At 39.6% G+C, this 72089-nt stretch overlaps 1 protein-coding gene across 1 annotated transcript; it reads right to left on the reverse strand.

The window, feature by feature from the left end:
- Nucleotides 1–44007: 44007 nt before the first annotated feature.
- Nucleotides 44008–45258, reverse strand: LOC122048794 (protein FAR1-RELATED SEQUENCE 5-like). The gene is made up of 3 exons (XM_042610318.1): nt 45114–45258; nt 44529–45026; nt 44008–44459 (listed from the first exon to the last, which is right to left on the reverse strand). Exons 1-3 carry the CDS (start codon nt 45256–45258, stop codon nt 44008–44010), a joined length of 1095 nt encoding a protein of 364 aa, XP_042466252.1.
- Nucleotides 45259–72089: the final 26831 nt, after the last annotated feature.

Genomic DNA, 72089 nt, shown 5'->3' on the forward strand with positions numbered 1-72089 from the left:
ACAAATCCATTTCTACATATGTGTATTTTTACAGTATCATCATCACAAAATGCTCTATTTTAACATTTTTTATGATTGCACGGACACCGTAACTCAGAACCATTCATACATTCTGGATGACTTTTAGCAAAAATCACAAACTGTTCAACTTCAGCAATAAAGTCATCTCTGATAAAACCATTGTCTAATCGATTGTACATCCAAGCTTTGTTCATATACATTGTTATAACCTAAAGAGAATATAAATTGAAACATTATTAAACTTGTTGTATCACTTGAAATAAGTTTAAATAAAGAATTATGTGCACAATTTCATCTCACGATTATCATATCATATTACCGAAAATCACCTCTACACTAGAGCAAATAAATGAAACTATTATAAACATGTTGTTCCTTATAGCATCATCAAATGAAATAATCATACATATATGAGAAGCATCGATCAAACACCTGTTGGCCACTACATTTTATGCAAGTACAATAGCGAAATGGATCAAAATATGTCACGACACTTAAATTTTCTAGGGTTTTGATTGTGCTCAGCTACGAACAGTAGCAAAGCACAACTGAGGACGTGCGCCATCTGGCAATTGCAGCCCAGGGAGGCGTGGTTGTGCCGGCCCGGCTCCCGCGCGTCGCGCCGGCCGAGCAGCCGGCCACGAGCAGGCCGCCGGCCGCAAGCAACCTGCCCTGCCGGCCGTGTGAAAGTGAAAACGAGAGAGGGTAAGAGCAAGAGCATACTTGAGAGATCACTGAAACGGGGTGAACGGGAGGAGAGGGCGCCGAAATCGCTGGAGAGAGCCGCTGGAAAATCGCCGCCGCTGGAAAATCGGAGGAAAGAAACGTCGTGCGAAGAGGAAAGGGCCATTCTGTGCCCTAAATTGTGTTTTACCGATGGAATTAGGTTCCGTCGGTAATTACAGACGGAACCCTAATTCCGTCGGTGATTACCGACGGAATTGCTAATTCCGTCGGTGATTTCGGCTAGTTATCGGGTAAGGTTTAGCGAATATAAAAGAGAACGGGTACGGACGGAAACACACTGACGGAAAGATATATCCGTCGGTAAATCCCGATGGAACTACAATTCCGTCGGAATTATAAAACCCTAAACCCATTAATTACCGACTGAATATCACTCCGTCGGTAATGTTTACGCCCGCACCCGTTAGCTGTGCCTATTTACCGACGGAATAAGAATTCCGTCGGAAATAAACAGAAAACCTAACGGTAAGTCACGGTATGTCCCGACGGAATAGTAATTCCATCGGTACTTACCATCGGTACTATTCCGTCGGTACTTACCGACTGACCTAAATCCCGTCGGGATTTACCGACAGAGGTATATTCAGTCGGTATACGCCGATGGAGTTGAGATTCCGTCGGTACTCCCGTCGTTAAACATAGGCATTTTTGTAGTGCGAAAGTGGAGCAACAGTAAGTACATATGTGAATAGTGAATAACATGCATGTACCTCCGCTGGTATATGGATCTCCCTCTTATATAGTGCCCCAATGGATGACGTGCATGCTCCTCAAGGCATGAGCACGTTCTCTAAACTGTCCTATGAAAGGATATGTCAGAAAAATGACTCTGATACCATATCTTAACAGGGCATGCAAATCCGACAAGATAGTAGAAGCTTCCACCGTATGATCCGCCTATTGACCATACCCTGTTGTCAGCGGTACTATCTCCTAAAGGGATATTAAAATGATCGATCGACCTGTGCTACTCTCCCCTGCATTGACTTGATTCAGTAGATTGTCTCCGCCTGACCGAACAAACGCTCTGGTCGCTAGAGCTGTCAGACGGGTCAACCCATGGCGGGGCGGGGCGTCAACTTGGCGGGTTGGGAAATTTCCTGTTGGAGGATCGGTGGCCGGCTTGAAGGGGGGGTTGGATAGCTAGGCCACCCCCAAATCGATTTCTTCTCTACAATACGTTAGTTTGCGCAAGCGGAAATATAGAAACTAAAAATAAAGAAACACAAACGAGAATACAAATGCTAACACGCTCGATGTAACGTGGTTCGGAGATTGCTTGCTCCTACTCCACGACGTGTCCTTGAGGTGAACGAGCCCTTGATCCTTTGGTGGATCAGTCCCCGGCAATCTCCGGCTAAAGCTTCTCCTTCTCGGTGGAGCAAACCTCTCACAAGATCACTCTTCCTCTTTACAAGATGGAGTTAGAATTAGGAGGAAGAGAATTGTTTTGGGAGCTTTGTGCAAGATTCAGAAGGTTTACAATGAGTGTCAGTAACCTACTCAATGCCCCAAAGCTCCCCTTAAATAAGAGGAAAGAGTTGATCATCAATCAACTCAAACCCTGACACCAGTCGACTGGTCCATGCACCAGTCGACTGGTGCTAGCCGTTAGGCAACACCACGTTTTCTGCCAACGGTCATGTACCAGTCGACTGGTCTTAGGACCAGTCGACTGGTCCCCTTAGTCGACAAGCACAGAATGATTCTGTGCATTCTGTGAAGCTGGATCAGTCGACTGGTCCCATGACCAGTCGACTGGTCCCAGTACATTCACTCCTCTCATCCTTTCCGGAGTTGCCTTTGAAGTCTTCTTCCTCGGCCTTCGTCCCTCAGATGCACCCGAGCCCGCGGCTCCTCTCCGTGCCATCCTTCACGCTGCCTTGAAGTCCACTTCCTTCGGCCCCACTCCATTGCTCCTCGTCCGCGCGGTCCCTCGGATGTCTTCCACACCATCCTTCACCGACTCAACGATCCGAGCCCTTGGATGAGCTTCCCACACTTGGCCGCACCAAGTTCTCATGTGTTCCACAAAGTCCTGCAAGACTCAAACACATATCAAATACATATGAAAGCCTAACTTAAACTCTTTGACACACACATCAAAACCTAGGTCGATTGCACCAACAATCTCCCCCTTTTTGATGTGTGGCAATATGTTTAAGTTAGGCATAAATAACAACTTTGAAAATTTTGAAGCAATATGTAAACATGAAGTATAAAACCCAAGCTCCCCCTTAACACATGCTCTCAACCTTAATTTTCAAAGATTTGTACACAAGTAAACCAAATAGATTTCTAACTTAAACCTACCCAATTCTCCCCCTTTGACACCATCAAAAATATTATACTAGACACGTACACAGACTATGGTATCAGTTATAACCAAATTTGAACCGAAAATTTGATTTTAAAGACCAAAAGAATGCTGAAAGGCTGGTACCAGTCGACTGGTATCTGCACCAGTCGACTGGCACAAACTGAACATCAATTTCAGCCTATGGCAGCCAACTTCAGAAATCCATAAAAAATTCCAGAAAATTCGAAAAATCATGAAATTTTGAACACATATTTCTTATAATATTCTTTAACTAAGAAAAATATGTTTTCATGAAAAGTCAACCTATTTTAAAAATTTTGACCAAGTTTCAAAAATATCGAAAACATGCAAGTTTGTATCAATTTCAAGCTCAGTTTTGAAATCATATGTTTTAAAATAGCTAGACCACAGTAAATAAAACATAGAATTGTTTTCAAAACATTTGAAATGTCCAACTATGATCTATGGGCAAGATGTCCATTAATTAAACATTTGCTTTCCCCATAGTTGGTCTATGATCACTAAAAATTGATACATTTCATAACTCATCAAAATGCCATAAGCATATGTGAATTATTTGTATCATCCTAGTATCTCACATTTATTGTTAGAAAATAATGCAAGTCATTGTGAGATAAAGGTAATCTCTACTTAGCTCTTTTTATCATGAATTTCTATCAAGGCTAAGTACTCCCCCTTAAGGTCTCAAGTCAACAAAAAAAAATTGGAATTATGATTTCTATGGTTGACTTGACCTAAAATCCTCTAACCCTTGAGGATTGATTTTGGCACCCAATAGAAGTTCTCTCTAATTGGGTTGACCAAGTACTCCTTAGGGATCCATTTCCTATCTATGGTCTTTCTCTTTGAGTTCCCCCTAGCAAGTAGACAATGGTAAGTCTTTTCATTATTGGGTTCATTGTATCCTAGCCCATTTTTCTTAAAACTTGCCCTTTGGCTCCCAATAATCATGTTTAAGGTATTTGAGCCAATTTCAAATTTTCTAAGGGCATTGGTAAGGTATTCTACCTTTTCCCTTAATTTCCTATTTTCCTCTTCTAAACATGAATCATTTGAACTTGTAGAGGAAGCATGCAAATCATCATCCCTAATAGGCATGGATTCTAATTTTTCTTTAAGCATGCAAATGTCATGTTTCAAAGACTTGTTTTTCCTTTTTGCCTTGAACAAGTCATCATTTGTGCTTGAAATAATTTTAACTAAGATATGGGGAGGAAGATTATGTACCTCACTTACCGAGAAGTCCGAATCCGAAGTTTGACCTCCCCCTTCACTTGAGCTCCCCTCTTCATCTTGTTCGGATGAGGTGGAGGCTACATCATCAATCCCAATGAGAGCAAAATTGACTATGTGATGCTCTTCTTCCTCCGATGATGATGAAGGATCATCCCATGTTGCTTTTAGGTTTTGAGCCTTCTTCCCTTTTTCTTTTGTCTTCTCCTTCTTCTTCTTTCCTTCCTTCTTTTTCAAGAGAGGACAATCATCTCTTATGTGTCCTTCTCCTTGGCAATTGTAGCAAATTATCTTCCTTGTCCTACTTTTGCTTCTTGAGCTTCTCCTAGCATGAGATTTGTTAGATGAAAATTTTCTAAAAGCTCTTCTCATTTTCCTTACCATATACGCCTCTTGATCACTATCCATTGAGGCGCTTGATTCTTCGGAGTCGGAGGATGGTGGGGATGAAGACTTCTTCTTCTTACCCTTTCCCTTGTTTGCCACAAGGGCTACTCCTCTCGATCTATTTGCTTCTCCCTCTAATCCTTCAACCCTTGTTTCGTGAAGCTCCATGGTTGAGAAGAATTCATCTAGAGAGCTCTTCTCTAGATCCTTTGAAATGTAGAATGAATCTACAATGGAGCTCCATGTCGAGGATCTTGGGAAAGCATTGATAGCTTTCATTATGATGTCCCGGTTGGAGAGTTTCTCACCTACACTTGTTAGTCCACTTAAGATTTCTTTAAATTTAGCATGAAGTGTAGATACCTTATCTCCCTTCTCAAGCTTTACATTGTTGAGTTGAGTTCGGAGGAGATCTCTTCTTGCCAATTTAGCCTCCGATGTGCCTTCATGAAGCTCCACTAGCTTCTCCCACAACTCCTTGGCACTTGAGTAGGTTCCAACTCTTGTTACTTCTTGTTGGGGAAGAACATGTAGTAGATGATGGATGGCTCTCGAATTTGCTAGATGTTCTTCCCTTTGTTTCTTGCTCCACCTTGTTTTCTCAAGTATCTTGTTGTCTTGATCCCTAGGTACTTCGAAACCATTTTCCATGATTAGCATAATATCAAAATCGGTTTCGAAGAATACCTCCATTTTCTTCTTCCACCAAGAAAAGTCTCCTTCAAATTTGGGTGGATGAATGTTTGAGCCGGCCATTTGATGATTTCGTTCTTCTTGGCGATTAGTCCGTTGAAGAGCTTCCTTGCTCTGATACCAATTGTTGGAGGATCGGTGGCCGGCTTGAAGGGGGGGTTGGATAGCTAGGCCACCCCCAAATCGATTTCTTCTCTACAATACGTTAGTTTGCGCAAGCGGAAATATAGAAACTAAAAATAAAGAAACACAAACGAGAATACAAATGCTAACACGCTCGATGTAACGTGGTTCGGAGATTGCTTGCTCCTACTCCACGACGTGTCCTTGAGGTGGACGAGCCCTTGATCCTTTGGTGGATCAGTCCCCGGCAATCTCCGGCTAAAGCTTCTCCTTCTCGGTGGAGCAAACCTCTCACAAGATCACTCTTCCTCTTTACAAGATGGAGTTAGAATTAGGAGGAAGAGAATTGTTTTGGGAGCTTTGTGCAAGATTCAGAAGGTTTACAATGAGTGTCAGTAACCTACTCAATGCCCCAAAGCTCCCCTTAAATAAGAGGAAAGAGTTGATCATCAATCAACTCAAACCCTGACACCAGTCGACTGGTCCATGCACCAGTCGACTGGTGCTAGCCGTTAGGCAACACCAACGGCTCTCTTTAGAGCCCGTTTTCTGCCAACGGTCATGTACCAGTCGACTGGTCTTAGGACCAGTCGACTGGTCCCCTTAGTCGACAAGCACAGAATGATTCTGTGCATTCTGTGAAGCTGGATCAGTCGACTGGTCCCATGACCAGTCGACTGGTCCCAGTACATTCACTCCTCTCATCCTTTCCGGAGTTGCCTTTGAAGTCTTCTTCCTCGGCCTTCGTCCCTCAGATGCACCCGAGCCCGCGGCTCCTCTCCGTGCCATCCTTCACGCTGCCTTGAAGTCCACTTCCTTCGGCCCCACTCCATTGCTCCTCGTCCGCGCGGTCCCTCGGATGTCTTCCACACCATCCTTCACCGACTCAACGATCCGAGCCCTTGGATGAGCTTCCCACACTTGGCCGCACCAAGTTCTCATGTGTTCCACAAAGTCCTGCAAGACTCAAACACATATCAAATACATATGAAAGCCTAACTTAAACTCTTTGACACACACATCAAAACCTAGGTCGATTGCACCAACATTTCCAACCCAACCCAATCCAAGGCGGGTCGCGGGTTTGGCGGGCCAACCCGCGGGCCTATCAAATTTTTTAAAAAAATTAAAAAAATAGTTCATATCTTCAATGTTTTACTTTGGAAATATTTTATCAATCAAATGTATTCATAAACAAGTATTTTAAATATAAATGGACATAAACAAGTACTTATATTGGGTCAAAAGTACTATTTTTATTTTAAAATTATAACAAAGAAAGATAATAAACTGGCATAAAATTATGCAACGAAGAGGAATAGTAATTAGGACTCCTGGTTGTGCGTCGAGCAGTTTAGATCAGTGGTACCCTGGCTGTACGTGCGTAAACGAATCAAATAAGAAGGTCATCTACTTTTAAGAAGGCCATCTTGTTTGGGTATACACACCAAGCTCTTCATTGTGCATAATGTATGTTTCAGATTTATCCCATAAACGAATCAAATAAGAAGGTCATCTACTTTTAAGATTAATCGACTTTGTGTGCATATATATTTCTGTAACTTTTGTCTATCACACTCAACTTCACAAGTATGAGATTTTCCTAATTAGTATTCCTCTCAATGAAGAAGATAATGAAATGCTACAATTTAACCCCTGGTACTCTCGCAGTTGCAGCATTGACTACTGATATAAACTGCTTACATGTGTTTCTCAACCCGCGGGCCAACCCAAGCCCATCGCGGGCAGACCCGCGCGGGTCGCGGGCCTAGGCGGGTCGGCCCGCGACAGACTTGGGTTGATAAAATTCCAACCCAACCCGCTTAAATTGTTTGACGGGGCGGGCCAACCCGACGGGCCTAACCCAAATTGATGACTCTACTAGTCGCCTTAGCGTTCATCTGATCTATAATGAGAGTCTGATGTTCTTGTCGTACTGTTCCTGGCTAGACGGCTGATCCGCTCAGACAAGCCACACGGCCGATTGGACAGATCATGCCCAATCGACGGTTGGAGTCAATTTCCACTCGGCCATCTTTGGCGGGACCGTTAACCACCACTAACCATCATTGATCACCTTGACTTTGACTTCCACATCGGCTGTCATCTCCGCCTTTGACCCACGCTTGGTGGGCCCCCTTTATCACCATATCATAAGTCTTCCCCTTAAGTCTAGTCAAAAGAGGTTGTAAGTCCGACTGACTAGACAAGCAATGTCTTCAATGACCTTTCCCTGATCGAGTATTCTCTATTTTCGAGCTTTTGATCGGCTTGTATCATCTTCATAGTCGTCGCTCTACTGTATCTTACTGACCGGAGCTCAGAACCGCAACTCGGATCTGGTGAACATAGAAGCTTTTTTGCTGACCTAGGTTTAGAGCCGTCACTCGGCTATGTCTTAGTCAAAGCTCTATGCCGATTGGGATTGTTGGCGACAACACTTAGTAAATTTTCACATCTCATTGCTTTCTCGGATGAGCGCCCTTTATTGGTTGCTAACGCCCTCCTAATTTCTGGAAGAATGTGCAAATCTTTGGCCATTATGGCTGAGCGTGTCACCCATGCCTTTTAATTAAGCCTCATTAATGCTTCCCCATTATCAACTGCCACGCATCCCAATCTCTACCACCGCACGCTTGATATGACAGGCCGATATCTGCAGTTGATGTGATAGGTGTCTTTTCGAATTCTACGGTTAGATTCCAACTTTGTTATTTGCAACCCTTGATCGAACGGCTCGGAGCGATTGTTCGCTGGGCTTTATAAGCCCTTATTTACTCGTCATCATCTTCATATTTCCTCGTACTTTTGTTCTTGAGCACGCTCTGTGACACTTCTCCTTCTCCTCATCTTCGTCGGCGACCTTTCTTAGTAAGTCTTTCATTTCTTTCTTTCGTTGAGTTCGTGATTTGCTTCTTTCTCAATTTTCTATGGTTGTTTCCCCTCAACCTCCCTTGTTTGTCCCCGGGCTTTGGTACACTTCCACCAGGTCCAAGTTAAACGAGGATGAGATTGATCAAATGAACTCACCTACTGTTTCCCCTCCTATTATCAAATCGCAATCCCTTCTGCCTACGATCGGCCCCATCAACCTCCCGCTAGCTTTTTGTCCTTCTTTAAAGATCAATTATGCGTCGGTCTTCGTTTTCCCATTCACCCTTTCTTCTCAGTCATATGTAAATACTTTAGTATCTCCCTGCAACAGTTAGTACCGAACTCCTTTAAGCTACTATGCGGGGTAGTCATACTGTTTTGTCTGCACAATATCCCTTTAGTGCCTCGGGTATTCTATTATTTTTATTATCCCAAGTTATTCGAATCAGGGACCTTTCTATTCCAAGCCCGAGTGGGCTCTGTCTTTCTTGAAAAAATGACATCCTCCAATAAGCATTGGAGGGAGCATTATTTCTTTGTTCACTTCCCCGACCAGCTGGCAGATAGAAGTGATGAAGCCTCCGTCGCTCAACAGATATCGAAGCCGATTGGACTAACTTCAAGCAGCTTCCATCTTGGTTGGTTAGAAGTATCATATACACTGGCTACTATTAGAGAGTGTCCTTTATGTATTCGGGTTAAGCCCGATCCGAATGTGGATGCCTCTCACCCTAGGTATGCTCTTTTTTTCTCAATTTTTGAATCTAACTGATTTTTTTTTTTCCTTTTTTGGTAGCTCAAATCATGTTGAAGGCACGTCTAAGCGGCAAGAGCAAACTCACGGACGCAGAGATTAACGCCATTGGCGTTGTCGAGCTACAAAGTCAGACTTGCAGCCTGTCGACTAATCTAACAACTTGACTAGTGAATTAGGAGGGAGCCACATGGCGGCCAGCAAGGCCGAGGCAAGTCAGACAGTGGCTAGCGATGTCGCGGCCGCCACAGTTGAACTCCCTCTTGATCGACCTTCAATGTTGCTGATCTCGGTTCCTTTGGAGTCGACCACCTTAGGTGAGCCTCTAATACAACGATGAAAGAGACACCGAGGGGAAGCCTCGTCCCGTTCAACAACTTTTGCCTTGCAGACCCCCGCCAGTACTGGCTTACGTCCTCCCTCCAAGCGGGACGAGACTTCATCACCCACCCTTCCTAAGCAGGGGACCGTCGTAATTCCCACTTCTGTATCATCTAACTGGGCATCTTCGTTGTCCGGGTTGCCGTCGGGTACCATATTTGTGCAGCTCGTTGCGTATATGCCTCCGTACTCCTCCCTGCCGGCCACCCAGGTATCTACCATTCGATCTTTCCCCATGCCCAAGTCCACTGGCCAAGCGACCTACAAGCCTTCTGGTCTGAGCGGTCAGAGACACATAACAACCATCATCCACTTGTCAATTGATGAGTGGCGACACCCGGATGACGCCGAGCTTCGCTCCCTCGAACATCAGATCAGGATTCAAGGGCCGCTAGCACAAGTTTGGGCTGATGCTCGGGCCTGTACGATGAACATTTCACCGGGGTAGCTCGCGAACAACCATACCCAAAAGACCACTGGGGTACGTACATCACCCTATGTTAATTCACTTTTTTCCCAATCAGCATTTACTAACTTATATTTTTCTGTAGTTCTGGATTGAGAGTCTAGAAATGTGACAGAGGCTGGCCATTTCGGAGCATAAAGTTCAACAGATGCGTGCCTAGAGCGGCCCCTCCGAGGCCTCCTGAGACAATTTTGAATAGCTGACTATCGAGGTGGCTCAACTGAAGGCCAACCTGGAAAAGAGCTCCGAGTAGCTCAATATGGAGAGAATCAAGAATGCCGAGCAGGCCTCACAACTCTAGTGGCTCACTAAGAAGGCCAATTCCTTTAAGGAGAAGATCAACTCCGCCAACGTCAGGAAGCTCTAAGTCATCGAAGATTTGGATATCAAGAACAAGGTGTTAGAGTGTATACTAAAAGTCTAGCTTTTGGTATAAACATTTATCAAGAAATAAGAATCACATTGGTCAAATGTCTACATTTATGATAAATGTAGTTGCTCAATTAATTTATATTGTAGATAACATGGTGTGTGGTGTCACATACAGAAGATCATGTTATCGGTTCCTTATAAATTATAAACAGTAGCTCACGACCAAGATGGAAAGGAACAAACCATTGGAAGGTCGTAGTGTAATTAGGTATTAGTTTATCTTAACTATATAATTACACTAGTACACTTAGAGTGTATTGAGTAGGACCATTTGAGGTCGTTCCTTTTATACTGACTTTATAAAGGAACAAAGACCTCAGTTATTATGGAAGTGTGTGCTCTTAATCCTAATATAATAACAAGCACATATATTTGATATTTATTTCTTTAATTTATCAATGGGTGAGATTTAGTTCGATGAATCAATAAGCCCGATAAGTTGGGAAATGATATCACTTATAGTGTGTGTTGTTGATTATAGAAGGAAACTGTGTCCTAGAGATACTAGGTTGAGAATGTCCCCAAGAGGAGCTCAAAAGGATTGTCATGTTAAACCCTGCAGGTGGACTTAGTTCGACATGACGATGAGAGTGGTACTACTCTTGGAGCTAGATATTAATTAAGTGAGTTGTCAGTAACTTACTTAATTAGTGGACATTTGTTATCTTAAACACAGGGAGACTAACACACTCATAATAAGAAGGAGCTCAAAAATGTAATTTGGGATTGGTGCGGTAGTTCAATAATAATTCTCTAGTGGAATGAATTATTATTGATAAAATTAAGTTGTGTGTTAACACGGGATGCTTAATTTTATCGGGAGACCAAAACCAATTCCTCCTCTCGGTCCCTATCGTAGCCTCTTGATTATAGAGTACTATACCCACCTATACCCACCTTCTTACCCATCCTATAGGGGGTCGGCCAAGCTAGCTTGGAGACCAAGCTAGGGCCGGCCATGTTTTGGTTCATGGGTGAATTCATGTGGCCGGCCCTAGCTTGAACTCAAGCTTAGGTGGCCGGCCCTATTAAAATAAAAAGGATTTTTTTTTTTAAATTTTTCTTATGTGGATAACATGATTTAAAAGAGAGTTTAAAAATTTAAATCTTTCCTTTTATAAGATTCTACAAAAGATTAAGAGAAGAGTTAAATCTCTTTCCTTATTTGTAGATTAAAAGGTTGATTTTAATTTTGGTAAAAACTTTCCTTTTAATCATGTTCATAATTTAAAAGAGAGTTTAAAAATTAAATATCTCTTTTATAAAGCTTCTACAAAGATTAAGAAAAGATTAGATATCTTTCCTTATTTGTAGATTGGAAGAGATTTTAATTTTTTTAAAGATAACTTTCTTTTCATCCACATGTTTAAAAGAAATATTTTAATTTCCTTTTTATTAACCATCATGAAGGGAAAAATTATTAGAGAATTTTTTTTAAAAAATTTCCGGAAACAAATTAGGAAAGTTTTAATTCTTGATTGAATTAAATTTCCTTTGCTTGGTTTAAAGTGGCCGGCCACATTGTTGATGAGAAAAAAATTGTTTTTAATTAAATAAATTTTCCTTATCAATGGCAAAAGAATTAAGGAAATTTTTATTTAAATTTCCTTATTTGCCAAGGCCAAGGATTATAAAAGAGAGGGTAGAGGTGCCTTCATGGTGAAAACCTCTATTATTTTTCCTCTCTCTTTTTTTTCCTTGGTGTGGCCGGCCATCCTCTCCTCCTTTCTTCTCTTTGATGGCCGAACCTCATCCTTCTTGTGGAGACTCATATGGTGGACGGATCAAGTTTAGAGAAGAAAAAGAAGAAGGAGAGAAAGAAAGCTTTGTTTCTAGCATCCCTTGGAGCATGGTGGTGGTGGCCAAACCTCTTCATCCTAGAAGATGTTTTGATGGCCGAAACTTGCAAGGAAGACGAAGGTGCTTGGTGGTTCTCATCTCGGAAGATCGTTGCCCACACAACGTCCGAGGTTAGAAGAGGAATACGGTAGAAGATCAAGAGGTCTTTCTAAAAGGTATAACTAGTATTTTTCCTTCCGCATCATACTAGTTATTTTTGGAAATAATATCAAATACAAGAGGCATACGATTTTAGTGTTTCGAATTTATTTTCGATATAGTGTTCTTTTGTTTTTCTTTTCCTTGTGATTTGATTGTTCTTTTCGGTTGACCTAGAGTTATTTTAGGAAATTAAATATTAGCTTTCCATAAAAGGTTTTGTCTAGTCGGTGGTGGTTGCTCCCATATCCAAGAAGGCCAAGTGCCTCACCACGTCAGTACTGGGAACCAATTATGGAAATTAATATTTAATGGAATTAATAACTTAAGGTGATTTGGATCGAACGTGTTAAGTTCCGCAGGAGATCCAAGTCTAAACCTAAAAGAACAAATAGATTAAGTTTTGGATCAAACGTGTTAAGTTCCGCAGGCGATCCAAAATTTAATTTAAAAGAACACATGGTAGCTAGGAAAAGGTTCAGACCTTTGTACAAAATTTTTGTACAGTGGAACCTCTAGGTTTTCCGAGTAGCAACCAACAATTTGGTATCAGAGCTAGGGTTTTGCCTCTGTGTATTTGGTATTATTTTAACTATGCACATGTCATACATAATTTAGGCAGGTTAATAGTAGGATGTGCTAACTTTGTGGATGCAGGATCCAACTATTATGACTTATAGTTATTATGTGTGTGATTGGACCCTTGGACATGTCAAGGGCATTTTATTGTGTGTGCATGATTGTATTATAAAATACAGCAGGAGCTGTATTTAGTTTTATTAGGATTTTATTTTTGATCTAGTTACATGTACATTCCTTTTATGGAATATAGGATCGATGGATGTAAATTTTATTTTATGTTCGATCTAGTTTACATGTACATTCCTTCGAGGAATATAGGATCAGAAAATGTAGAATTCTATTTATGTCGCGAATCGAATCTTGCAAGGCGTGGAACCTTTTGAGGACCAGAGGCGCAGCGGAACAAGGAGCAAGATGGATGCGACAACTAGACCCGGTGGCGGTGGCCAAAGATGGCAGCAGCTAGGGTTGGCGACACACGGAGGACAACAATAGATAAAAGCCATAATAGTTGAAAATTTGTTTTTCTATTTATTGCTTTTTATGCTGTGTTGTGTGTACTTGTTAGTATGCATGTTAGGTAGACTAGCATAGTTAAAATTCCTCATTTATAAATAACTAAGTGGGAGAAGGATTTTTAAGTAAATCTCATGGTCTCCATTACTGGTTTGTAAGTGATGCAAACAAGCTTGCGCGTTGGCTCTGAGTGCCTTCCTCCATAATGGATGAGCTTGTTTGTGGATCACTAGAACAGACTTCCATTTTTGGATGACTATAGGAAGTTAATTAAGAGCGTGTGATCTTCCCCAACGGAAGGGGCATAATCTTATTAATGGACTTAGTGTCAAGTAATGGTATACACTTAGACACATCTAACAGTATCCTCCCCATCGGAGTCACTGCTATTATTTGTGTGACCAAATGATACCAACTATTAATTTTATCTGTCAAAAAGTTAGGTTGACAAGATAATAAAATTAATGGGTTAAAACCCTCCTTTTACAAATGTTGAATTTGTATACGTCCACACTAACGTGGCATGCAAAATTCATGGTGTTTGAGGTGTTGGTGAATTTAAATAATATTGTTTGAGGAATCAATGTTATTTTAAATTCAAAAAGTTTTGACCAAATATTTGATCAAAGATAGATCAACTATTAATTTTATTCGTCATAAAGTAAAGTTGACGAGATAATAAAATTAATGGATAAAATCTCCTCTTTGATTTTGTATACGTCCACACTATCGTGGCATACAAAATTCATGGGGATTTTAAAGAATTGATCTTGACCAAATATTTTTGTGATTCTTAGGATTTAAAATGTTTGTCAATCCCCTAGTTGTTATACTATAGAAAAAACTTAGTAGTCCCAATTGTAATGATTGGGAATATGACTTGGACATTAAGGTAGACTGTCTTCTTAGAACTAAGAACAATATAGGTGTATTTAATTCATTAGTTGAAACATGTTTAGTGGTGTTATCTACCAGAACCTGGAGTGTAGATACAGATGTCATCAATCATGTCCGTAATTCATTGTAGGGTTCCAGGAAATCCGGCAACTAAATGAAAATTAAAACACCGTCCACATAGGCACTACTTTAAAAATGGTAGCTGTTGCAGTGGGAGATGTTTATCTTTTGATAAGAATAAAATATGGATTTTTGAGTAATTGTCTTTACGCACCAAGTTTAGAAAGAACTAGTTTTCAGTTTCTAAACTATTCAAAGAACTTGATACTCTACCTCTTTTAATAACAAAGTTGTTATTAAGAAAAGGAGGGAAGTTATCTGTTCTGGTACGTTGGTTGGCAATTTATAAATCCAATAACTCCCACGATGCAACAAATGGAAATTAGTAACACATCTTCTAATTTTAAGAGAAAGCAACCTTCGGAAATGAACCATTAATATCTTTGGCATCTAAGGCTAGGTTATATTAACTTGAGTAGGATTCATTGGTAGCTGATGAACTTTTGGGTTCATTGGTAGTGGAAATCTTTCCAACCTGTGAGTCTTAATTGGAAGAAAAAATAACCAAGAAGCTTTTAAGTCTAAGGGGTATGGAGTTAAAGATATATTGAAATTGGTTCATTCTGATTTGTGTGATCCTATGACTATCCAGACAAGAGGTAGTATTGAATATTTCGTCTATTTTATAGACAACTATTCAAGATACAAGTAAATTTACTTAATGTACCGCAAGACTAAGTACTTTGATTAGTTCAAATAGTACAAGGCTGATGCGGAGAAATGTTAAAGTAAAAGTCACTATGGTTAGAACATAGTGGCAAGTACCTCTTGGGAGAATTTAGGAGTCACTTATCAGAAGTAGGGATTCAATCCCAACTAACTGCACCTGGTACACCCCAACAGAATGGTGTAGAAAAAGGAAGGTATAGGACTCTTATGGAAATAAGTAGATTGATGAGTTATTTAGAATATTACCAAAATCATTTTAAGGATATACTCTGGAAACGGAAGTGAATATAGTACCTTCCAAAGTCAGAACTCTCTACTCATATAGAATTGCTGAATAGGCGTAAGCCTATTTCGAAGCATATTCGGATTCGGGTAGTCCAGCACATATGCAGAAGAGAGACAATGATAAGTTGGACAGGAATTCACTTGTTTGTGGGTTATCCTAGAGAAATGAAAGTAGGTTTATAGTCTTAAAAATCAGAAGGTCATTGTTAGCATCAATGACCGATTTTTAGAAAAGGACTATGTAATAAACCACGTGCCCATAAGAAAATTTGTTCTTAAGGAAATAATAAAAGACATGTCTAATCTAGTACCAATTGTACAAGATGAGATACCACAAGGAAACTGCAACACGTATCACAAATGATACACAATTGCAAAAAGTGCCTTGTCGTAGTGGGAGGGTTGTTAGGCAACCTAAAAAGATTCATGTTTTGGGAGAGTTTTTGGACTCGATCCCTTGAGGACATGAACCTGAGCTCCGGACAGAGGACTAAGCACTCCAAGATAAAGATGCAATATCTTGGCAAAGAGTAATGAATAACAGAATTAGAATATATGTATTCTAATAAAATCTGGAAGCTTGTAGAACCACCAAATGGTGTAAAAGCCTTTGGGTATAAAAAGGTCTATAATAGGAAAAGAGGGATAGACAGGAAGGTAGAAACTTTCAAAGCAAGGCTAGATGAAAAAGGAAACTTTTTCACTGGTAGCCATGCTTAAGTCTATCCGGATACTTTTATCTATTTGGTAAGTGGATGTCAAGACAACATTCCTTAATGGAAGTCTTGAAGAAAGCATCCATATAAAGCAACCAGAAGGGTTCATTGCAAAGGGCTAAGAGCATCTTGTGTGCAAGCTCAATCAGTCTATGGACTGAGGCAAAGCTTCAAGGTCTTGGAACATCCGGTTTATCAAAGTAATCCAGACCTATGGATTTATTGAGTAAACGGATAAGTCTTGTGTACACAAAAGGTGTGATGGAAGTGTGGTGGTATTTCTTGTACTATACGTAGATAACATTTTTTGTAGTTGGAAACAATATCAAAATGTTGTCAGAAGTAAGGGTATGGTTGTCCAAACAATTCGATATAAAGGACTTGGGAGAATGTATATATTCTTGAGATCAAAGTAATAAGGGATAGCAAGAAAAGAATATTTTACTTATTCCAAGCTTCATACATCGGAAAAATCCTTGCTCGTTTTAAGCATGCAAAATTCCAAGAAAGGTTTCTTACTTTTTAGGATGGAGTAACTTTATCTAAAGATATGTCTCTGTAGACATCAAAGGAGATAAAAGAAATAAAGGCAGTTCTTTATGCTTCGGCTATCGGAAGCCTAATATATGCTATGTACGAGATCAGAAATCTGTTTTGCCAAGGGCATAGTTAGCAGATATCAAAGTAACCCTGGACAAGGACAGTGGAATGCAGTAAAGCATATATTGAAGTACCTTAGAGGCACTAAAGATTATATGCTAGCTTACAAGCCAGTTAATTTGGTCCTAGTGGGTTGAATGGATTTTGGCTTCCAATCGGATAGGGATAATAATAAGTCAACCTCGGGGTTTTGTGTTTACTTTAGGAGGTAAAGTCATAACTATGGAAGAGTGATAAGCATAGGTGTTTTTCTGGACTCCACCATAGAAGCTTAGTATATGGCAAGCCTCTGAGGTAGCCATAAAAGCTGAATGACTCAATAACCTCAAGATAGACTTAGATATGATTTCTGGTTTGTCCAAAGATTGTTACAATTTATTGTAATAATGTTGGTGTAGTAGCAAACTCGAAGAAACCATAAGTCTATAAGGCAAGTAAACACAATAGAGTGCAAGTACCACCCAATACGAGAAATCGTATAAACGAGGAGAAGTTGTTGCTGCCTAGATTGCATCTGGTGATGACTTATAGATCTTTTCACTAAGGTCCTTAAGGCAAGAGCTTTTGATGGGCATGTTGAAGGGTTGGGAATCAGATGTATGGCAGCAGATATGGCAGCTTAGTCTTTTAGTATAAGTGGGAGATTGTTAGAGTGTATACTAAAAGTCTAGCTTTTGGTATAAACATTTATCTAGAAATAAGAATCACATTGGTCAAATGTCTACAATTATGATAAATGTAGTTGCTCAATTAATTTATATTGTAGATAACATGGTGTGTGGTGTCACATACAGAAGATCATGTTATCGGTTCCTTATAAATTATAAACAGTAGCTCACGACCAAGATGGAAAGGAACAAACCATTGGAAGGTCGTAATGTAATTAGGTATTAGTTTATCTTAACTATATAATTACACTAGTACACTTAGAGTGTATTGAGTAGGACCATTTGAGGTCATTCCTTTTATACTGAATTTATAAAGGAACAAAGACCTCAGTTATTATGGAAGTGTGTGCTCTTAATCCTAATATAATAACAAGCACATATATTTGATATTTATTTCTTTAATTTATCAATGGGTGAGATTTAGTTCGATGAATCAATAAGCCCGATAAGTTGGGAAATGATATCACTTATAGTGTGTGTTGTTGATTATAGAAGGAAACTGTGTCCTAGAGATACTAGGTTGAGAATATCCCCAAGAGGAGCTCAAAAGGATTGTCATGTTAAACCCTGCAGGTGGACTTAGTTCGACATGACGATGAAGTTGAGTGGTACTACTCTTGGAGCTAGATATTAATTAAGTGAGTTGTCAGTAACTTACTTAATTAGTGGACATTTGTTATCTTAAACACAGGGAGACTAACACACTCATAATAAGAAGGAGCTCAAAAATGTAATTTGGGATTGGTGCGGTAGTTCAATAATAATTTCTAGTGGAATGAATTATTATTGATAAAATTAAGTTGTGTGTTGGAACACGGGATGCTAATTTTATCGGAGACCAAAACTAATTCCTCCTCTCGGTCCCTATCGTAGCCTCTTGATTATAGAGTACTATACTCACCTATACCCACCTTCTTACCCATCCTATAGGGGGTCGGCCAAGCTAGCTTGGAGACCAAGCTAGGGCCGGCCATGTTTTGGTTCATGGGTGAATTCATGTGGCCGGCCCTAGCTTGAACTCAAGCTTAGGTGGCCGGCCCTATTAAAATAAAAAGGAATTTTATTTTTTAAAATTTTCTTATGTGGATAACATGATTTAAAAGAGAGTTTAAAAATTTAAATCTTTCCTTTTATAAGATTCTACAAAAGATTAAGAGAAGAGTTAAATCTCTTTCCTTATTTGTAGATTAAAAGGTTGATTTTAATTTTGGTAAAAACTTTCCTTTTAATCATGTTCATAATTTAAAAGAGAGTTTAAAAATTAAATATCTCTTTTATAAAGCTTCTACAAAGATTAAGAAAAGATTAGATATCTTTCCTTATTTGTAGATTGGAAGAGATTTTAATTTTTTTAAAGATAACTTTCTTTTCATCCACATGTTTAAAAGAAATATTTTAATTTCCTTTTTATTAACCATCATGAAGGGAAAAATTATTAGAGAATTTTTTTTTTTAAATTTCCGGAAACAAATTAGGAAAGTTTTAATTCTTAATTGAATTAAATTTCCTTTGCTTGGTTTAAAGTGGCCGGCCACATTGTTGATGAGAAAAAAAATTATTTTTAATTAAATAAATTTTCCTTATCAATGGCAAAAGAATTAAGGAAATTTTTATTTAAATTTCCTTATTTGCCAAGGCCAAAGATTATAAAAGAGAGGGTAGAGGTGCCTTCATGGTGAACAACTCTATTATTTTTCCTCTCTTTTTTTCTTCCTTGGTGTGGCCGGCCATCCTCTCCTCCTTTCTTCTCTTTGATGGCCGAACCTCATCCTTCTTGTGGAGACTCATATGGTGGCTGGATCAAGTTTAGAGAAGAAAAAGAAGAAGGAGAGAAAAAAAGCTTTGTTTCTAGCATCCCTTGGAGCATGGTGGTGGTGGCCGAACCTCTTCATCCTAGAAGATGTTTTGATGGCCGAAACTTGCAAGGAAGAAGAAGGTGCTTGGTGGTTCTCATCTCGGAAGATCGTTGCCCACACAACGTCCGAGGTTAGAAGAGGAATACGGTAGAAGATCAAGAGGTCTTTCTAAAAGGTATAACTAGTATTTTTCCTTCCGCATCATACTAGTTATTTTTGGAAATAATACCAAATACAAGAGGCATACGATTTTAGTGTTTCGAATTTATTTTCGATATAGTGTTCTTTTGTTTTTCTTTTCCTTGTGATTTGATTGTTCTTTTCGGTTGACCTAGAGTTATTTTAGGAAATTAAATATTAGCTTTCCATAAAAGGTTTTGTCTAGTCGGTGGTGGTTGCTCTCATATCCAAGAAGGCCAAGTGCCTCGCCACGTAAGTACTGGGAACCAATTATGGAAATTAATATTTAATGGAATTAATAACTTAAGGTGATTTGGATCGAACGTGTTAAGTTCCGCAGGAGATCCAAGTTTAAACCTAAAAGAACAAATAGATTAAGTTTTGGATCAAACGTGTTAAGTTCCGCAGGCGATCCAAAATTTAATTTAAAAGAACACATGGTAGCTAGGAAAAGGTTCAGACCTTTGTACAAAATTTTTGTACAGTGGAACCTCTAGGTTTTCCGAGTAGCAACCAACACAAGGAGGCTCGAGTCTTGGCACAAAATCTCAAGGAGGTGGAAGTTGCTCTGGTGATCGAATTGGAGAGCCAATCAGAGGAGCAAGTGGCTACCAAGCTTCAGCTCAACGCCAAGGATGTCGAGCTGGCTTCACTGAAGGCCGAGTTAGAGGCATCCCGAGCAGCCTTCCAAGCTTACAAAGAGGAAAAGCCCGGTTGATTTGAAGTTTTCAAATGCGATTATCTTCGGTTGGATCCCTTCAACAACTGGCTCATGGATTGGACACTTTGCCTCTTCAATTTTGGCATCGATGGGACCCTTCAGTAGTTGAAGGATGGTGGCTATCTCCCTCTCACGATGACCAAGAAGATCATAAACCAGGAGAAGCTCACCGAGTTCTTGCCGAATGATGTACTTAACTATCTTGACTAGTCGTCTGACTAGACTTTAAGTTGCTTCTTGTGCTCCTCGTCTGTAAAATTTTTTCTAAGTATCAATGAATGCATGCCCATTCGGTGATTCTTCGTTTCTATTAAATTTTTCCATTGACCTTCCATGCGTCGTCGTTAAGCTCTTGTCCAGTGTTTTAACCATCTTATTATGCTATATAAAAATTTCTAAGTATAGATCCTTGTGCTTCCGCTCGTCTATGTAACTAGTTAATGAGACGTCCAATTGCTCATTTCAGCATATGTCGAACGACCTCTATGCCTTTGTAATAGAAAATCTCATCTACCCATTGCCAGTAGAACTAGCATTATAGTCGACGTTCGACTCTCCACTAACTTCATTCTCGAGTTTATAGCCACCGCTCAGTTGTGGTCGTCGACTCTCGAGTTTATAGTCGTCGCTCGACTTAGTTGACGTACACTCTCAGGTTTATAGTCGTCACTCAGCTATTAATGGTGTAGACTCAAGGATTTATAGTTGCCGCTCGACTGTTGAATTCTTAGATAAGAGTTTATAGTCGCCGCTCAACTATTGAATTCATAGATAAGGGTTTATAATCGCCGCTCGACTGTTGAATTCATAGACAAGGGTTTATAGTCGTCGCTCGACTGTTAAATTTGTAGACAAGGGTTTATAGTCGCCGCTTAACTTTTAACTTGGCCAAATAACACAAGAGTTTGGAACACTTGGGATTTTTATTCATTATTCCCTTGCACTAACAGGACATACATTTATATAATTTTATCTAAATTTAATTATGCCCCTCTCACCCGACCCTATAGGGTTGAAGATGGTTTATGCTCCATGACCGCTCAAGCTTTCTCTCGTCTTCATCTTGCAGATAGTAAGCTTTCGAGCGGAGCTTCTGAATGACTTTGTAGGGTCCTCCCCACAGTGCTTCTAATTTGGTGACATCATCGACCGGCTTCACTCTTTTCCATACCAAGTCATCGACCTGGAATGACCTCGGGATTACCCTTCGGCTGTAGCTCTGCTTCATGCGCTGCCTATACGCCATGAGCCGGACGGCGACCTTATCTCATACTTCATTTACCAGGTCAACCTCCATGAGTCTCCGATCAGCGCTTCCATCGTCATAGAGCTGCACCCAGTCGGACTGTACTCCTACTTTCACTGGAACCATGGCTTCACCCCGTACACTAAATGGAACGAGGTTATACCAGTCGTCTCTCTTGGCGTGGTGCGATGAGCCCACAATATGCTGGGGAGTTCATTGGCCCAGCTGCCTCCAGCGTGATCGAGCCAAGCCCGGAGTCCTCTAAGGATCTCCTTGTTGGTGACTTTCGACTGGCCATTACTCTACGAATAAGCCACTGAGGTGAAAGCTTATGCAATGTCATAACCGTCACACCACTCCTTGAGCCTCTGTCTTGCGAACTATCTTTCGTTGTCTGAGACGAGCCGATGAGGCATGCCGAACTGACATGAGATGTTTTGCCATATAAATTTGATAACCATATGCTCGGTTATCTTAGCTAACGGCTCAACCTCCACCCATTTTGAGAAATAATTTACTGTCACGAATATAAATCTTCACTGACCGGTAGTCATGGGAAAAGGTCCAACGATGTCTATGCCCCACTGGTCGAACGGGCAAGACACCGTGGATGCTTTAATCTCTTCGGTGGGTCAGTGCGGGATGTTATAATACTTCTGAGATGACAAGCAAGTGACCACCATCCGAGCAGTGTTGTCTTGCAATGTGGGGCAAAAGTACCCCTCCAACAAGATCTTTAAGGCTAGCAATCTGTCGTCCGGATGACTACCGCAGAAGCCTTAGTGAATCTCTTGCAAGATGTACCCAATGCCCTCCGATCTGATGCACTTGAGCAGCGACCTTGAGAAAGCTCTTTTATATAACTGGTTGCCAATTAGAGTAAATCGTTCGACCCTCTTTTTCAACAAACAAACTTCCTCTTGATTGGCTGGTGTGACGCCCGATCAGAGGAACTCTATCAGGGGCATCCTCTAGTCACTCGGAAAGTCTATTCTGTCTGTCCTATCAATGTGTACCACTAGTGAGACTTGTTTGATCGGCTTATCAATGACGATCGACGATAACGAACTGGCTAACTTAGCCAGCTCGTCAGCGGCTTGGTTCTCTAACCGACGGATCTTCTGTATACCCACTTCTTGGAAGCTTGCCTTCAATTTCTTGAAAACTTCAGCATATAACTTGAGTCGGGCATTACTTATCTTGAACGTGCCCAATAGCTACTGAGCTGCCTGCTGAGAATCTGAGTGGATGAGAACTCTTGTGGCTCCTACATGTCAAGCTGCATGTAAGCCAACTATCAAGGCCTTATATTCAGTTTCGTTATTTGTAGCCTGATAATCCAGCAGCACGGGTAATTGCATCCTATCCTCACGCGGTGAAATCAAGAGGAGACTAATCCCACTGCCTTGCCTAGTGAATCCATCTATATATATCATCCAAGTCGCGTCCGGCTCGATGTTCTAGACATCGGTGCTACCAATTTCGGCACAGATGCTCTTTTCTGTCGATTTTTGTGCCGAAGTCCTATGTTGCCGATTTCGGCATTGACGTCCTTTTCTATTGATTTTGACACCGACGTCATGTGCTACTGATTTCTACATTTGACATTCTTTTCTGTCTCGAATTCTTTGTGTGACCATAGGTCGTCCTGACATCATTTTTTATGGATCATACAAATGTGTATCTTTACAGTTTGGTTATTCTGAGAATTATTCGTTTTATCATCATGCCTGGTCGTGCAGATGCTTCATGGAAATATGATACATATATGTTTGAGTAGTTTCAGCAGTTTCTTACATCACAGCCCTATGCCATGTCAACTTCCTCTCATATAGGTTTGTCATCGTCTGGTATTTCAGGTATATCTTCATTCTTGTGGATTTTAGACTCTGGTGTCTTCCATCATATGTCATTCAATTTGTCATCTTTTGTTTCTTTTTCTCCAGTTCATCTATATCTATTGTGACTACTGATGGTACTCCTATGTCATTAGTAGGTGTTGGTTCAATTACTACATCCTCTTTATCTTTTACTAATGTTTATTATATTCCAAGTCTTACTTTAAATCTTGTTTCTATTAGTCAATTATGTATGTCTGGATACCTAATCTCTTTTTCTTCATCCAATTGTTATGTTCAGGACTCGTAATCTCAGAGGTTGATTGGGACCAGTCATAGGTAAGATCAACTTAAAGTACTAGAAGTTGTAGCTTCAAGTGTAGATTTATTATCTTTTCATATGAGTCATTCATCTTCTGATTTTTATTTAAAACACTCTCAATTAGGTCATGTTTCAGTGTCTCGTTTGTAGTTTTTAGCTTCTACAGAAGTATTAGGACCTTTAAAAAGTTATGATATTTTTGATTGTAGTGATTGTAAATTGGCCAAATTTTCTATCTTACCATTTTCTAAAAGTCTCTCTTTTTCTTCTGCTCCATTTGATCTTATCTATTATGATGTGTGGGGACCCTCTCCTATTCCTATAAAAGAGGGTTCAAGGTATTATGTTTCCTTTATTGATGATTGCACTCATTACTCTTAGGTTTATCTTATGAAACATAGGTCTGATTATCTTACCATTTTCAACAACTTCAGAGCTCTTGTAAAAACTCAACATTTTAATGTCATAAATGTTGGGATCTCTTCGTACGGCTAGAGAGGGGGGTGTGAATAGCCGACCCCAATCTTTCTCGTTTCTTCCTACGATTAGGTTAGTGCAGCGGAAATACAACGTAGAAAGAAAACAGGAGAAGAAAGACAAACCATATAACGAGGTTCGGAGATGAACTCCTACTCCTCGGCGTGTCCGTAAGGTGGACGAAGCCTACCAATCCGTCGGTGGATGAGTCCCCGGAAACCCGGCTAATAGATACTCCTTGTGGGTGGAGAAACCTCACCACAATCTTTGCAACAGCAATAGGAGTACAAATAGGAACAAGAAAACAAGAACAGAAATGTAAACAACACTTGCTTGCCTTCTTGAAGTCAGCAGGAACCCTGGTGAAGCAGCAGCTTCTCGGATCCAAGCCTAGCTAGAAAACCAAGAAGGAAGAAGCTCACGAAGCTTGAGCACCCAACAAGCTCAACAAAGCTCAGCAGAAGAAGAAGCGAAGGCTTGAAGGAGAACTTCCGGAAGGAAGAAGAAGTAGCTTGAGAGAGCTCACAAGTCCTGTAGCCCTCTTTTATACTGCGAAGAAGAAGAGCGGAGAACTAGCTGCTACGCAGCAGGCAGGACCGATCAGTGAAGCGATCGGTCCGGATCTCCTCGATCGGTCTTGGGACCGACAGACTGCTGATCGTCCCGGACCGATCAAGACTCTTCGCAGAACTCGCCCAAGTTCTTCGATCGTCTCGATCCGTGGACCAATCAGTGTATGTGATCGGTCCACGGCACCGATCCCTCCTTTCTCTTTGCCTTCGGCTTCTCGACGGTCCGCAGACCGATCAAGAACTCGATAAGCCATCGATCGATATCGATCGGTCACCGCATCGACGATACCAACAGATCGGATCGATCCGAGCTTGGGTTTTGCCCAAACCAAGTTCCAAGTCTTCCAAACCAATATCGGTCAACCTTGACTATTGGTATCTCATGCTAGCATCGGTCACTCTCTTGACTGCTAAGACTCTACCAAGTGTCGGTCAATCCTTTGACCCACTTGGACTTTTCTCTTCGTGTCAGTATCCGGTCACCCTTGACCTACTTGACCTTCTCAACACCGGATGTCCGATCACCCTTGATCCATCTGGATTTTTCCTGCCCGGCTTCACTCACGGGACTTTCACCTAGCTTCACTCACTAGGGTTTTACCTCACCACTCAGATTTCCACTGCGGCTTCACTCACGGGACTTTCCAACCGCCTGGCTTCACTCATCGGACTTTCTAACGCCTGGCTTCACTTAGGACTTTCTAACTGGCCGGCTTCACTCACCGGGACTTCCACTTTCACCTAGCTTCACTCACTAGGCTTTTCCCGGCTTCACTCACGGGACTTTCCACACCGCCTAACATCCCGTTAGGACTTTCCCACTTGCCAAGCTCCCGCTTGGACTTTTCCCTGCCAAGCTCCTGCTTGGACTTTTCACAAGTCTCCATACTTGGACTTTTTGCATGCCAAGCTCCCTGCTTGGACTTTCCCAGTGCCAAGTCTCCATACTTGGACTTTTCAGGTCAACCAGGTCAATCCTTGACCTAGGGTTGGACCAATAAACTCCCAACCATCTATTCTTGTCTCACATCAAGAATAGAACTCTCTCACGAGTGTCAAACATCAACATGCAACTCAACTAGGTCAACCTTGACCTAAGGTTGCACCGACAATCTTCCCAAGTCAAACATCAAAATACAACTCGAGTCAAGTCACCTCAAGTCGGGTCAACCAGGTCAACCTTGACCTAAGTTGCACCAACAATCTCCCCCTTTTTGATGTTTGACAAAACCCATAATCAAGTTAGGTTAACCCGATAACCTAACTTAGGTTTTCCACTCATCTTCCAATGTCCAATGTTCTTTCCTTGAACATTCTCTGGACATTCTCCCCTTAGGTTAACCCGATAACCTAACTTGGGTTCTCCAATAATTCTCCCCCTTTTTGACACACATCAAAAAGAATTCCAATGTTTTTCCTCGAACATTCCTTGACATTCTTCCCCTAGCTTAGGTTAACCCGATAACCTAACTTGGGTTCTCCAATAACTCTCCAATGAACACTCTCCCCTTTTTGACACACATCAAAAAGAAAAAGGAGGGTATCAAGGTCAAAAGTTTCTTCCTAATGAAAGTCCCATACCTTTCATTGAAACTCTTAATTTCCCCCTTGATACTAAACTCAACAATCAACTTAGTGATAATCCCATATCACTAATCCTCAAAAGTCTTAAGGAGTAAAACTCCCCTAAAAGTCAACTCCCCTTGACAATTAGGTAAAACTCCCCCTAAAGGTCAACTCCCTTGACCATTGCACCAACAATGTCTTTGAGAGTTCCAAACCTTTAGAAATCCAAAACACCACTTCCATAACTGAAATTTCAGACAACAAATTAAAAATCAGAAACTCAGTGATCGATCGAGGTGATCGACAAATATCCACTGTCATCGAACTCGGATCGGTCGACCGATCCACACATCTGGATCGGTCCGCGGACCGATCAGATGATCCTCGGTCGCCCCCTGACCGATACTGATCGATCCGAGACCGATTTTCTCCGGGAGAGGTTCGAAACTCACAGAAAATTACAGAAAATTCCAAAATTACGAAACTTTGAGGATACATTTCTCATATCATACACTATCAAGGAAAAATAGTTTTCTATGAATATAGTTTCCATTTTTCAATCTTGATACAAAGTTCAAAAACTTTGAAATAGTTCAAGTTTAACTCAACTTTGTATCACAATGTTCAATGATGAATGCTATCACTAGGAAAGCTTCATCAAGGTTTTCAAATCAATTTTAAAATGCTTTTAAAACCATTTGAATTTAGGACCATAATCTTAGGGCTAGATGTACATGACTTGTACACAAGCTTTCCCTATGATCCTTAATTTCTTGAATTAGGGTCATCTAGGTACAAGGACAATGCACCTTGATCCTAACTCATGATCCTAATATCTCACACACATCTAAGGTGTATCAAACCACATTCAAGTCAATTTGATGTGAGATATGGGTTAAGGTCAACTTAGGCTAAGTTCTCATGCATTTTCTAAACACCAATTTGATCTCAATATCAAATTATATGTTTGTCCTCAAATCAATTTCATTGATTATAATGCAAGAGATGATGACATGGCATATAATGATATCATAAGTAAAAACATGTGCCAATGTCATGATGTCATGGCATAAAGTTTGAAAACTTAAATAAAGCATGACATATAAACTAGCCTAAGCATTATCATGACATTTCAAATGATAATAAAATGAATATGATGTCATGGCATGGCATATGACAACCAATCATGGCAAGTTAGCACAAATAAAATACCTAAATTCCCTATCTAAGTATCCTTAGCCTTAGCTAACTTAAAATCTAACCCTAGATTGCCCATATATCCCTAAGAGAAAACCAAAATCTCAATTATGGTATTTCTCTAGGTTTTCTTAAATTGTGCCAAATAAGATTAAAATCGATATTTTTCAAATATGGCACAATTTACTCTTCAAGGAGTAAATAATAATTCTTTTTCATTTTCAAAGGTTATCAAAACCTTGAAAATGCTCCTTGAGTGTCAATTTCCTCAAAGTTGGGTTAACTACCCTTCTAATTGGAGTTGACACTCTCTAACCCATCTATGGGATAGAGAAGATACTCCTAGGAACCCAATATCTATGTGAGCTCATTGGGTTCACTAAATATTCACTAGGGATGACTTCCCTAGCAACCCTCCTAATGACCCTCCTAGGCTTTGAAGCCTTGGTCATTTGGGACTCATCAAGATCAACTCTAGGGGTGACTCCCCTTGTGACTTTGGTGGTGGTCTTCCTAGCCCTAGGTTTTGTTCCATAATCGAATGGAACACTATGATAAGTGGGCTTGACCACTTGGGACTTAGGTTTGTGACCCAAACCTTTCTTGTCCTTGGACTTGGGTTTTTGACTCTTAAACCCTAGAGATGACTTCTCCATGTTTTTAAGAGCCTTTTCTAAATTATCAAGTCTTGACCTCAAGACTTGATTTTCCTTCTCTAATACCTCAAGTGTTAATTTGTCATTTTTCTTTGAGGTATTCCTAGGCATATGTTTAGATGATTTGGGATTTCTACCCAGATTTTCCTTAGCCTTAGATGAGTTAATTCTAGGGTTGGCTTTCCTAGTGTTATCCTTATCTATTCTCACATGTTTGGCACCTAAGCATGTGTATCGATTTCTATAATTAACATGCTTATCATTCTTGACAATAGCAATAAGGCTACTAGCATGCATCCTACTAGAATTGCAAGAATGTGCCTTAGAGATTACCTTAGGGTTTGCCCTAGCTCCCCCTATACATGTGCTCGATCTCTTGTCCTTGTGAGATTGCCTCCCTCTCGGACATTGGCTCCGATAATGTCCCCTTCGCTTGCATTGGAAGCACACCACGTGCTCCTTGCCCTTGCGTGTTGGGACTCCGGCTTCCTTGACCTTTGGTGCCGGTGGAGTCTTTCTAACCCTCTTTGGACATTTACTCTTGTAATGTCCATACTCCCTACACTCAAAGCACATTATGTGTAATTTATTTGAAATTGAAATGCTTGAGTTACCTAGGGTTGAGGTGGGATGTATGCTTTCTTCTTCATCCCTTCCGGAGATAGAAGCTTCTTCCTCTTGCTCCATTCTTGAAGAAGAACTCTCCTCCTCTTCTTCCTTATATGTTGAGTAGCCCTCAACTTCTAATTCCTCTTCTCCATGATGTGAGCTACTTGGCTCACTTGACTCCTCTTCATGGCTTGAAGTGGAGTTCCCCTCATGGAACTTAGCCAAGTTGTTCCACAACTCCTTGGCATTGTTGTATCCATCTATCCTACACAATATATCGTTAGGTAATGAGAATTCAAATATTTTCATTACCTTGATTGTGGATTGGTGGATTTGCTCCTTCGTCCACTTCTTCTTCTCAAGAGGTTTTCCTTCTTTATCCATCGGAAGAGTGAAACCTAATTGTACACAAGTCCAATTTTCAATGTTAGTCATAAGGAAATACTTCATCCTTACCTTCCAATACGCAAAGTCGTCGCGATCGTAGAAGGGTGGAATGGTGATGTCTTCTCCGAGTTGATCCATCTCTAGCCCGTGCTCCCCCGGGTGTTGATCCGTCGAAGAGCGGCCTCGCTCTGATACCACTTGTTGGGATCTCTTCGTACGGCTAGAGAGGGGGGTGTGAATAGCCGACCCCAATCTTTCTCGTTTCTTCCTACGATTAGGTTAGTGCAGCGGAAATACAACGTAGAAAGAAAACAGGAGAAGAAAGACAAACCATATAACGAGGTTCGGAGATGAACTCCTACTCCTCGGCGTGTCCGTAAGGTGGACGAAGCCTACCAATCCGTCGGTGGATGAGTCCCCGGAAACCCGGCTAATAGATACTCCTTGTGGGTGGAGAAACCTCACCACAATCTTTGCAACAGCAATAGGAGTACAAATAGGAACAAGAAAACAAGAACAGAAATGTAAACAACACTTGCTTGCCTTCTTGAAGTCAGCAGGAACCCTGGTGAAGCAGCAGCTTCTCGGATCCAAGCCTAGCTAGAAAACCAGCAACAGGAAGAAGCTCACGCGAAGCTTTAGCACCCAACGAGCTCAACAAAGCTCAGCAGGAAGAAGAAGCAGAAGCTTCAGGCAGGAGAGAACTTCCAGAAGGAAGAAGAAGTAGCTTCAGAGAGAGTCTCACCGAAGTCCTGTAGCCCTCTTTTATACCTGCGAAGAAGAAGAGCAGAGAACTAGCCGTTGCTACGCAACGGCTAGTGCGTGGACCGATCAGGCTGATCGGATCCTCTCGATCGGTCTTGGGGACCGATCAGGACCTGTGCTGATCTTCACAGAGAACTCGCCCAAGTTCTCTGATCGTCTCCTGATCAGTCTGTGGACCAATCAGGGTGCATGTGGATCGGTCCACAGACCGATCCCCTCCTTTTCTCTTTGCCTTCTGTTCGCTTTCTGATCGGTCTGCAGACCGATCAGAAGAACCTCAGTAAGCCACTGATCGATATCTGATCGGTCACCAGACTGATCAGATACCCAGCGTATCGCTGGATCGATCCACTGATCGATCCAGAGCTTGGGTTTTGCCCAAACCAAGTTCCAAGTCTTCCAAACCAATATCCGGTCAACCTTGACCTATTGGTATCTCATGCTTAGCATCTGGTCACTCTCTTGACCTGCTAAGACTCCCTACCAAGTGTCCGGTCAATCCCTTTGACCCACTTGGACTTTTCTCTTCGTGTCAAGTATCCGGTCACTCCCTTGACTTTAGATGTCCGATCACCCTTGATCCATCTGGATTTTTCCTTGCCCGGCTTCACTCACCAGGACTTTCACCTAGCTTCACTCACTAGGGTTTTTACCTGGCTTCACTCACCAGGATTTCCAATCTGCCCGGCTTCACTCATCAGGATTTTCTAACTGCCTGGCTTCACTCATCAGGACTTTCTAACTGCCTGACTTCACTCACCAGGACTTCCACTTTCACCTACCTTCACTCACTAGGCTTTTCACCTGGCTTCACTCACCAGGACTTTCCACACTGCCTAACATCCCAGTTAGGACTTTCCCACTTGCCAAGCTCCCTGCTTGGACTTTTCCCGTGCCAAGCTCCCTGCTTGGACTTTTCCAGTGCCAAGTCTCCATACTTGGACTTTTTGCGTGCCAAGCTCCCTGCTTGGACTTTCCCAGTGCTAAGTCTCCATACTTGGACTTTTCAGGTCAACCAGGTCAATCCTTGACCTAGGGTTGGACCAATAAACTCTCAACCATCTATTCTTGTCTCACATCAAGAATAGAACTCTCTCACGAGTGTCAAACATCAACATGCAACTCAACTAGGTCAACCTTGACCTAAGGTTGCACCGACAATCTTCCCAAGTCAAACATCAAAATACAACTCGAATCAAGTCACCTCGAGTCGGGTCAACCAGGTCAACCTTGACCTAAGTTGCACCAACAATAAAGTATTTTCGTTATGATTTGTGGGGGGGGGGGGGGGGGGGTACACTTCGAATAGTTACTTGCTTCTTATGATACTATTCATCAATTCTCGTATACAAATACTCCTAAACAGAATGGTGTAACTGAACGAAAACATAAGCATCTTATTGAAACAACCTGTTCATTTTTATTATCTGCCAGTGTTCCTAGTACCTTTTGGAGGAAGCAATCCTTACTATTACTCACGTGATTAATAGAATTCCAACCTCACACAATGCATGCTTGTCATCTTTTGAAAAATTGTATGGGCATGCTCCTCTCTACTCCATTTTACGTGTTTTTGGTTGTACTTGCTTCGTCTTTAGTCCACATGTCGAGCGTAATAAATTAGCCTCTTAATCTACTCTTTGTGTCTTTCTAGGTTATTGTGTTAGTCAAAAAGGATATCGTTGCTTTGATCCCGTTAGTTAAAAATAGTATGTCTCATCATGTTGTGTTTTTTGAACATATTTCATTCTTTTCTATTCATGTTAGTTCGCACAACATGATAAAGTCGGATCTACTTTGCATTGATCCCTTCAATACCGACACTGAGAAAGCTTCAACCACAACTCCTACTGGTAGCTCAACTGAATCTGGTACTTTGGTTCCCGAGATATCCACTCCACGTGCTCCTCCTTCTGCTACTACCCAAACATCTCCTAAGATTGCGGATGATTTTTCTCTCCACCATCGTCAATCCACTCATGTTCGTAAGTCTACCAAACTACCAGATTTTGCTTACTCCTGTTATTCTCATTCTTTTGCTTCATTTGTTGCATCTATTCATTGTTTGTTTGAGCCCGTATTATATAGAGAAGCTATTTGTAACCCACTTTAGCAGAGTGGTATGGCTGAGGAACTAATTGCTTTACATCATAGTCATACATGGGATTTGGTTCCATTGCCACCGGGAAAACATACTATTAATTCTCATTGGATATATAAGATTAAAACTAAATTTGATGGATCTATCGAACGATACAAAGCTCATCTTGTTGCTAAAGGTTATTCTCAGGAATATGACATAGATTATGAGGAAACATTTGCTCTTGTTGCAAAAATGATGACTGTTCGTACTCTAATTGCTGTTACTTCTGTTTATCGATAGAGAATATCTCATATGGATGTTAAGAATGCATTTTTAAATGGTGATCTTCATAAGGAAGTTTATATGACACCTCTTCTTGGTATTTCACACCAACCTGGTGAAGTTTGTAGGCTTCGTAAAGCGCTTTATGGTCTCAAACAAGCACCTCATGCTTGGTTTAAGAAGTTCGCTACAGTGATTACTTCGTTTGATTTTTATCCTAGTAATCATGATTCAACATTGTTTATCAAATGTACGAGTACGGGTCGTATTCTATTGAGACTAAAGTTCGATATTCTCCATCTGATGGCTCACCTTTGTCGGATCCTAGTTTGTATAGAACTATTGTTGGAAGCTTGGTTTATCTCACCGTGACTCGTCCAGATATTGAGTATGTTGTTCATGTGGTTAGTCAATTTGTCACTACACTAACTACAGTTCATTGGGTTGTTGTTCTTTGTATTCTCAGATATCTTCAGGGCACTCAATTTCAAAGTCTTTTATTTCCTTCTATTTCATCTCTTGAGCCGCATGCATACTTTGATGTGGATTGGGTTGGTGATTCTACGGATCGCAAATCTACCACTAGTTTCTACGTTTTTCTTGGTGATTCCCTTATTTCTTGGTAGAGTAAAAAGCAAGATGTTATTTCTAGATCTTTCACAGAAGCTGAGTATCGTGTCATGACCTCAACTACTTGTGAGATAATTTGGTTGCATTGGTTGCTTGGGGATATGGGGGTCTCTCTTTATCAACCTACTCCGTTATATTGTGATAATCAGAGTGTTATTCAAATTACACGCAATTCAAGTTTTCATGAGTGGACGAAACATATTGAAATTGTTTGTCACATTACTCGTCACCATCTTCAGATTGACACCATCACATTGCCTTTTATTCATTCAAAGTTACAGATTGCTGATATGTTTATCAAGGCACATTCCGTTTGACATTTTCGTTTCTTATCTGACAAACTCTCAATGCTTCTAGCTGTAACATCATGAGTTTGAGGGGGGGATGTTATATTATATATTTATTTGTTTATAGTTTTTAGGATAATTTAGACTTTTTCCTTTTTTTTTATAGAGTTTAGGATTTCTTAATGTAACTATATAAGACCTTACACTTTGTGTTTCTAGGCATCAATTTTAGATTCAATAATATGGTTAGTTTTTTTTTTCTCTTAATTTCTACAGCAACGGGACCACTGTAGTATCTCTCGACATCCTTTTGGGAGATAGTGTCGCTGACACGAGGCATGGTCGACAGGCGGATTGTACGGCCAAACTTTTATTGTCGTGTCAGAGATATGCATGCCCTGTTAAGGTATGATGTCAGGGATACTTTCTTGACAGTACCCTTTCATGGGACATATGGGAGAGCGTGCTCATGCTTTGAGAAGCATGCACGCTACCCACCAGGACTCTATATAAAGGGGGTCCTTCACCGGTGGAGGTACGCGTTATTATTGAATTTCATTGTTACTACTGTTGCTTTGCTTCTTTACATTTTCTGATGACTGACTTGAGCGTCGGAGAGTCAACCCTAACCCAGCACTGACGCTATTTATTTTGCTGAGTGGAGCGAAGTTCACGTCCGATCAAAAAGCCATCACCTCTAAACTTTCCAACTTCACGATTTCGAATAAGATCATTTTGCAAACAACATTTTATTTTAGATTGAAATGGAGTTTTTTTTTTAACTCATGGATCCAGCACTTGCGATTCAATTAATTCAAGAAGTCAACAATTCGATCCCACAAATCGACCATCAAGTAAATCTAAGAATCACAAATGAGTTTTGACGGGTGGTTCAGCATCATGAATAGTTCGAACAATACAGGCGTATAGTTCGAACAAAACGGGCGTTTAATATTCCCTGTAAGAGAATCCAACCTTCATTGCGTAGGTATATTATCCCATCGTTTACCATCGTTCTATGCCTTCAAAGCGTATTGAAATTGAGTGTTGAACCTGAAAAGATATATAAAAAATTATAAAAATCACATTAAGATAAATTATAATATAGCCAACAATTAAAAGGCAACTTTTATTATAATTTTTTTAAAAAAATACTTGTTTTTTTTTGAAAAAAAAGTCAAAAGAATATTTTATTAGATTTTTTATTTCGAAAATACACCAATAACTAGTTACTTACACCAACCTATTAAAATAAATTAATTCAATTTAACTTAGTCAAAAATAACATAATTTTTTTTATATTAAAATTTATTTTAACTAAAATTATTAAATTTGATCCAAATCACTCTAATCACTCTAACAATTTTAAAATGACTTTAATCATGTTGAATTAAAAAGAAAAATAACTTATTTTGATGCATCATATATATATATATATATATATATATAGAGAGAGAGAGAGAGAGAGTTTTGATATGCTGGGCGACGCTTTGTGCGCGACCGTGAGCGACGCACAGACATGGCGCCGCTAGCTCAGTTTCACTACAAATAAAATAATCCATGGAAGATAATCTCTCCCTTTCTCGCCTTTGTTCAAAATTTCGGCGGCGATTATTACCAAAAATAAAATCTCCCTCGCCGCTCTCTCTCTCTCTCCCTCCCTCTCCCTCCCCGCTCTCTCTCCCTCGCTCCCGGTCCCCTTCGGCGTTCGTCCTCCGGGCGACCTGACGCTTCCCCGGAAAGTTCAATATTTTTGGTCTGGCTCGCCGCTCCCCCCCTTCCCTTGATCCCTCCGTCGAAACTCGTCCCACGCGCTCCCGGCCGGAAAGTTGCTCCGGCGTCTTCAATCGCAGGTCTACTGTGAGATCCTACCACCTCACTCCAATTTAATTTCTTAATCCACACCGTTATTACCTTGTGAAATCAGTATAAAAATAGTTGTAATAATTGTATAAAGATGCACCGCGGCTTTGCTCCCATTTCTAACCATTGCATCAACTACTACGACTGATGAAACCGTGCTTGTAGGATATGACTTGGATTGGTCGTGGTAGAAGGTCGGAAGGACTTATGCTACGACCTGGATGGTCGACGGCTCCAACAACCGCCTGCTCTCCGGTGGACTTTCATTTGCTGCTACAAGGTGTAGCAGCTTCATGGGGAGGAAGCTGCTACAACGTGTAGCAGTTAACTGTGCATGAAGTTGTCACACCTTGTAGCAGCTACCTTGTCATTTTCTAGCAGAGATTAACGTACTCGGTACCCATAGTTTTCATATTGTCTTTATCAACCCGATTTAAAAATTATTCTTAAAAAAAATTTTCACTGTTTCAGCGCCTTTCCTGCTATAGATTGATAGGAATTCTCTCTCCTTCGCTCCCTCCGTCTCCCTCGTCTTCGTCGAAGGTCGTCCGGCTGACCACTTGGGCCCCTGCCAGGAAAGTGAAAGGTCGGCTGCAACAACCGCCTGCTCTCCGGTGGACTTTCATTTGCTGCTACAAGGTGTAGCAACTTCATGGGGACGAAGTTGCTACAACGTGTAGCAGTTAACTGTGCATGTGTTAGAGTCTATACTAAAAGCCTAGCTTTTGGTATAAACATTTATCTAGAAATAAGAATCACATTGGTCAAATGTCTACATTTATGATAAATGTAGTTGTTCAATTAATTTATATTGTAGATGACATGGTGTGTGGTGTCACACACAGAAGATCATGTTATCAGTACCTTATAAATTATAAACAGTAGCTCACGACCATGATGGAAAGGAACGAACCATTGGAAGGTCGTAGTGTAATTAGGTATTAGTTAATCTTGACTATATAATTACACTAGTACACTCAGAGTGTATTGAGTAGGACCATTTGAGGTCGTTTCTTTTATACTGGCTTTATAAAGAAACAAAGACCTCGGTTATTATGGAAGTGTGTGCTCTTAATCCTAATATAATAACAAGCACATATATTTGATATTTATTTCTTTAATTTATCAATGGGTGAGATTTAGTTCGATAAATCAATAAGCCCGATAAGTTGGGAAATGATATCACTTATAGTGTGTGTTGTTGATTATAGAAGGAAACTGTGTCCTAGAGATACTAGGTTGATAATGTCCTCAAGAGGAGCTCATAAGGATTGTCATGTTAAACCCTGCAGGTGGACTTAGTCCGACATGATAATAAGGTTGAGTGGTACTACTCTTGGACTTAGATATTAATTAAATGAGTTGTCAATAACTCACTTAATTAGTGGACATTCGATATCTTAAACACAGGGAGACTAACACGCTCATAATAAGAAGGAGCCCAAAAATGTAATTTGGGATTGGTGCGGTAGTTCAATAATAGTTCTCTAGTGGAATGAATTATTATTGATAAAATTAAGTTGTGTGTTCGGGGCGGATGCTTAATTTTATCGGGAGACCAAAACCAATTCCTCCTCTCGGTCCCTATCGTAGCCTCTTATTTATAGAGTACTATACCCACCTATCCCCCCCTTCATACCCATGTTATAGGGGCCGGCCAAGCTAGCTTGTGGATCAAGCTAGGGCTGGCCAAACCATTGGTTCATGGGTGGCCAGCCCTAGCTTGAACCCAAGCTTAGGTGGCCGACCCTATTTAATTTAAAAAGAATTTTAATTTTAAAATTTTCTTATGTGAAAGATATAATTTATTGAAGAGATTAAAAATTAAAATATCTCTTTTATAAGTCTCTACAAAAGATTAAAGAAAGAGATCAAATCTCTTTCCTTATTTGTAGATTAGGGAGGATATTTTATTTCTCTTCTTTATAAATTATTCACATGTTGAAAAATTAAAATTATAGAAATTTCTTTTTATAAACCAATCATAAAAGGGATAAAAATTATTGGAGAAATTTTTTATAAAATTTCTGGAGACAAATTAGGAAGTTTTAATTAATTAAAACTCTCCTTGTTTTGTTTTTAAAGTGGCCGGCCATTGTTTTTAAAAGAAGAAAATTGTTTTAATTAAAATAATTTTTCTTTACATGGCAAAAGAATTAAGGAAATTTTGTAATTAAATTTCCTAATTTGCCTAGGCCAAGGAATATAAAAGAAGAGGTGAGGGTGCCTTCTTGGTGACAACCTCTATTATTTTTCCTCCCTCTTTTCCTTGGTGTGGTGGCCGGCCCTTCCCTTTCTCTCTTCTCCTCTTGTTGGCCGAAACCTATCTTCTTGGTGGAGCTTTTGTTTGTGGCCGGATCAAGGAAGGAGAAGAAGGAGAGAAAGCAAGTCTCGTCTCTAGCATCCCTTGGAGCATTGGTGGTGGCCGAAATTCTTCATCCTTGAAGAAAATTATTGTGGCCGGCCATCCTCTTCCTTTCTTCCTCTTTTGTGGTGGCCGAAACTTATCTCTTGCTTGGAGTTCTTGTGGTGGCCGGATACTACTTGGAGAAGAAGAAGAAGAGAGAAAGCTTGTATCCCTTGGAGTTTGGTTGGTGTTTTGTTCTTCGTCCTTGGTGAAGCTTCTTTGTGATTGGCCGAACCTAGCTAGGAGAAGAAGAAGGTGCTTGGTGGTTTCTCATCTCGGAAGATCGTTGCCCACACAACGTCCGAGGTTAGAAGAGGAATACGGTAGAAGATCAAGAGGTTTTTCTACAAGGTATAACTAGTAATTTTTCTTTCCGCATCATACTAGTTATTTATGGAAATAATACCAAATACAAGAGGCTTACGTTCTAGAATTTCGAATATGTTTTTCGATGTTGTGTTCTTTTGTTTTTTCTTTTCCTTGTGATTTGATTGTTCTTTTTGGTTAACCTAAAGTTATTTTAGGAAATTAAATATTAGATTTCTATAAAAGGTTTTGTCTAGTCGGTGGTGGTTGCTCCCATATCCAAGAAGGCCATGTGCCTCGCCACGTCAGTACTGGGAACCAATTATGGAAATTAATATTTAATGGAATTAATAACTTAAGGAGACTTGGGTCGAACGTGTTAAGTTTCGCAGGAGATCCAAGTCAAAACCTAAAAGAACAAATAGATTAAGTTTTGGATCAAACGTGTTAAGTTCCGCAGGCGATCCAAAATTTAATATAAAAGAACACATGGTAGCTAGGAAAAGGTTCAGACCTTTGTACAAAATTTTTGTACAGTGGAACCTCTAGGTTTTCCGAGTAGCAACCAACAATTGGTATCAGAGCTAGGGTTTTGCCTCTGTGTATTTGGTATTAGTTTAATCATGCACATGTCATACATAATTTAGGCAGAATAATAGTAGGATGTGCTAACTTTGTGGATGCAGGATCCAACTATTATGGCTTATAGTTATTATGTGTGTGATTGAACCCTTGGACATGTCAAGGGCATTTTATTGTATGTGCATGATTGTATTAAAATACAGCAGGAGCTGTATTTAGTTTTATTAGGATTTTATTTTTGATCTAGATACATGTACATTCCTTTTATGGAATATAGGATCAAAATGTAAAATTCTATTTATGTCGCGAATCGAATCTTGCAAAGCGTGGAACCTTCTAAGGACCAGAGGCGCAGTGGAACTAGGAGCAAGATGGATGCGACAGCTAGACCCAGTGGCAGTGGCCAAATATGGCAGCAGCTTGGGATGACAACACACGGAGGACAACTAGAGATAAAAGCCATAATAGTTGAAAATTAGATTTTCTATTTATTGCTTTTATATTGTGCTGTGTGTGCATGTTAGTATACATGACTAGTAGGCTAGCATAGTTAAAATTCCTCGTTTATAAATAACTAAGTGGGAGAGGGATTTTTAAATAAATCCCATGGTCTCTATTACTGGTTTGTAAGTGATGCAAACAAGCTTGCGCGTTGGCTCTGAGTGCCTTCCTCCATAACGGATGAGCTTGTTTGTGGATCACTAGAACAGACTTCCATTTTTGGATGACTATAGGAAGTTAATTAAGAGCGTGTGATCTTCCCCAACGGAAGGGACATAATCTTATTAATGGACTTAGTGTCAAGTAATGGTATACACTTAGACACATCTAATAGTATCCTCCCATCGAGTCACGCTATTATTTGTGTGACCAAATGAAACCAACTATTAATTTGTCATAAAACTAGGTTGACAAGATAATAAAATTAAAGGGTTAAAACCCCTCTTACAAATGATTGATTTTGTATACGCCCACACTGACGTGGCATACAAAATTAACGGTGTTTGAGATAATTTTATTTGTCATAAAGATACGTTGACAAGATAGTTAATGGGTAAAACCCTCCTTTTACAAATGTTGAATTTGTATACGTCCACACTAACGTGGCATGCAAAATTCACGGTGTTTGAGGTGTTGGTAAATTTAAATAATATTGTTTGAGGAATCAATGTTATTTTAAATTCAAAGAGTTTTGACCAAATATTTGATCAAAGACAGATCAACTATTAATTTTATTCGTCATAAAGTAAAGTTGACGAGATAATAAAATTAATGAATAAAATCTCCTTTTCGATTTTGTATACACAAAATTCATGGAGATTTTAAGGAGTTGATCTTGACCAAATGTTTTTGTGATTCTTAGGATGTTTGCCAATCCCTAGTAGTCATACTATAGAAAAAGACTTTTGTTTTTTTTTCCTTGTGATTTGATTGTTCTTTTCGGTTGACCTAAAGTTATTTAAGGAAATTAAATATTAACTTTCCTTAAAAGGCTTTGTCTAGTCAGTAGTGGTTGTTCCCATATCCAAGAAGGCCATGTGCCTCGCCACGTCAGTACTGGAAGCCAATTTTGGAAATTAATATTTAATGAAATTAATAACCTAGGTGATTTGGATCAAACATGTTAAATTCCGCAGGAGATCCGAGTCTAAACCTAAAAGAACAAATAGATTAAACTTTGGATCAAACGTGTTAAGTTCCGCAGGTGATCTAAGTTTAATTTAAAAGAACACATGGTAGCTAGGAAAAGGTTCAGACCTTTGTACAAAATTTTTGTACAGTGAAACCATTAGATTTTTCGAGTAGCAACCAACAAGATTGATTGGAATTCTCTCTCCTTCGCTCCCTCCGTCTCCCTCGTCTTCGTCGAAGGTCGTCCGGCTGACCACTTGGGCCCCTGCCGGGAAAGTGAAAGGTTGACTGCGCCAACCGCCTGCTCTCCGGTGGACTTTCATTTGCTGCTACAAGGTGTAGCAGCTTCATGGGGACGAAGCTGCTACAACGTGTAGCAGTTAACTATGCATGAAGCTGCCACACCTTGTAGCAGCTAACTTGGTTAGTCGGATCTCTAGCCCCTCTATTTTCTAGCATTGATTAACACTACACTTTAGCCATAGTTTTCAAATGCTCAGTTGTTGGTATTATCCTTCTCTGTAGCATTTGATCTGGAAATCGTATAGTTATTTACTATATTGTTTTTGGATGATATAAATTGATATGCGCGGCTAAATATGTATGATCTAAGCCGATAACTAATGGGCGCATACCTCTGCTGCAGTAAAGGACAATTGCGCTTGTCGTGTGAGACACCTCGGTGACCGCATCCACGACATAGCCTCGCTTTTGAGGTTGTTGTCTCTTTTGACGATTTCAATCGTTTTCCACACCCCTTTGCCCTGACCAAAGAAGGGTCAACAATAGAGGGCCCCCCATCGATGTCTTGGTTTCTTTGACTTTGGTTGTCATTTTTACTACTAATGTTAAGCTCTTGAAGTTTACTGTATATACAATCGAATTGATCATCCAACATGTTTGTCCCCTCATCAGTTAAAGATGCAACATCAATAACTACTAAAGCTTTATAGGATAGCCTAGAGTGTCTTTTCATCAACTTCGCATGTGGAGTGTCGATGGAAGTTTGCGCACCAAAGTCATAGATTGCCCCCACCTTGGCATTTCTTGTCCATTGGTTGAGTATGTACTTATTGTTAGAGTGTATACTAAAAGCCTAGCTTTTGTAAACATTTATTTGTTAAAGTAAAAGAATCACATTGGTCAATATCTGTATTTATTTATTAAATATAATTGTTCAATAATTTATATAGTATACAACATGGAGTGTGGTGTCACACTCAGAAGATCATGTTGTCGGTTCTCTATAAATTATAAGCAGTTGCTCGCGACTAAGATAGAAAGGAACAAACTATCAGTATAGTCGTAGTGTAATTAAGTATTAGTTTATCTTGACTAATAAACTACACTAATACACTTTAAGTGTATTGAGTAGGATCATTTAGGTATGTTCTTTTTGTACTGACTTAGTAAAAGAACTAAACCTTAGTTATTATGGAAGTGTGTGCTCTTAATCCTAATATAATAACAAGCACATATATTTAATATTTATTTCTTTGATTTATCAAAGGGTGAGGTTTAGCTTGATAAATCAATATGCCCGATAAGTTGGAAAATGATATTACTTATAGTGTGTGTTGTTGATTATAGAAGGAATCTGTGTCCTAGTTATCTAGGTTAAGAATGTCCCCAAGAGGAGCTCATAAGGATTGCCATGCTAAACCCTGCAGGTGGACCTAGTCCGACATGACAATAAAGTTGAGTGGTACTACTCTTGGAGCTAGATATTAATTAAGTGAGTTGTCAGTAACTTACTTAATTAGTGGACATTCATAATCTTAAACACAGGGAGACTAACACACTCATGATAAGAAGGAGCCCATAATGTAATTTGGGATTGGTGCAGTAGTGCGGTAATAACTCTCTAGTGGAATGAGTTATTATCGATGAACTTGAGTTGTGTGTTCGGGGCGAACACGGGATACTCAAGCTCATCGGAAGGCCAAAACCAATTTCTCCTCTAGGTCCCTATCGTAGCCTCATTATAGCCTCAAGTCCATCCAAATGTAAGACTCTTCTTGGTGTCCAAGAAGGGGGCCGGACCATTGCTTGGTGACCAAGCAATGGCCGACCACATCCTCTTGAAGGGGTCGGCCCTATAGCTTGGTGACCAAGCTTGTAGGGGCCGGCCATAATAATTTAAAAAGGGAGGGTTGTTTTGAATTTTTAAAATCTTCTCTTTGTAGAAAACTATAAGTTTTAAAAGAGATATTTTAATTTTTAAAACTTTCCTTATTTGAATTAGGCCACATGTTTAAATAGAGAGTTTAAAAGATTTTAAAACTTTTCTTTTTTAACCATCCTTATGGTTTAGGAAAAAAGGAAAAGAAGTTTTAAAATTTAAATTTTCTATCACCATGTTAAAAAAGGAAATTTTATAAGAGAGTTTTTAAATTTTAAAACATGGTTTTAATTTTTAGAAACTTTCCTTTTTTAACTCATACTTTAGGAAAGAGAGCTTGTAAATTTTATAAGAGGATTTATCTTGTAAAATTTTTAAAAATTATTTTTTCTTTCCTTTTAATTGTGGCTGGCCACCTTGCTTGGTGCCCAAGCAAGGGCTGGCCAATAGGATTAAACCAAATTCAATCATAAACCAAATAGGATTGATCTCAACCATTGATTAATGATTGATTCAATCAAGAGGAAAGAAAAGGAAAAATAAAAAGGGAAAAGGAAAAACTCTTTAATGATTTTATTTTTTAAAAGGTTTTTCCTTATTTGCCTTGGGCAAGTAATATAAAAGAAGCGGTGAGGGGGCTTCATGAGATACAACTCTTATTTTTTTGCTTGGGTGATCTCTTGGTGTGGTCGGCCCTCTCCCTTCTTCCTCTCCCTTTGCTCTCTTCTCCTTGGTGGTGGTGGTGGCCGAATTTTAGAAGAAGGAGGAAGCTTTTGGGTGGTGTTCATCTTGGAGGATCGTCGCCCACACAACATCCAAGGAGAGGCGAGGAATACGACAGAAGATCTCGAGGTCATTAGCTTACAAAGAGAAGGTATAACTAGTATTTTTCTTCCGCATCATACTAGTTATTTTTCTTTGTATGAATTCTAAATACAAGAGGCAATTAGATCTAGTTTATCGAATTTATTTTTCGATTTTTTGTTTTCTTCTTTTTCAAATTTGTGATTCGATTGTTCCTTTTGGTTAACCTAGAGTTATTTAAGGAAATAAATATTAGCTTTCCTTAAAAGGCTTTGCCTAGGCGGTGGTGGTTGCTCCCATATCCAAGAAGGCTATGTGCCTCGCCATGCAGTCCTGGAAGCCAATTTTGGAAATTAATATTTATGGAATTAATAACCTAGGTAGATTTGAATCAATAGTGTTAAGTTCCGCTTGCGATTCAAATCTAAACCATTAAGAACAGATAAGTTAAATTTGGAATCAATGATGTTAAGTTCTGTCTGCGATTCCTTATTTAACTTCTAAAGAACACAATAGGTTATTTAAGGAAATGTTCGACACTTGTATAAAAATTTTTGTACAGTGGAACCGGTACGTTTTCCTAGGTTTAACCAACACTTATCAGACAGTAGAAACACTTGGTTGATACGGAAAAATGCTAACATATGCCTACATGGAATACCCTCAAATTCAAATTTACTACAACTACACGATATGTAGTCTGCAAGTTTGTCATGTGTGAGGACCCTTGGCTTTGCAGATGAACCACTTTGAAAATTCATGACATGGTAACCCACAAAATCACCAACCATAGATGTTTGTTGCACATAATAACCATGACTCACACTCATTTCACTTTGAAAGTCCAACCATTTTTTTTTGTGTACACCCTGACCATTTGATATTCCATAGGCCAGTTTGTCTTAATCTTAGGTTGCTCGACCATATCAATATGGTCGGCAACTAACTCATTGTGTCGTTGGTGTCGCAATGCTCTATTAAAATGTGTGATAAAATTCATCAATGAGTTCTTATGTGATACATACTTCTTGAAAAATGAATGTGAGCTTTCAGATCACTGACTGCTTGACATTCCAGCAGAAAAAACATGGTTAAAAAATAATGGGACCCACCTTTGTCTTATTTCATACATCAATGTTAACCAATCATTGTTCTCCAATCCAGAACACCTGATAACTTCTTCCCATGTCTTATCAAATTCGGCTGGGGATGAGGAGTTAACAATTACATCCTTTATCATTTGATAGTAGTTGCGAAAAGTCAAGGGGGGTAATTTATCTTGAAATTTATTGAGTATGTGCCACAAACAATATCGATGCACTGTTTGAGGTAAAACCTGGCCAATGGCCTTCATCAACGCTGGATCTTGATCGGTGATAATCACAGTTGGTGGACCTTTAGGCATTGCTTCAATGAACTTTGTAGGCAACCAAACAAACGACTCAGTTTTCTCATCACTTAAAAAGGCACAACCGAATACGATGCTTTGATGATGATGATTAACTCCTATGAAAGGTGTGAAAATCAACCCATATTTGTTGGTGTTATAGGTTGTATCAAATACAACAGCATCACCAAAGACGCTGTATGCCCTCCTTGATACATGATCCGCCCAGAAACACCTAGTGAATCTTCCTGTTGAATCAATCTCATAAGCATAGAAAAAGCCGGGATTCTTCTCTTTCTCAGTCGCAAAAAACTCAATCAGTGTTTCAGCGTCAATTCCCTTTTGTTCATCCCTTAACTCTCTCTCAAAGTTTCTAATATCCCATTCCGTGCAACCTAGAAACTCAGGGCCTCCGGAATCTATCTCCAATAATCGGACTTGTTGACAAGTTGGGATATTAGCTTCTGCAAACTGCTGCGTCAAAACTTTCTTGGCTTCAGAAACATGGCGATGTGAGTGGAGCAAATGCACCTTCGAAGGTGTTGAGAGTGGATGATTATGACTTTCCAAGAATTTAGTGACAATCCAATTTGCCTCGGTCTGTTCTTTAACAAGTGATAGTTTTGCCCTACATCCAGTCCTTACTTCCCCACGTGCTCTTTCCTTTACACTGTCAACTTGAGCAGCTTTTTTTCATTTTTCATATGTATGTCATTCTTTAAAGCATACAAATTGTTTCCATCCAACATCATTTGTCCGCTTATTCGTCTTACTATTGCCTAATCTTGCACTAAAGCCGGATTCACGTGCATATTGATTATAGAACGCGAAGGCCTCCTCCAATGATGGAAATTCCATCCCAATCTGTGGTTTTCGTTCTTCCCCCACTTGGGGGATTGTATAGGTGAGGACCCTCATGTTAGAGTGTATACTGAAAGCCTAAGCTTTTGTAAACATTTATTATGAATAAAGAATCACATTTGGTCAAATTATCTACATTTGTTTGTAGTTGTTCAATTAATTTATATTGTAGATAACATAGTATGTGGTGTCATATACAGAAGATGATGTTATCAGTACCTTATAAATTATAAACAGTAGCTCACGACCAAAATGAAAAGGAACAAACCATTGGAAGGTCGTAGTGTAATTAGGTGTTAGTTTATCTTAACTATATAATTACACTAGTACACTTAGAGTGTATTGAGTAGGACCATTAGAGGTCGTTTCTTTTATACTGACTTTATAAAGGAACAAAGACCTCAGTTATTATGGAAGTGTGTGCTCTTAATCCTAATATAATAACAAGCACATATATTTGATATTTATTTCTTTAATTTATCAATGGGTGAGATTTAGTTCGATAAATCAATAAGCCCGATAAGTTGGGAAATGATATCACTTATAGTGTGTGTTGTTGATTATAGAAGGAAACTGTGTCCTAGTGATTTAGGTTGATAATGTCCCTAAGAAGAGCTCATAAGGATTGTCATGTTAAACCCTGCAGGTGGACTCATTCCGACATGACGATAAGGTTGAGTGGTACTATTCTTGGATTAAGATATTAATTAAATGAGTTGTCAGTAACTCACTTAATTAGTGGACATTCGACATCTTAAACACAGGGAGACTAACACACTCATAAAAATGTAATTTGGGATTGGTGCGGTAGTTCAATAATAGTTCTCTAGTGGAATGAATTATTATTGATAAAATTAAGTTGTGTGTTCGGGGCGAACACGGGATGCTTAATTTTATCGGGAGACCAAAACCAATTCCTCCTCTCGGTCCCTATCGTAGCCTCTTATTTATAGAGTACTATACCCACCTATACCCACCTTCATACCCATGGTGTAAGGGCCGGCCAAGCTAGCTTGTGGATCAAGCTAAGGCCGGCCAAACCATTGGTTCATGGGTGGTCGACCCCAGCTTGAACCCAAGCTTAGGTGGCCGACCCTATTTAATTAAAAAAGAATTTTAATTTTAAAATTTTCTTATGTGAAAGATATAATTTATTGGAAAGATTAAAAATTAAAATATCTCTTTTATAAGGTTCTACAAAAGATTAAAGAAAGAGATTAAATCTCTTTCCTTATTTGTAATTTGGAAAGATATTTTATTTTTCTTCTTTATATATTATTCACATGTTGAAAAATTAAAATTATAGAAATTTCTTTTTATCAACCATGAAGGGATTTTAAAGGAAAATTTTATTTTTTAAAATTTCCGAAGACAAATAAGGAATTTTTAACTGTTGATTGAAAATTGACTTGTTTGCTCTCCATGAGGTGGTCGGCCATGACATGAGGGATTAGGAAATTTTGTTTAATTTTTCTTAATTAATTCATGTTAAGGAAAGTTAAGGAAATTTTATTGTAATTAAATTTCCTTATTTGTCAAAGCTAAGGATTATAAAAGAGGGGGCTTTGGGAGCCTTCAAGGTGAACAGCCTCTATTATTTTCTCCCTCTTTTCTTCCTTGGTGTGGCCGGCCACTTCCCTTTCTCTTCTCTCCATCCTTTGTGGCCGAAACTTTCTTCCCTCTTGGTGATCAAGTGGTGGCCGGATTCTAGCTTGGAGAAGAAGGAGAGAAAGCTTGCATCCCTTGGAGCATTGGTGGTGTTTTCTCTTCATCCTTGGAGGTGCTCTTGTTGTGGCCGAACCTTGCAAGGAGGAGAAGAAGGTGCTTTGGTGGTTTCTCATCTCGGAAGATCGTTTCCCACACAACGTCCGAGGTTAGAAGAGGAATACGGTAGAAGACCTAGAGGTTTTTGCTTGCAAAAGAAAAGGTATACTAGTATTTTATTTCCGCATCATACTAGATTTATCTTCATGTAAAAAATACCAAATACAAAAGGCATGCGATTCTAGTATTTCAAATTTGTTTTCGATGTTGTGTTCTTTGTTTTTCTTTTCCTTGTGATTTGATTGTTCTTTTCGGTTGACCTAAAGTTATTTAAGGAAATTAAATATTAGCTTTCCTTAAAAGGCTTTGTCTAGGTGGTGGTGGTTGTTCCCATATCCAAGAAGGTCATGTGCCTCGCCATGCAGTCCTGGAAGCCAATTTTGGAAATTAATATTTAATGGAATTAATAACCTAGGTGATTTGGATCGAACGTGTTAAGTTCCGCAGGAGATCCAAGTCTAAACCTAAAAGAACAAATAGATTAAACTTTGGATCAAACGTGTTAAGTTCCGCAGGCGATCCAAGTTTAATTTAAAAGAACACATGGTAGCTAGGAAAAGGTTCAAACCTTTGTACAAAATTTTTGTACAGTGGAACCATTAGGTTTTCCGAGTAGCAACCAACAACAGAGGTGTCTGCCATTGCTAGAGGATGACATATTTAGGACCGATTGTAGGTATGAATTACAATCAATGATGATGACTAATTATGTTAAAATATTAGATTGCGAAAATGGTTATATGATCGAAGATATAAGTACGATAATCTAAAAGGCGAAAATATTCCATCTGAACCCTTACCGTCGTAACACTATTCCCAAAGTGAAGAATCAAAATAACTTACAAAAGTCGAAGAATCGAAGGCGGAAACAAGATGTCGCAGTGAGGTTGGGGGGAGCTACGACGGTCCCGTCGGTCGAACTTAAGATGGGAGAAGCAGTTTCTATAGATTAGCTGATACACTTAGTAGCAGTTTCTATAGATTAGCTGCTACACATTCTCGGAGAAGGCACCGACCGTGAGCTGCTAATTTCTTTAACATTTAATTTGAATTAGTTTCTAGACATTGTAGCAGCTACCCCCTATATGGAGATGCAACTCGTGTATTGGTTACTGTCGATTCAGATTCTCTTTGTAGTATCTACTACATAATATATACAAGGAAACAATTAGTATGCTTTTCTCCTTTTCCAGATACCTCACAGAAATCAGAGTAATGACATCAGCTAGTTGGCAGTACTTGTAACTTGTTACAACCGTAACTGCTACAACAATAAGTTATAAGTTTTTTGTCAGTCGTAACTGCTATATCATCACCTTAAGTATATTTACATTTATTCGGCCCCATCCGTTGCTACATTGGTGTAGCAGCTATAATGTTGTAGCTGCTATAACGTGGACCTAATAGCTGCTACACTTTCTGCCTTCTGGTAGCTTGTTAAGAGATGATGCGACACTATGTCGCAGTTCCGGCCGAATAACTGCTACACGGTAGAACAAACTATTTCGTACAATTAACATCTTAGAAATGTAGTTTGGAAATAAATTTTTACAAACCTTGACAATTCCAATAAATATACAGACGGACGTGGTCTGTGTTGGTTTAGTTACAGACCAGTAACTGCTACACCTTAACGTAAGTTAAAATTATTATCACGGACTCCTCCCGGAGGTGTTAATATTGGAAGGGAAATTAAGTTCCTACAATGGTGTTTCTGTCTGCCACAACGTAGCTGCTCCAGCGTGGACGTCAGTTCATGAGGTCGCGTGGCCAAACCTCATCAACATACACGCATCAAGGCTTGACGATGGTGTTTGGAATGAGGAACTAATTTTACGAGTATGGAACCATAATCTAGACCGTGGAAGGATACATGACCGCTTTGTCTTGGGCAAAATGGGAGCTTGATACACCTCACGTCACTTGGTCGCGGATGGTCCAAGTTCGAGGAGGAGAGAATCACAAAGAATGTGCTCCATGGCGATTCCTCAGGGCAATGAAGAAGCACTTTGTTGCGCACACATGATTTAAGACAGAAGTGAGAAATTTGCATAACCATCCGCCTATCATCCACGTATGTTGATGAGAGCTAGATGATGATGATTGTATTAAGGAAATAGGATTTAATATATGGAACTGTACTCTAGAGTGTAGAAATCTAGTTGACCGCTTTGCCTTTTCTGATTTGGGAGCTTCATGCACCTCCAGCTTTATATAGGAAGGCATGGATGGATTGACGGAGGTGGTGCCGAGAAAATGTGGGCAACCGATGAAACTGCTACTCATTACCCTTTGCCACATTCATGAACGTTGCGACCCTCAATTATAAAGAGAAATCAGGTGCAGGCACAAGCCCAAACAAATCTGACTGACAAAGGTACTTAGAAGAAAACGAGGCAGGGGTCATTAATTATGCCAACTATGTATAGTCATATGGGTGATGGGTCTGCTCTGAGTGGTCATTCTAGGGTCGATGTCTGCTCTGAGTGGTCATTCAATAGACCCTCAAAGATTTATGCTACGATTACAAATTTTTAGAGCATCTGCAACGGGCGTTAATGCCTAAGCATTAACACGGATGTGGCACCTTTTTTTTACTTCTTGCGAGATACGTGGCGTTTTTTTATTTACTGTAGCATTAACGCATTGAAACTTATGAACGTGTTAATGCTGCAGATGGCAAAAAAAAATAATTAAAAAATACACAATAACGCTTCACGCGTTACGCTATTTAAGCAGCTAGGACCCTAACATCCTACAACGTGGAGTAGAGGCGAGTTATGCGTGGATATTTTGCTGCTACAACGTGTAGCAACTAATTGAAAGGTATACTGGTACAATGTAGAGCATTTACTTGATAGGTCATAATGTCATATCATTTTAAGTTTTGTCTCCAATCTTATGCTACCATATTCGTTGTGGCCATGAATATTAAGGGTAGTTGGTTCTGTTGGCGTTATACTTTAATCCTCACAAAGGACACTTCATATAATAAGACATTTTAGCCCATTCAATGAAGAAAATCCAGCTACTACATCACTGGTACTAAGCTGAAAATCCTCAGTCTTTAAATTACATATATAAATTTATATAATCTTGGTTGTGTTAGGTTATTATATTTCTTTAGATAAACATAATCATTTAAATATAAAACTAATAAAAATGTAAATAAAATTACTAATATATATATAAATTTTGATGAAAAAATTATATAATAAATTAAATAAAAAAATAATAAGTAAATTAAAAATCTTCAAAAATTACAAAAAAATTTAAAAAATATACTTTAAATAAAATCGAACAAAAAGAAAAAATAAGGATACAACTGTCATTTGACAGTGAGAGAGACGGCGGAAGAGGGGTGCGTTGTGAAAACGGGAGGGGGCAAAATCAATCTACTTCACATATCCAACTGGCGGTCTGAAAAAGTAAGATTCGGATTTCCTTTCACTAGTCGTGGTTTATGACGGGTATTGCTTGTCACACCTCCCATAACTGACAGGTATGAGTGGCTATTTATGGATGTGACGGATGAATGGAAAGATGTCGTAGGTCACCTATACTCTATTTGATAAGTCTGCATACAAATGTATTTATGCAATAGACAGTGGGGTTTGTTAGTTACTTCAGCATTAACAACGGCTACATCTTCTTGGATTTCACAAAATAGGATTAGTTCCTACACGTTGTAGCAGCTAATTCAAATTAACTGCCACACGATGTGGCAGCCAATCCGTAGTAATTGCAACACAGTGCAAGAACATCTCTTTACAAGGTGGCAAAAAGGGAATACATTCGGCCCCAACGCTCCCCCCAACCCCTCCCAGGGCCATCATGGAGAACTGTATGTGTGTAAAAAATGAACCTGACCCGACGACCCAACCCGAGTCGACCTGAAAAAAATGAGGTTTGGCTTCGCCTTTTTCGGGTTCGGGTTCGGGTTCGGGTTCGAGTCGGGTTAGGGTTGGAGGGTTGGAGTGTTAAAAAATTTCGGGTTGGGTTGGGTCGGCTTCTGGTTGACCCGGGATGACCCTGGTTGACCAAACTACAAGTTTATTTTGAAAATTAAGATGTTTTTATGTATATTAATATCATGTTTGTATGATAATGATGGAGTATTGAGATAAAAGTGAAGGTTTATCGGGGTGGTCCAGTTTAGTGTTTTGAATCGGATTGCTCAATCCGACCTGACCCGACCTGACCCACCCGAATTGGTTTGTTAGTTACATCAGCATTAACGACTACATCTCCTCGGGGTTCACAAAATCGGATTAGTTCCTACATGTTGTAGCAGCCAATTCAAAGTAACTGCTACACAAGGTGGCATCCATTCCGTACAAACTGCTACATAGTGTAGGAGAGGCTTTTTATCTCGGCTTGGCCGAGTATTGCACCCCAGACGTCATGCCGGTAACAACTCATGTGCTGGCCACTAGACCATCCTGCGGGGACAAGGAGCACCTCCTTACAAGCTGATGATATTGCAATATTGTACCGTTGAAGCTGCTACAACATGTAGCAACTTGTGGCTAACTATAAACAAATAGATAAAACGTAAAGATGGCCAAAAATGAGATCCAAAGTCAACATTTAGATTGAGGGACTACAAATATTGTTCAGCGTAGACGAGGAAGGCTTGGAGTCTATAGTTAGGTTTCATAATAACATAAGACAAACAATATCTTACCAAAGAGTTTATTCAAACATTAGTGCGTAATTCATTCCCTTTATAGCAGTAACTAATGATATATTACAAAGACATAGGTATCATCCTCCTTGGACATATACAGTTGTACTCTTTTTCTCCCGCCGAAAGGCAGCATCCCTATGGAGATGTGAGGCAGAGCTTCACAAAGAGTGATATTTTACTCATTATTTTGAATTGCGGCCTCCTCTAATGCCCCATTGACTTGGGACAGTTTACGTCGTAGCTGCACAATTTCTGTTTGGTTCTTTTTCTCTCGAAAAAGGGCAGCTTCTAACTCCTTCCTCGCCTGGTCCCGTTGTTCTGTGAGAATCTTAAGATAGCCACAAACTACATGATGTTCCATGGATAAACTGAGATACCTGTCACGAATATGTTGGAAAAATCGAGATTCAAAATAAATAAAGATATATATAAAGAACAACACGATGAAATAATACAAACCTGGAAGCATACGGATCCAGTGATACAGATGATCTTTTTGGTGAAGAAGAGGCACAGCTTGAATCCTCTTCCAAAGGGGGGTCTTTAACTCCACCCATAGTAGGTTTCGTCTTTCTGCTAAAGATAAACATGGTCATGAAAGAGATGTAATGGGGACCAAATGCAAGGCAAGTTGGATGAGTCTGTCCAGTGAATCGCGTAATTATAGGAAAAAGCCCTTACCAAACCTGTAACGACCCAATTTTCCCTATTTTGAATTCTGAATATCTTTAAAAATATTTGAAAATGCTTTTAAAATATTCTAGAGATTTTTAGAAATTTTTAGAGTATTTTTATGCAATTTTTGGAGTCCGTTTGGTATTATTACCGAGTGGAGAAAGTTTAAAAAAAAAAAAGTGCAAGAGCTAGGATTCGAACCCAGCTTCTCGGGCCCAAGTTGTAATCGGCCCAACCAACCAACTGAGCTACACGATTTTTGTTAACCTTATATGGAGCGAATAATATCTAAGCAGTAGTAAATGAATAGAGAATAAATAGGAAGAAAAATAGTTGCAGCTGAGACTCGAACCCGCGAGCCGCGTATTAAGCAGAACGCAGCCAACCAATTGTGCCAGCGGCTATTGTTAATTAAGGAGAGAACGGACAATATTTAAGGGTTAACAGAGAACAAATTACCTAGGTTATAAAGAGAGGACTTTAGTGATTTTCGGACAAAAAACCTAAACTCCTCTTCTCTCTCGCGACGGCGCCGACTCTTTCGGGCGATTTTCTTTCTCGGGCGAAAAAGGGGCGACGGCGCTAGGGCTCGTCTCCGGCGGCCGGCGAGGACTTCTTTCCGGGAGTTGTTCGCGGATTCGTGGTCTCCTCGTCAAGGAGAACACGCGGATAGGAAGGGATCGCCGAGATCTTCACTTCATCCAAACCGTAGAGCACTTCCCCTTCGGTTGTAAGTTCAAGAACACAAGGTGAGTTGCTTCTCACCTGCAGTAGGAGTAGTTCCGATTTGTTTTTGTTTTCTGGTTGTTTGAGTTTCCTGTGAAGCATGCTAGGGTTGCTGTTTTACTGCCGTGTACTCTAAGAAGTTAGACAAAATCCTTTTGTGAAGTTTGATCTGTAAAGAATTCTTCGATTAGACTTAACAAAGGCTTAATACAAGATTTTTGATCTCTAATCTATGAAGAACCAACTATAGTTTCTGTGGTTTCGGGTTGGTTTATAATGGTTGCTGCCATAATTGTTAAATCCGAATATGCTAGGTGGATTATGGGATCATTTTATGGTTGAGTAAGTCAGATTTGAGTTTGTGCCATGCAATGGGTGTAGATCAACCCTATTTGAGAGAGTCCTGTTGGTTTCTTTTAATGGCTTAATTTATTTCCTTAAGTTTAGAACCATGTTAGAACAGTTTGAAGTTAGAAGAGTAGTTAAGGAAATATTTTGCAATGAGCTAGGTTTTGGTTCCTTATATGCTTAATGTGCATGATTAAAAGTATGATAACAGCAGCATTCTTTTAGTTGATAACTACATTAAAGTCTTAATCAGAATGCTCATATTCCTTTACAAGTTTTATTAGTTTTGGCTTGATTTTAATAAGCAATGAATATGAGATAGATTGATTAAATTTTGAGTTTGTAGTTAGTTTTCCGTATTGCTGTTAGAAGGTTAAAAAAAAGAAAAGAGACCAAAGTTTTTAATAGAATCCCTAATCTTTTTAAGAATTGGGATTAGTAGCATATCAAGTGCTCAAAGATATGCCAAGGCATTTTATCAGAAGAAGTATTTAAAGTAAGATATAAAGAAAAGTATTTTATTTTTAAAAAGGGCATGTACCGGACACAAGGTCCAAGGGATGGGCTCCAAGTTGCCCCTAGACATAAAGTCTAGAAGTGTCTTAATGGTTTTGGGATTAGCTACCTCAATTCTCATTAAGAAAGGCGCGCAAAGTGGTACAATGCCGGGCCCAAGTAAAGTTGAGTATTATTTTAAAGTATAAAAGTATTAAATTTTGGAAACAAATAGAACAAGTTTCTTTTATCTAAATTGAAAGATTCTAACAAGATAAATTGTTGTTTCCTTTAGAGATGCATGATGTAGTTTCACTTCTATTTCATGTTGAGCATGTACCTCCTGTTTTCTTTTACGTATATGCATTTCTTATCGGATTTTGTGAGTAGAAAGCACTCACTAAGCTTTTAGCTTATAGATGCTACTTTTCCTCCTACTGCAGATATGGATAAAAATAAAGGAAAGGCTAAAATGGCATAGAAGAAGGCGACAAGGAGACACTGGTGATGTGTGTGTGGATGGCGGTGATGGAAGATTTGGGGACCTTGTTTTTTTTAAATTTCTGCAAGTTAAATTATTTAGGTTTCTTCTTAAATAACTAGGAGAATTAATAAAAAATTAGATTCTTTATGCTCTCCCTGTTTTACTGTTTTGAAGTTGATTAATTACGTTGGTTCTGTTGAGTACAATATGAATTGTTTGAGTTATATGAAATTCGGTTTTGGTGCATTGCTTAAATCTGGAAATTTCCTAGTGTTGCCGTGGGAGTTAAAACCATAGAGTTCTTTTCTTTTTCGCTTGATTGCATTGCCTTTTTGATACTGCTGGAAGATTTAACCTGTTGTGAAATGCTCAAAATTTTCCTGCTTGGTATCTATATTGCTGTCAGTTTTCGTGAGGCCGTGGGAATTACATAGTTTAGTTTCCCTTTTTCTACATTGCTGGGTATTCATGTGTTAAACTGGAAATGCAATATATGAGTTGAAAGAAATGCATGTATTCTTTCTGCTGGAATTACTTTGCTTGGTATAATTTGCTGGTATCACTGGTCGGCAGATGTCTTCTGCTGGTAGGTTCGGGAACCATTCGGAAGGTTAAATGCATAGATGATGCTTGATAAAATGCTTGGTTTTAAAATGCTCAGAAGTTCTCCTTATGCACACTGTAGAGTATTAACATTTAAAGGTTGAGCTGGTAATAAATTGTTATGCATGCAGTTTTTTTTTTAGGTACAGCCATGACCGAAATATGCACAAGTATATACATGCATACAAGTTTTAAATGCTATTATGGAAACATGCTAATACATTTTAGTATGATTGATAGACTTGGTTGTTGGCAGTACTGATTAATAAATAATTAGTAGTAATATAGCATGCTAAAAAAAAAAAAAAAAAAAACAAACAACAACAACAGATATCATGACAAGTTTATTTTCTTTAAGTTAAGGGAAATCCAGTTTAGTAGTATAAGTAGTATAGTAACGGTCGCCTTCATAGTAGTAGTAAGGAGAGTGGCTGTTACAGTTGGTATCAGAGCCAGGTTCATTTTCCCGCAGCACACACACATCAGCATCATCCTTGCCGCTTTCAAGTAAGAAAGTATTTAAGTTCTTTCTTTATTGCTTTCCTTTATTTACATTATTATTTGCAGTATGGATGGATAGTTATAAGTGAATGAGTAAGATAAGAATTTTATTTTTTTAGCTATTTCCTTTCTTAATATATAAATGGGTATGTTTAGAAAGGGTAGAGAAATCATCAAATTTTCTTATTGGTTTAACTAGATGTCGAGAAGAGGACGTCCCCGTACCGCTCGTGTTGAGGACCATGTTCAGGAGAATGAGGTGCCAGGCTCAACTGAGCCCAATCTTTCTGAAGTTGTTGCCCAACTTCAGAAACAAGTAGCTGAACAGCAGCAAGTAATTGCCAATCTGATGGCAAATCAGCAACCAGTCCCTCCTACTCCTCAAACAGTAACTGTGGAGACTCCAGTGGTAACTGAGGTTCCACCAGCTGCCCAAGGAGTCGTCACAGCACCCCAGAGACAAGAAGCCTACCTCATACAGTGGCTGAAACTAAAACCAGAGAGTTTCTCAGGCACAACTGAGCCCTGGGATGCCCAGGCTTGGTTCAAAACACTGGAAAGCACCATGGAGCTTCTTGACTGGCCAGAAGTCGAGAAAGTCAAGTGTGCCTCCTTCTGCCTGACTGGAGATGCACGCATGTGGTGGGAGAGAGTAAAGAGCAAGAGGGCAATCAATCAGATGAAATGGATTGATTTTGAGACAGAATTCTACGACGAGTTCTTTCGCCAAAAGATCACCAACAAGCACTACGAGGAGTTTATGGAGTTCAGACAGGGGGATCTGACAGTGGAGGAAGCAGTTAAGAGATTCAACAGGCTAGCCCGTCTCTGCCCAGAACTAGTGAGTACAGAGAAGGAGCGAGTCAGACTAATGCTCAGAATGCTAAAGCCTGTGATATCACTCAATGTGAGCAGTGGAACCCATCAGCCCCTGACTGGAGAAGAGTTGGTCAGTAGAGCCTTAGTAGCTGAGCACTACCTGAGCAGCATGAAGGCACAAAGAGAGCAACACAAGCCAATCAAGATGGAGACCAAGACTGGGGGAAATCAGAAACCCCAGTCAAATAATCAGAACTGGAAAGGCAAGGGCACTAAAAGAAAGCAATGGAATTCAGGAAGTAACCAGAAGGGAGGACCAGAAATCAAACAGACTAAGCTCCTTCCCTGCCCTAAATGTGGGAGAACACATCCAGGAGCCTGTCTCTTGGGCAAGACTGGATGTTATTCTTGTGGTCAAGAAGGACACATGGCCAAGCAATGTCCTAACAAGTTCAAAGCACCCCAGCCACAGCCAATACAATATGGAGCCAAGCCTCAACTACATTATATGCCCGCAACTCTGGAAGGACCTCGGATCAGCCAAGGAAGGTTGGAAGCTCCACCGGTTCCAGCCTTTGACAATGCCGAGTATTCTCCCTACCAAAGAGGAAGCTGCGGTCGTAACTGGTCAAGTAGTTATTTTTCAGCATATAGCTACCTGACTATTGACATCGCGACCCATTCTTTTATCCATACCTTTTGCAAAGAATTACGGTACCTACTGAAGCATGAATTCCAAGTTCTCGACAACCCTACCTTGGGAAGTCATGGAATCTAGTCGATGGCTTCGATCTGTACTATTCAGAAGCTATGTGTTAATGTAGTCCTCGCTATGCAGGATTTCGATATCATTTTGGGTATGGATTTCCTCAGCAAGTACTTCAATGGACTGCCGCAGAAGAAAAGTGATATTTAGTTAAGGTGAACCATCCTTTGAATTTACAGGAGTACCAAGGAGGAAGACCCGAAATTCCTCTCTTCTCTCACAACTCCGGATGTTAGCTAAAGGGTGTGTTGGTTTTTTTGCAGTACAGAGGAAGAAGAAAGACCTAAGCAGGAGGAAGTTCGGGTAGTCTGTGAGTATTCCAGAAGAGCTACCGGACTACCTCCCAATAGAGGTGGAGTTTGAGATCAACTGGTTCGTACAGGTCCAATTTCAAAAGCTCCATACCGTATGTCCCCAGCAGAGTTGAAAGAGCTACAAGAACAACTTCAGGAGCTGACAAATCATCAGCGCCTAGTCACTCACCATGGGAGCTCTGTGTTGTTTGTCAAGAAGAAGGATGGATCTATGCGGATGTGCATAGATTATAGAGCTCTGAATCAAGTGACCATCAAGAACAGGTATCCACTGCCCAGGATCGATGATTTATTTGATCAATTGAAAGGGGCAACAGTGTTCTCCAAGATAGATCTGCGCTCTGGGTACCATCAGTTGAAAGTAAAGGAGAGTGATATACCCAGAACTGCTTTCAGGACCAGATATGGACACTATGAATTCGTGGTCATGCCTTTTGGTGTGACTAATGCACCTGCAGTCTTCATGGACTTGATGAATAGAGTGTTCAGTGAATACCTTGACAAGTTTGTCATTGTGTTCATCGACGACATTCTAATCTATTCCAGAACCCCAGAGGAGCATGATGCGCATTTGAGAATAGTCCTACAGACTCTTCAGCAGAGACAGCTCTATGCTAAATTCTCAAAGTGCGAATTTTGGTTGGAACAGGTGGCATTTCTAGGTCACATTGTTTCAAAAGAAGGCATTCAAGTGGATCCAGCCAAAGTAGAAGCGGTCAGCAACTGGAAGAGACCCAAGAATGCCAGGGAGATCAGAAGCTTCCTTGGTTTAGCTGGATACTACAGGAAATTTGTGGAGGACTTTTCCAGGATAGCCTCTCCACTTACAGCCCTCACCAGGAAAGATAAGAAGTTTGAATGGTCAGATAAATGTGAGCAGAGTTTTCAAGAACTCAAGAAGAGACTGACCAGTGCTCCTATACTGACTGTTCCAGAGGGCGACAAGAGTTTCGACATTTATAGTGATGCTTCCAAGATGGGATTAGGAGCTGTACTCATGCAGGAAGGAAAAGTTATAGCTTATGCTTCCAGACAACTCAAAGACTACGAGAAGAATTACCCCACTCATGATCTAGAGCTGGCAGCTGTAGTCTTTGCACTGAAACTCTGGCGACACTACTTGTATGGAGTCCAGTGCAGAATCTTCACAGACCATCAGAGTCTTAAGTACTTCTTCACCGAAGGACTTAAATGCGACAGCACAGATGGCTAGAGTTGGTCAAAGATTATGACTGTGAAATCCTCTACCACCCAGGTAAAGCTAATAAAGTGGCGGATGCACTAAGCGAAAGTCCAGTGCATCCTTGATGTCCTTATCATCATTAGCTCCGCCACTTCGAAGGAGTTGATTTCGGACTTGAAATTATTTATGGGCAACTTTCGCATTGACCTTAGAGTCAACCTATACAGAAAAAGCAAAGTGAAGATCCGATATCCAAAAGATCAAGCAAGGAATACAAGAAGAAGGAAATTCAGAATTTCGATAGTGGAATTCTTTATCGGAAATCGCCTTTGTGTTCCCAATGATGAAGAGTCGAGAAAGAGAATTTTAGAAGAGGCCCATAATCGCCATATTCTATGCATCCCGGTTCTACCAAGATGTACCAAGACGTGAAATAGAAATTCGTGGTCCGGACTCAAAAGAGATGTGGCTAAATATGTCAAGACTGCTCGACATGTCGAGAGTCAAAGCGAACACCGAGACCAGAGGAGTTCTGACCTCTTCCTATACCGAGTGGAAGTGGGAAGACATATCCATGGATTTCATAACAGTCTCCCAAGAACCACAAATGGATACGATGCGATATGGGTGATAGTGGATGATTGACCAAGTCCGCTCATTTTCTAGCCATCAAGGTGTCACACTCTATAGAGCGATTAGCATGCCTATATCGTTAAAGAGGTGATCGACTTCACGGAGTTCCCAAATCTATTATTTCTGATAGAGATGGGCGCTTCACCTCTCACTTTTGGGAGTGTGTACAGACTGCACTAGGCACCAAGCTCAAGTTCAGCACAGCCTTCCATCCTCAGACTGATGGACAGACAGAGCGAGTAAATCAGATCCTAGAAGATATGCTTAGGGCTTGTGCATTAGATTTTAAAGGCAGTTGGTGCAAGTATCTGTGTTTAGCTGAGTTTGCCTACAACAACAGCTACCAAGCCACCATCAGGATGGCACCATATGAAGCACTGTATGGCAGAAAGTGCAGATCACCTATATGCTGGCAAGAAGCTGGAGAAAGAAGAGAAATGGAAGTAGAGCTGGGCATTCAGACTGAGATGATAGAAGAAACCACTCAGGTTATTCAGAAGATCAGACAGAGGATTGAGACTGCCCAGAGTAGACAGAAAAGCTATGCTGACACACGCCGAAGGCCACTGGAATTCCAAGTAGGAGATTTAGTCTTTCTCAAAGTTGCTCCTATGAAGGGAGTGATGAGATTTGGCAAGAAGGGCAAATTAAGTCCTCGTTATGTAGGACCTTACCTGATCATAGAGAGGATTGGGAGTGTAGCTTACAGACTGGACTTACCACAAGACATGTCAGCAATACACAATGTGTTTCATGTCTCCATGTTAAAGAAGTGTCTTCATGACCCTAGCCAAGTGATTGAACCTCAGTCAGTGCAGATCCAAGAGGATCTTAGTTATGAGAGTAGACCTACACAGATAGTGGACAGAACAGTCAAGAGACTAAGGAACAAAGAAGTGCCACTAGTGAAGGTCGTATGGCAGAACCAGAAGCACGAGGAAGTCACTTGGGAACGAGAGGATAGCATGAGACAAAAATATCCAGAATTATTCTAAGTTCGTGGACGAACTTTTTATAAGGTATGGGGAATTGTAACGACCCAATTTTCCCTATTTTGAATTCTGAATATCTTTAAAAATATTTGAAAATGCTTTTAAAATATTCTAGAGATTTTTAGAAATTTTTAGAGTATTTTTATGCAATTTTGAGTCCGTTTGGTATTATTACCGAGTGGAGGAAAAAAAAAAAATGCAAGAGCTAGGATTCGAACCCAGCTTCTCGGGCCCAAGTTGTAATCGGCCCAACCAACCAACTGAGCTACACGATTTTTGTTAACCTTATATGGAGCGAATAATATCTAAGCAGTAGTAAATGAATAGAGAATAAAGAGGAAGAAAAATAGTTGCAGCTGAGACTCGAACCCGCGAGCCGCGTATTAAGCAGAACGCAGCCAACCAATTGTGCCAGCGGCTATTGTTAATTAAGGAGAGAACGGACAATATTTAAGGGTTAACAGAGAACAAATTACCTAGGTTATAAAGAGAGGACTTTAGTGATTTTCGGACAAAAAACCTAAACTCCTCTTCTCTCTCGCGACGGCGCCGACTCTTTCGGGCGATTTTCTTTCTCGGGCGAAAAAGGGGCGACGGCGCTAGGGCTCGTCTCCGGCGGCCGGCGAGGACTTCTTTCCGGGAGTTGTTCGCGGATTCGTGGTCTCCTCGTCAAGGAGAACACGCGGATAGGAAGGGATCGCCGAGACCTTCACTTCATCCAAACCGTAGAGCACTTCCCCTTCGGTTGTAAGTTCAAGAACACAAGGTGAGTTGCTTCTCACCTGCAGTAGGAGTAGTTCCGATTTGTTTTTGTTTTCTGGTTGTTTGAGTTTCCTGTGAAGCATGCTAGGGTTGCTGTTTTACTGCCGTGTACTCTAAGAAGTTAGACAAAATCCTTTTGTGAAGTTTGATCTGTAAAGAATTCTTCGATTAGACTTAACAAAGGCTTAATACAAGATTTTTGATCTCTAATCTATGAAGAACCAACTATAGTTTCTGTGGTTTCGGGTTGGTTTATAATGGTTGCTGCCATAATTGTTAAATCCGAATATGCTAGGTGGATTATGGGATCATTTTATGGTTGAGTAAGTCAGATTTGAGTTTGTGCCATGCAATGGGTGTAGATCAACCCTATTTGAGAGAGTCCTGTTGGTTTCTTTTAATGGCTTAATTTATTTCCTTAAGTTTAGAACCATGTTAGAACAGTTTGAAGTTAGAAGAGTAGTTAAGGAAATATTTTGCAATGAGCTAGGTTTTGGTTCCTTATATGCTTAATGTGCATGATTAAAAGTATGATAACAGCAGCATTCTTTTAGTTGATAACTACATTAAAGTCTTAATCAGAATGCTCATATTCCTTTACAAGTTTTATTAGTTTTGGCTTGATTTTAATAAGCAATGAATATGAGATAGATTGATTAAATTTTGAGTTTGTAGTTAGTTTTCCGTATTGCTGTTAGAAGTTTAAAAAAAAAAAGAGACCAAAGTTTTTAATAGAATCCCTAATCTTTTTAAGAATTGGGATTAGTAGCATATCAAGTGCTCAAAGATATGCCAAGGCATTTTATCAGAAGAAGTATTTAAAGTAAGATATAAAGAAAAGTATTTTATTTTTAAAAAGGGCATGTACCGGACACAAGGTCCAAGGGATGGGCTCCAAGTTGCCCCTAGACATAAAGTCTAGAAGTGTCTTAATGGTTTTGGGATTAGCTACCTCAATTCTCATTAAGAAAGGCGCGCAAAGTGGTACAATGCCGGGCCCAAGTAAAGTTGAGTATTATTTTAAAGTATAAAAGTATTAAATTTTGGAAACAAATAGAACAAGTTTCTTTTATCTAAATTGAAAGATTCTAACAAGATAAATTGTTGTTTCCTTTAGAGATGCATGATGTAGTTTCACTTCTATTTCATGTTGAGCATGTACCTCCTGTTTTCTTTTACGTATATGCATTTCTTATCGGATTTTGTGAGTAGAAAGCACTCACTAAGCTTTTAGCTTATAGATGCTACTTTTCCTCCTACTGCAGATATGGATAAAAATAAAGGAAAGGCTAAAATGGCATAGAAGAAGGCGACAAGGAGACACTGGTGATGTGTGTGTGGATGGCGGTGATGGAAGATTTGGGGACCTTGTTTTTAAATTTCTGCAAGTTAAATTATTTAGGTTTCTTCTTAAATAACTAGGAGAATTAATAAAAATTAGATTCTTTATGCTCTCCCTGTTTTACTGTTTTGAAGTTGATTAATTATGTTGGTTCTGTTGAGTACAATATGAATTGTTTGAGTTATATGAAATTCGGTTTTGGTGCATTGCTTAAATCTGGAAATTTCCTAGTGTTGCCGTGGGAGTTAAAACCATAGAGTTCTTTTCCTTTTTTTTCGCTTGATTGCATTGCCTTTTTGATACTGCTGGAAGATTTAACCTGTTGTGAAATACTCAAAATTTTCCTGCTTGGTATCTATATTGCTGTCAGTTTTCGTGAGGCCGTGGGAATTACATAGTTTAGTTTCCCTTTTTCTACATTGCTGGGCATTCATGTGTTAAACTGGAAATGCAATATATGAGTTGAAAGAAATGCATGTATTCTTTCTGCTGGAATTACTTTGCTTGGTATAATTTGCTGGTATCACTGGTCGGCAGATGTCTTCTGCTGGTAGGTTCGGGAACCATTCGGAAGGTTAAATGCATAGATGATGCTTGATAAAATGCTTGGTTTTAAAATGCTCAGAAGTTCTCCTTATGCACACTGTAGAGTATTAACATTTAAAGGTTGAGCTGGTAATAAATTGTTATGCATGCAGTTTTTTTTTTAGGTACAGCCATGACCGAAATATGCACAAGTATATACATGCATACAAGTTTTAAATGCTATTATGGAAACATGCTAATACATTTTAGTATGATTGATAGACTTGGTTGTTGGCAGTACTGATTAATAAATAATTAGTAGTAATATAGCATGCTAAAAAAAAAAAAAAAAAAACAAACAACAACAACAGATATCATGACAAGTTTATTTTCTTTAAGTTAAGGGAAATCCAGTTTAGTAGTATAAGTAGTATAGTAACGGTCGCCTTCATAGTAGTAGTAAGGAGAGTGGCTGTTACAAAACCCTACCGCTTCCTATAGAGAAGTCAAACGGACGCGTCTTTTCAAGTAAATGGGCCATTGAAACTCTCACTACACCCCATTACGAGCTGGAAAAAGATAGGACTATCTTACATATAGTAAATACAAGGATTAATGAACCCTCGGGTATGAATTCCTACCGTGCATGTATTGTCTAACGGCTCCTCCAACAGGTCGCATCTAAAAATATTTAAATCGTACAATTAATTAGACATATGTTCCGTACCCACTATCTAGCTGCGCCAACGTTCAGAATTTTATGCTACAAGGACAGATAACACAACAAAAGGATAACAATTTAACATGTAGCAGTTAATGGCGATAAGCTGCTACATAGGGTTGCAGATTATTTGGATTAACTGCCACACCGTTTAGCATTGACTCTATTTTTATACTTTATGATCTAGCTGCTACAACATCTAGCAACTACTGCAATAACTAGGACCATAAATATACTAGCTAGGGGTGATTAAATTTTTTTCACATTTTTTCCATTTAAAAATAACCTAATATTAATATTTTTATCAGCTGTAGATGTGGTGCTACAAGTTGGGCTAGCCAGCTTCACAAGACATTTAAAACTTAAATTGTTACACCCCATTTAATTTAACTACAATTTTAGAGACACAACGAATCAAAGACGCTGCTTTTGTGAAAGTAATAAATTTATAGAGACACACCAAATAAATAATTGTAACATACCACATCAAGGTCCATTCATCCGTCACGTCCATGGAATGACCACTCATAGATATTTTTATGAAAGCTATGACAGCTCATAACTATCATAAATCTTGACTACTGAAGACTCACAAAATCGGGCTTGTCAGAAGCACAGCTGTGGCCGCGTCATGGCAAGGCAACTATTCTCATACCGAATAGAAAGCGACTCTGATTTTCTATATAACACCGGCAGGGAGGCTGCTTACATGACCATCTGATTGCCAAGATGAGTAGTTCAACTTGGATTTACGCCATTTTCACGACATCACCGTCCTCTTTTCTTTCATTGCAACTAGGCAACATATTCAAGTGTTTCTTTCATGCAGTAACGAGACTCCATATGATTCTTGTGACGACGAACTTCTCCCAACCTTGACCAAATAACGTGGATAAGCTATGGCGGTCTATCATCGCCCAACACTCTTGTGTTCGCAATGAAGACCCTTAGAGTTCACTGAGGAAATCATAATGGAGTAACCCTACGAATTGTGCTTCCACGAACTTCTCCCACTTCTCCCATCGGTAAGGAATTTTAGTTTTGCGAACACCACTATCAAAGGATCACCGTTCGTTCCTGCGTTATGGCCTGTAAGGGAGTGGTCTGACTTTTATACAATCTTCCGTTTGTGCACCACGGAGCCTCAGTCATTCCCTCAGGAATTCTCTTTGATTTACAAATACATTATGGTGTCGGCGAGTTTACAGTTACTATGGAATATCTGTAGCAGCTACTAATTAATGTATTAGTCCAATTATATTTCATTGACATGTGGGGATATGTTTAATCGGTAAAATAAAATGGATTCATTATTCTATATCATTGTCAATAACTAGGAACATGGTATTGGTAAATCTGGTGCACGTTGTAGCAGCTACAATATTATAGCTGCTACAACAAAGTAGCAACGGGCGGGGTCTGTGATATGGTAATATTCACAAGGAGTTGATATTGTTCATGTAATAAATTTAATATTGTAAATAAAGCTAATAACGTAACACAAACAAGATTCTCTTGTAATTTGATGTTGCATATTGTAGCAGCTTACCGACAGTCAACTGCCACACTTTGTAGCAGCTAGTATTTGTTTACTTCTATCTGGATTTGCATCATCCCCTTTTCCTAGGTGTAATAAAATATAAGTTATAAATAATTTAAGATGCAACATGGTGTAGCAGCTTTTGTACATTAATTGCAGGCAGGAATTCAATACATGGTGTAGCAGCTTTTGTGCAACAAGTCCTCGAAAAGAGTCGACCTTTTGACTCGTCAATAACATGTGCTGGGTTTGTCTATAATTACTCACGTAACCTAATTTATAGGTTTAATGTAGTCACGTATCGTATTGGTGCTATATCTTGTTATCCTAGTACTGAGTAGAAACTACATTATGTAGCATCTACTGCAAGATGATTATAGACATCGGATAACCATAGTTTTGCACTTGTAGCTGAACATTTGTTTCCATATTACACATTAATTGCAACCGAAGGGGTCGGTCATATAAAATAATACTTTTGTCAATAAACAGGTGTAAAGTGATACAAATTTCAGTAGCTTATCAAGATTAGCTGTTACACTAAGTAGCAGTTAGTGCGAATCAGCTGCTACAGCTTATAGCAATATATCTTAACTGTAACTGCTGCACTTTGTAGCAGCTGCCTAGGATTATCTGCTACAACGTGTAGCAGTTATTCTAGTGTTATACTTTATGATGTATCTACTACCACGCGCGGCCACTAGTGCATTGCATGCCCAAAACGTTGTCGTAGCAACTGCTGAGTAGAAGTATTTCACTTTTTTTTTTCAACTTATTATACATACCAATATTGTAGCAGTTTTTTCTCCTCCATTCCATAAATCGCATTAATGGCAACCTGATGGGATGGTAAAAATTTAGTATAATTTATCACGCTACATTTGTAAAGTTATCTCCTACAAATTACAGCAGCATCTCATTAGTAGATGCAACAATCTGTAGCAGTTATTGCGGGTAAGCATCTTCAAAAAATTTTAGCTTCTCACGATTAGCAGCAACAAGTTGTAGTATCTACTTCCTATCAAAAAAATATACAATTGTCTTTTGCCACATTTAATATACATATCTTTAGCTGCTATACAATGTATTATCTTCGCAAGGCATTGACATCAGTATTACAAATAAATTACCACCACGAAGCTTAATTTTTTGACTCTAATCAGTTTCACAATGCGTTTACAATCAGATTATCAATACCTTTACACCCCCACCTTGTCATTAATCCAGTGTTTGTTATTAAAAATTTTTTGACCAACATGAAAACTAAATTCTCTCATTCCATCTTGTCCAAAATTTGTTGGCCTTCAATACATTAAACTCTCAGCGTATCGCATCACAAAAATTGCACAATCTAGCCTACAAGATAGAGTTAATATCACACTGTCAATAACATAAGTAGTAGCACAGGATTAGACATGTATCAAATTTATGATTAAGCATATCTACTTACGATTTAACTTGTGTTGGCCCCGGGATCGTAGAAACCTTAAATTTTCTTGACATTAAGGAATGTAGCCCTGGATACCACATTTCGTAGTAAGGTGGGTCAATATTTTTAAAAATATCAACCTGCACGAGTTTGAAGTTTGTAACCAATGCACACATACATCAATTACAATATGATTTACTCAACATGGAAGTTACTTACAAACTTTCGAAACATAGATGTGTATAATTGTGAGGATCCAAGTGAGTTGTAATGCAAATATTGAGCTTCTTGGAGGTCTATGATCAGTAGGTGCCAGTGATCATCTGCATTATTTAATGGACAGAATATATACCTGAGTGGTTTGTCGGTGTCAGTGCTTGTTGCTAGGCAAAATGCCTCATATGATATCATTGCAAACAAATCCTGTGTATGCAGACAAACATTGTTGGAGGCATATATTGAAAATAAAAACTAGATAGGAGTAGTTGTTGTCATCCTTACATCAAAACCAATAGGACAAAATATAGATGGCCAATAAGGGATGCCGGAAGTTTTGGCTTCCTCTGCAATTACTGCAAAATATACATTTATGCGATCACCGTCTCTGTAGCCAGTCCAATCAAAGATACCCATGAAAGATGCCAAACCCAATGATATAGTTCCATTGGACCATATTGGTTTTGTCGTAACCCTACAAAAAATAATAAAAAAAAACCTTTACATTAATTTTGTTTACGTCACCCCTCCCAATAGTTGCTACACTTAAAGCAGTTGCCTGAATTATATGTGTTATATAAACTTTAATATCAGGTGCAGGAGTAGATTTGCTTAAACACAATGAAATGTTTGATTCACTATTAATTAAGCAAAACCACTTCCAAGATAAATAACCTTGTGTTCACAATCAAATGGTATATAACTCAAGAAACTTCCAACTCATGTTAGCTGCCTCAGTTTCAACAACGTCTCTGCCACTACAACATCTTTATTTTTCTTAAAATATGACTTCGATTGCTGAAACAAAATATATAGGCAAGGTTTCAACGTGAGTATTCAAATGTGAATTAAGAGTAATAGAAGACACATTTAACCAACCTAACCCGTACCTTAAGTATTTTGGATTTAAGTTGGGTAAGGGTAGACAAATTTTCATTCGATGAAGATGTGGCAGCTACATCAGTAGATGGTACATGGCCTTCTTGTACTTTAACAGGAGCCTCCCCAACTGCCTCTCCTTTGCCCTTGGCCTTCTTTACCTCATGCTCATCTTAAAAAATTACTCTTTTACTCCTTTTGGCCAAGTGCAATCCCTTAATCTCTTTACCAGTTGGGGGTTTCCTTCTCTTTGTAGCACAAGTTTTTGTCCTGGGTACTGGCCGCGTGGCAGGTAATGGGTTAATAACCTTGGCAAGCAACTGAATTTCAAGCTCTTTGATTTTCCTCTCTTGTTCTGCTATATTTTGCTCTTTTACCTTTATACTTCTATACTTCTCATCTATTATTTTATCCTTGGAAGCTAATGATTTTTCTGCATCACTGGCAAAAAAAACTTTCTCCTGGTTTAGCTCACTTATTATGCGCTCCATCTGGGCAATGACCTGGTCCTTGCCCTCAACCACATACTTCAGTCGAGATTTTTTTGCCTCCTAGGCTTGACATTTTGTACAAGCCTCTTTTTCCTCAACATATTCTACACAAAATGGCTCTGGACCTCGATACGGCTTTTCCATACATTCTGCTGCCTGTACAGGAACTTGGCGGGGAATACCTTGAGCATCGACTGCCTCTTCATTAGATTGCTCAGGAATTTGATCAGCATTGCCCTCCCACGCTAATTGTAAAAACCCCTCTGCAATTTGTTGATCTATATGCTCTACAATATCTTCTAGGGGATCGTTTGAGAGCAGGTGTGTCTCTAGGTCCGAAGGTTGCAAATCAACAATTATTTGTGCAGGAGGTAATTCAGCGATTCTCGACTTTATTGTCTCCACGCGGGAGCCTGACCACTTCCATCTGCATATTCTTGGAAGGGCATGCTGTCTGTAAGGATCCATTATTCTGACATGTTCACACATCCAGACCTGCAATACAATAAAAACTGTAAAAATTTGATACATTCTGGATTTATCTTATGAGACTATCATTATATTTAGAGACTTACAGCAAGGAGATGTGTGAACCCTCTGAGCATGGGAGCTTGCATTCCCGCAACGCCCTCAGGTTTCACCCTTAGTGAAAGCATCGAACCAATGACCCCCAGCTGCGGGCTGATATAGTCATATACAGCCTTACACCAATTATACCTACCTAAATTGGCAAAATCATCTACACAGTCTATTAGTGATTGTACTGATAATCTAGATATGCTGCTAGTAGTAGTAAATAAAACACTAACAAAAAAATACAATATTAATAATTGACAAAACAGAGTATCAGTTTCAGCAGAGGGAGGTTGGTTGCTGAGGTTTATCATCTTCTTCTCCAGCTCCTTCTGTATACACTCCACATTATGGAAGTGTTGTAGAAATAGTGGGGTGGTAGCTGCATGCTGTTGCAAAATAACTTCAGCGCCGTGGTCTGGAAGTCCAAGTATCAATGAGACGTCTTTCCTGGTGAAGCTAATCTCCTTGTTATGAAAGATGAAGCATCTGGCTTGCACGTCCCAACTGTCAAACATATTTTGAATAAGACTACGAATATTTGCAATTTCATGCATGGCTAATGCCCAAGCAAATGGGCTTCCATTGATCATCTCCAGCTGCCGGTCAGTTATGTGGAGTGATGATATAAACCCCTTGAAGTGAGGGTAGTTACTTTTCCAATGCACTTTCTTGCGATATGCACGGGAAGATGCAGTTCTCTGGCTCGCCATTTAGTTCTGTCAAACACAAACATAAGCTCATAATGCTACTCACTTCCTTTATGTGTAATCTCTATATTATAAACCATATTATAAACCCCGATACTGTTATTAGTAAGTAGTAACCAGACCCTAATACATTACCATGTTTATAATCTCTATATTATCAACCATAATATGAAACCTGAGACTGTTATAAGTAACCATAATCTAATACATTACAAGTTCTATAATCTCTCCTATATATAACAATGTGACTAGTTGTGCTTAACATGAGTACTCTACATGTTGTAGCAGTTAGTGTCAAGTAGCTACAACATATGTAAGAAGACAATGGAGACGGTAGTGTTTAAGCGAGTTGTTTCATTTTGTAGCAGTTCAACGACAAGAGCTGCACCATGAAAGATATATATTTTTGTTTTAAACTCATTGTTCCCTCAAAGTAAACCATCTTTGGTGAGCGACCTAAAAACATTAAACCCCTAGCAGCTAGGAGACGGTTCTCAACCCTGAATATTCAAAATATCCAAGTAGCCGAAGCTTTGGGACATGAACCCTAACATATTACTTACAATGAAGGCGAAGCTTCGAATGACAAAAAGAACGTCACAAAGTAGAGAGGTTGATTGATGAAGACTCTGTGGGCCACCGAACAACTATCGAAGAAATTCCTTCGAAATATTTATCACACGGCAAGTTTAGGGTAAAAACTATGATCTATGAGGGTAAAAATGTATTTGAACATTATAAATATATATTATCACAATAATTGAAAAACTAACCGAAGCAGCTCAGGCAGAGGAGATAATTTTAAAAACTTTTTTTTCATGTTGATAATCTGTGTATAATAAGAAAATCATGGCTACCAACAATAGGACTTACGAATTTAGCTGGCACATGTTTTGCCAGCTACATGTAGATGTAGCTACTACAAGGTGTTGCAGCTATTAGCCGAGGTAGCTGCTACACCGCGTCGCAGCAAAGCAAATAAAATCAAAGGCACAGAAGCATCTGAAATATTTTTAAATCAAATATTAAGCAATTTTAATTAAAGACATGACCAGTAAATATTTTTAGGGTTAATGTTTTTACAAAAATACTACTACTAAAAATGGGCATTACCGCATTAGCTGCAACAAGTTGTGACAGCTACATGTTGAGGTAACTGCTACAATGTGTAGTGCTTATTAGTCTTAGTAACTGCTTCAACGCGTGGCACAAAAACAAGGCAAAGCCGGTGCAACATCGCATCTTACATTTTCACATTTTTTTTTAGCAAGATGAAAACTCTGCTACTGGGTTAATCTCTGCTAGAAAATAGGCCTGCTAGAAGACCGACAAACCAACATTCTAGCTGCAAATAGAGGGTTAATCTTAAAGTATAGTGTTAATCTATGCTAGAAAATAGAGGGGCTAGAGATCCGACTAACCAAGTTAGCTGCTACAAGGTGTGGCAGCTTCATGCACAGTTAACTGCTACACGTTGTAGCAGCTTCGTCCCCATGAAGCTGCTACACCTTGTAGCAGCAAATGAAAGTCCACTGGAGAGCAGGCGGTTGGCGCAGCCGACCTTTCACTTTCCCGGCAGGGGCCCAAGTGGTCAGCCGGACGACCTTCGACGAAGACGAGGGAGACGGAGGGAGCGAAGGAGAGAGAATTCCAATCAATCTATAGTAGGAAAGGCGCTGAAGTAGTGAAAAAAATTTTTAAGAATAATTTTTGAATCGGGTTGATAAAGACAATATAAAAACTATGGGTAGCGAGTACGTTAATCTCTGTTAGAAAATGACAAGGTAGCTGCTACAAGGTGTGACAGCTTCATGCACAGTTAACTGCTATACGTTGTAGCAGCTTCCTCCACATGAAGCTGCTACACCTTGTAGCAGCAAATGAAAGTCCATCGGAGAGCAGGCGGTTGTTGGAGCCGTCGACCATCCAGGTTGTAGCATAAGTCCTTCCGACCTTCTACGACGACCAATCCAAGTCATATCCTACAAGCACGGTTTCATCAGTCGTAGTAGTTGATGCAACGGTTAGAAATGGGAGCAAAGCCGCGGTGCATCTTTATACAATTATTACAGCTATTTTTATACCGATTTCACAAGGTAATAACGGTGTGGATTAAGAAATTAAATTGGAGTGAGGTGGTAGGATCTCACAGTAGACCTGCGATTGAAGACGCCGGAGCAACTTTCCGGCCGAGAGCGCGAGGGACGAGTTTCGACGGAGGGATCGAGGGAGGGGGGGGGAGCGGCGAGCCAGATCAAAAATATTGAACTTTCTGGGGAAGCATCAGGTCGCCCGGAGGACGGACGCCGGAGGGGACCGGGAGCGAGGGAGAGAGAGCGGGGAGGGAGAGGGAGGGAGAGAGAGAGAGCGGCGAGGGAGATTTTATTTTTGGTAATAAGCGCCGTCGAAATTTTGAACAAAGGCGAGAAAGGGAGAGAGTATCTTCTATGGATTATTTTATTTGTAGTGAAACCAAGCTGATGGCGTCATGTCTCCGCGTCGCTCACGGTCGCACACAAAGCGTCGCCCAGCATATCAAAACTCTATATATATATATATATATTTGGAAATAGAAGTCAAAAGTTAATACAAAATAAAGTTTGATTGCTTGATAAATAATTACTTCCAACCTTAATGTTTAGTTAAA

The sequence above is a fragment of the Zingiber officinale genome, chromosome 2B (assembly GCF_018446385.1).
Source record: "Zingiber officinale cultivar Zhangliang chromosome 2B, Zo_v1.1, whole genome shotgun sequence".
Classification (NCBI taxonomy): Eukaryota; Viridiplantae; Streptophyta; class Magnoliopsida; order Zingiberales; family Zingiberaceae; genus Zingiber; species Zingiber officinale.

Coding starts and splice junctions, on each gene's coding strand:
- LOC122048794 (XM_042610318.1), bottom strand. CDS start 45,258: ATGAGGGTCCTCACCTATACAATCCCCCAAGTGGGGGAAGAACGAAAA. Junction 45,027..45,113: donor TAGTGCAAGATTAGGCAATA/GTAAGACGAATA, acceptor AATGAAAAAAAG/CTGCTCAAGTTGACAGTGTA. Junction 44,460..44,528: donor GAGGGCATACAGCGTCTTTG/GTGATGCTGTTG, acceptor CACCTTTCATAG/GAGTTAATCATCATCATCAA.